This window comes from Cetorhinus maximus, chromosome 8 (genome assembly GCF_964194155.1).
Source record: "Cetorhinus maximus chromosome 8, sCetMax3.hap1.1, whole genome shotgun sequence".
NCBI lineage: Eukaryota > Metazoa > Chordata > Chondrichthyes > Lamniformes > Cetorhinidae > Cetorhinus > Cetorhinus maximus.
The window spans coordinates 144,928,690-145,000,778 of record NC_135886.1 but is presented as its reverse complement, the minus strand read 5'-3'; the positions used below and the strand labels follow the sequence as shown (position 1 = coordinate 145,000,778).

Here is a 72,089-nt window from a genome sequence, read left to right as displayed (position 1 = left end):
TTTGTTTTTCAGTTCTACCCATATGGCTTCATTTGAGAAGCCTTCTAAGATGTCATCCCTCCTTACTGCTATAATTGATTCCTTGATCAATATACTCTTATATCCCAGTTACCCAATCTTTCTTCAAACCCTCATGCTACCAGCATGGTTTTAGCTTTATAAGTCCCATCAGGAATTCCGTGCATATCCATCTATGAGACAGAGCTGGTTGTCCCTTATCTGGCACCTCTGTGTATACCCTAAATTCTTTCGAACTATGTAATTCTTGCTGCTTGGCATCTTTTATTAATTTATCGTCTAATCTGTTTGAAGCTACTAAGACTTCTCGATCACATGGGCTTCTGCTCCCAGTCTCTGCCATATTCCTTGACCTTTCAAGCTTTGCCCTCTATCCTGCCCATTATCACGCTCCAGACTGTTGCTGTTTGATCTCCTTCTCCCGTTTATAGATGTTCTTTCATTAGTTTGCGATCTCTTCCTAGAGGCATGTTTACTCCCAGACCCACTGTCTGAACAGATACTGTGTTTCTGTGCCTTCCGTTTTTGTTCTTCATGTTCCTAATCCATAGGCCTAACCTCCTGTCCTTTATCTCATACATTTAACCAGATTTATATTTTCCAGTGGCCTTCCCTGCTCCACCTACAATCATCCCATCCCATCATTGACTGGCCCCTTCTGGCAAGTATGTAACTTTAGTGTCAGCTTTCAGCAGTTGTTATCTGGGACAAAACGCCTCATCATCTTTGTCCAAATTACTGTCTCCATTTTCAGATGTTAATTTCAGCTACCTGATCCTCACAATCGTGCAACATTTCAAGTACAGGAGCAGGCATTTCTTGCTGCAATTGTACAGGGCCTTGGTGAAACTACACCTGGAATATTGTGAGCAGTTTTGGTCTCCTTATCTGAGGAAGGATGTTCTTGCTATAGAGAGAGTGCAGCAAAGGTTTACCAGACTGATTCCTGGGATGGCGGGACTGACAAATGAGGAGAGATTGAGTCAGTTAGGATTATATTCGCTGGAGTTCAGAAGAATGAGGGGGGATCTAATAGAAACCTATAAAATTCCAACAGGACTAGACAGGGTAGATGCAGGAAGGATGTTCCCGATGATGGGGCAGTCCAGAACCAGGGGTCACAGACTGAGGATACGGGGTAGACCATTTAGGACTGAGATGAGGAGAAATTTCTTCACCCAGAAAGTGGTGAGCCTGTGGAATTCGCTACAACAGAAAATAGTTCAGGCCAAAACATTGTATGTTTTCAAGAAGGAGTTAGATATAGCTCTTGGGGCGAAAGGGATCAAAGGATATGGGGAGAAAGCGGGAGCAGGCTGTTGAGTTGGATGATCAGCCATGACCATGATGAATGGCGGAGCAGGCTCGAAGGGCCGAATGGCCTACTCCTGCTCCTAGTTTCTATGTTTCTACAGGTATGAGAAGTACATGGTTCCTCATCCTGTCCTACAACATTCCAAACCTGCAAATTTGTAGTCTGCACCAACTAACCTTGATGAGTGTACCCAAATAGTCTGGTTCCCATGTTGTAAAATGACTGTTTACCATCTTTATCTATAATCTTTCTGGGGCCTCTCCACTCATTAAGTCCTTATCTTTTATGGTGTACCATGACTCCTGGATTGAAAATAGTTTCCGATGGACGTACATTGTGTCTTAGAGCTCGCTGAATTCTTTCTGAAACTTCGGCTTTAAGGAACGCTCTTCTACCTGCGTGTAGTGTGTTTAAGTGCTCAGAAAAGGTAGGGCTAATTGTAGTTCCCTCCCAAGCTGGGAGATGATCACTCAGGACTGAAGGAATTTTTGGATTTCTACCAAAAACCAACTGATATGGACTGTAGCCCCCACCCATCTCCAGTGGATTCTTGGCATGGACAGCCCATGCTAGAGTTGATGTTAATTTACAGCTTGGCCTATCCGCCAATATTTTACGAAGCATCTCATCTATAACCGTGTGATTCCTTTCACACACTCTGTTACTAAAGGGGCTTCCAGCTGTGGCATTCATAGCTATTACATTCATGTTTTCGCACATATCCTGAACTCATTGTTAGCAAATTCACCCCCCATTATCAGTGAGGAATTTCGCTGGTGGTCCCATTCTGGTCCCTATCCACTTCTCCATTACCTGATCCACAATTACTTTCTTTTCTTTACTGTATAAGATTATCGACTGGCTAAACCTTGTTGCCAAATCTACGAAATATAAAATAAAATTGTGCTTTTCTTTATCCCACACCTTTAAATCCATCGCCACAACTTCATTGAAATCCCTCACTAAGGGTAGACTCACAATGGGCCGTGATGGTGTCCTTCTGTATTTCTTATATATATATATATATCACACCTATCGCTTATCTCCTCTATAAGTTTAGTGTACTCTCCATCCCTTATTCCTGCCTCCCTTAGCAACATTTTTAATCTTAGTGAAGGAGGGTGGGCAAACTGCTGATGCAATTTTAACAATTTGCTTTGCGTCTTCCAAATTCCTATCTCCTGACGCCAATAACACTTCTTTAATCTCCTTAGTAGAAAAGTTAGGTTTTATTAAAGGAATACAGTCGTGTCAAGATCGTGTAAATTGTAAATCCACAGGTTTTCCAAATACAATGGCCTTGTCATTCTCCATGTCCAGCTCCATTTGCACTTTCTTCATCAATGGTCTGCTCATCAGTAACTGTATTTCGCTCGACATTACATCTGTGCTGAGGAACTAATTGACTCCAGCTATCTTACAGGGAATCTCTACCCTTTTTAAAAAGATTTTAGGGTATTATCATCTCCAAATCTAAAACTGGCAGAACTCTCAAATTCTTTAACCTTATTCCGGTCCTTGTCATTTAAGGAGTCCAGGCAACATTTTAACCAGTCTATTCCACAGAATGTAGACGTGAATCCGCTATTTAGCACCGCACAGCTGAAGGACTCTGCCACCAAGACATTCATCACTGGGCTGAAACATCTTGTAACTAATACAATGCCCTCTCTTTGGTCAATATCTCCATCTTTTTCTTCTAAGTCTCCTGTCTCATGTTTAATTTCAAACACCTTATTATATCATTTAGGACAGTTCAGTTCATAATAGCATTTTGAATCACATCTAAAACACTGATTGACCACACCCTGGACATTTCTGGGGTTCATTCTTTTGTCATAAATCCCTGATTCTTTTCTCCTGCCATAATTGTCCAAGGTGTTTCTATCCTCATTGTTTCTAATTATAAATCTCCTTTCTTACTGACGCCTGCATCCTGTTTCTAAGCGATCTCACCATCCCATTAACAATATATCCTCCATTTTCTGTCTTACCGCCGAATGGCTCATTTGCACCATGAACGCTGCCGGAAAGGAATGTTTTCCAAGGAATTTTTTTTAGAGCTTTTTACATCTGCTCTAGCTGTGTGTGTGTGTGTGTGTGTGTGTCTTTCTGCAAACCCAACTCCCATTAGAACTAGGAGCCTGTCCATATTCGATACTCTGACACAGTCTAGTAACTTGAACGCCAGCACTGATTGGGGAATTTCTAGACGGAACTTTTGTAATCTTGCATATGGTCTACTGAATTCCATTATGTAATCTTCTATAGAACTTTCTTCCAACTTTCTAAATTTGTCAAATTCAGACCACGCTTTGTAAGCACTTAACAAGTCATCCTTCTGATAGATCTTATCCATAAATCCAAACCTTCATCCATGTCCAAATGCTCAGGCTACCAACTCCAAAAATACTTTGCATCTTATTTTGTTTTTATATGGTAATGAAAGTGCCAAGGCCATTCCCTGTTTTTTCTTTGTCAAGGACGTAACCCGTGTCCACATGGTGACTTCATTTTTCCATTGCTCATAGGGTTCACTCCCAAAAAACGTCAGTGGGTAATCATACCCCGAAACTCGACATTTTGATTCAAAAGCACTCTGCTCATAAAGTTAACCCCAAATACAGTGTTTTGTCCAAAGAAAGCTTAGCTTCCAATCTTCTTACTTACAAGCAGCAACCATTCTCTACTACCAATGCTGAGTTCCAATAATTGCTTAGAAATAAAGACTGAAACCAAGACAAACTCCTTCAGACAGAGTTTTATTGCTTGTCATCAAACTCTCCACAGACCGCACTAGTCTCAGCTGTTATCCCTTTTATACAACCAAATGGGTACTTAGTTAAATAATAGTTAATAATTAGCAATTGAACTTCTTTAATTGTTTCCTTCCCTAACAGAAGACTCTATTCAGAAAAGATTATTGTCTGAAGTGAATCTGGATTTCAAGAAGGCGCTGGAGATAGCGCTGGTCAGGGAAAGCTCAGTAAGAGGTTCAAAACCAATACAGGATGCGCAAAATGGCTCCGTCCTCCACATCGGGCAAGAAACCTCAGCTGAAAGTGGCGCGAAAAAGCGAGACTCCACCGAGAAGTGGGAACAGCCCCCGCTAGCCAAAGAATAAAGAAAAATAACTTAGCAGTGAAATCAAAGGTTAATTTTAATAGAGGTGGGAACAATCAGTCTTTTAGTGATTGGCAATTTAAAAAAATCGAATGCTACTATTGTCATGGAAATGGATATATGATGAGGCAGTGCGAGGAAAGATTCAAGCAGGCTTGGAAACAAAAGAAGAAGCTAAATGAAATCTACAATGTAGAAGAGCCTGAAACAACAAATTCAGACATTTCCTCATTGTTTAATCTGAAAGTTGGAAAGACAGAACTAATATTTGTCACAGTGAAAGTGAATAGCAAACCTGTTAGAATGGAAGTGGACACTGGAGCTTCCACTACAGTAATTGGGGGACATACCTTCAGATATTTGAACAATGGTGAACATCAATTAAGTTTAGAAGAAACAGCTGCCAAGCTAAAAACATATACAGGTGAAGACATTCATGTAAAAGATATAAACAGAGTAACTGTCCATTATGGGAGCCAATCAGCAAAGCTACCCTTGATGGTGGTAGCAGGTGAAGGGCCAAGCCTCCTGGGGTGAAATTGGTTAATGGAGATTAAGTTGGAATGGGCTGACATTTTCCAGTTGAGAGCAAGTGGGTTACCAGAGCTACTCAGAAAGTACACCTCCGTCTTTAAGGAGAAACTGGGGAAAATCCAGGGCCTGCAGACATTCATGTGGATCTGGAAGTGACCCTCGTTTCATGAAGGTGAGACCAGTGCCATACGCCCTGTGAGAAAAAGCTGACATTAAACTGAACAGACTAGAAAACTGTAGCCTTCCGGACTGAATATTGAATTCAACAACTTTAGATCTTGAACTCCCTCCTCCATCCCCACCCCCTTTCCGTTTCTTCCCCCTCCCTTTTTTTTCCCAATAATTTATATAGATTTTTCTTTTCCCACCTATTTCCATTACTTTTAAATCTATACCTGTCAGTCTTTCCACCCCACCCCCACTAGAGCTGTACCTTGAGTGTCCTGCCATCCATTCTTAATTAGCACATTCTCTTAGATAATATCATCACCTTTAACACGTCTTTGTTCCTTTGTCTGTGACATCTTTTGATTATCTGCTCCTATCACTGCTTGCTTGTCCCTACAACCACCCCACCCCCCCCAACTTCTCTCCCCCCGCCCCCCACCTTAAACCAACTTATATTTCACCCCTCTCCTAATATTACTCAGTTCTGCTGAAGGGTCATGAGGACTCGAAACGTCAACTCTTTTCTTCTCCGCCGATGCTGCCAGACCTGCTGAGTTTTTCCAGGTAATTCTGTTTTTGTTTTAGAGAAACTGGGCGCTATACAACCTGTTCAGTTCTCAGGATGGGCAGCACCCTTGGTCCCTGTCCTTAAACCCGATGAAAGCGTCCGAATTTGTGGAGACTACAAACTGACGGTTAATGAAGTAGCTAAGCTAGACAGGCACCCTATTCCAAAAATCGAAGACCTGTATGCCTAGCTGGCAGGAGGGACAATGTACACAAAGCCTGACATGAGTCATGCTCATCAACAACTAGAGTTGGATAATGCCTGCCAGGAATTTGTTACAATTAATATCCACAAAGGATTGTACCAATATACACGCTTGCCTTTCGGTGTCTCCTCCGCTTGTGCCATCTTTCAGAGAACAATGGAAAGCTTACTGCAGGGACTGTCCCAGGTTGTAATCTATTTAGATGATGTATTGGTGGCAGGATTCACTGAAAAAGAGCACTTCTTGTGTTTCGATCTCCACATTCTCATCTAACCTCAATAACCTTTGATTCCCTTGCCTAACAAGAATCTACCTACCTCTGCCTTAAAAATATTCATGACTCCGCCCCCACCACCTTCTGAGGCAGAGAGTTCCAAAGTCGCACAACCCTCTGAGAGAAAAAATTTCTCCTCATCTCTGTCCTAAAAGGGCGACCCCTAATTTTAAAGCAGTGCCCCCTAGTTCTAGACTCACCCACAAGAGGAAACATCCTTTCCACGTCCACCTTGTCAAGGCCGTTCAGGATCTTGTATACTTCAATCAAATCACTCCTCACTCTTCTAAACCCCAGTGGAAACAAGCCCAGTCTGTCCAACCTTAAGACAGCCCACTCATTCCAGGTATCAATCTAGTAAACCTCCTCTGAACCGCCTCCAATGCATTTACATCCTTCCTTAAATAAGGAGACCAAAACTGCACACAGTATTCGAGGTGCAGTCTCACCAATGCCCAGTATAACTGAAGTATAACATCCTTACTTTTATGTTCAATCCCTCTCGTGATAAAGGATAGCATTCCATTAGCCTTCTTAATTACTTGCTGCACCTGCATACTAACTTTTTGTGACTCATGTACTAGAACACCGAGATCCCTCTGCAGCTCAGAATTATGTAGCCGTTATCCATTTAAGTAATACTCTGCTTTTTTGTTCTTCTCGCCAAAGTGAACAACTTCACATTTACCCACATTCCATTTGCCAGATCTTTGCCCACTTACTCAACCTATCTATATCCGTGCAACCTCCTTATGTCTTCTTCACAACATACTTTCCTACCTATCTTTGTATCATCTGCAAATTTAGCTGCCATGTCTTCACCCCCCTCATCTAAGTCATTGATGTAAATCGTAAAAAGTTGAGGCCCCAGTACAGACCCCTGTGGGACTCCACTCATCATATTCTGCCAATCAGAAAAAGACCCATTTATGCATACTCTCTGCTTTCTGCCAGCCAGCCAATCTTCTATCCATGCTAATATGTTACGCACTACACCATGCGCTTCTTTTTCTGTAATAACCTTTGATGTGGCATCTTTCAAATGCCTCCTGGAAATCCAGGTACAGTACATCTACAGATTCCCCTTTATCCACTGCGCATGTTACTCCTTCAAAAAATTCCAATAAATTGGTTAAACATGATTTTCCTTTCACAAAACCATGCTGACTCTTCCCAATTGCCTTCAGCTCTTCTAAGTGCCCAGCTATAACCTCCTTAATGATCGATTCTAATAACTTTCCCACGAGAGGCCTCAAGTTAACTGGCCTATAATTTCCTGTTTTCTGCCTCCCTCCCTTCTTTATATTTGCTACTTTCCAATCTGATGGAACCTATCCAGAATCTAGTGAATTTTGGAAAATTAACACCAGCGTATTGACTACCTCATTTGCCACCTCTTTTAAGACCCTAGGATGTAGTCCATCGGAACCCGGAGACTTGCCAGCCCACAGCTCCATCAATTTGCTCAGTACCATTTCCCCAGTGATTTCAATTTCACCAAGTTCCTTTCTCCCGTTCACCACCTGATTTGTAACTATTACTGGGATTTTTTTCTGTAGTGAAAAGCAACAAAGTGAACATAGAAGCAAAATATTTGTTCATTTCTTCCGCCATTTCCTTATTATCGACTATTAACTCCCCACTATCACTCTCTAGAGGACCAACACTCACTTTATTTACTCTTTTCCTTTTTAAATACCTGTAGAAACTCTTGCTATCCATTTTTACATTTCTAGCTAGCTTCCTCTCATACTCTAATTTCTTTCTTTTGATTAACCTTTTAGTCATTCTCTGTCGTTCTTTATATTCTGTCCAATCATCTGTCCTGCCTCTCATCTTTGCACAGTTGTAAGCTTTTTACTTAAGTTTGATGCTTTCCTTAACGTCTTTAGCTAACCATGGATGGTGGGTCCTCTCCTTAGAATTTTTTTTTATAGTAGGAATGTACTTATTCTGAATATTCTGAAATATTCTCTTAAATGTCTGCCACTGCTTCTCTATCGATCTATCCTCTAACCTAGTTTCCCAGTTCACTTCAGCTAGCTCAGCTTTCATCCCCACATAGTTGCCCTTATTTAAGTTTAAGATACTAGTCTTAGACCCACTCTTCTCCCTTTCAAATTGGATGTAAAATTCAATCATATTGTGGTCGCTGCTACTTAGGGGTGCCTTTACTCTGAGGTCATTAATTAATCCTGTCATGTTACACAATACCAAATCTAATATAACCTGCTCTCTGGTTGGTCCCAGAACGTGCTGCTCTAAGGAACTATCTCGAAAGCATTCTAAGAACTCTTCATCCAGGCTATTACTACCAAACTGATTTTTCCAGTTTATGTGTAGATTAAAATCGCCCATGATTATTGCCATCCCTTTATCACAAGCACACAATATTTTCTCTTGAATATTTTGTCCTATACTATGGCTACTGTTAGGGGGCCTGTAGACCACTCCCACTAATGACTTTTTTCCCCTACCAATCCTCATCTCCACCCAAACTGTTTCTACATCCTGATGTCCTGAAACAAGGTCATCTCTAACTATTGCAACAATGCCCTCTTTGATTAACAGTGCTACCCCTCCACCTTTACCTCGCCTCCTATTCTTCTTGAAAGTCATGTATCTTTCAATATTCAGGACCCAATCTTTGTCATCCTGCAGCCATGTCTCCAGAATTGCTATCAGGTCATATTTATTTACTTCAATGTGGGCCATCAATTCATTTACTTTGTTATGGATGCTACATGCATTCAGATACAGAGCCCTCAGTTTTGACTTTTTGTTCCTTTGTAACATCTAGTCTCGACTGTTGATGTATTCTTAGCTTTTTTCCTCTGTCCCTTCCTGCCATTCCCTGACCCTCATTTCTCATATTACCATTTTCCTCTCCTGTCTTGACTCTACACCTTCAATTGCTACCTCTACCCAAAAGTGGCCCTTGCCCCACTGATGAAGAGTCATATGGACTCAAAACGTTAACTGTTCCTCTCTGCAGATGCTGTCAGACCTGCTGAGTTTTTCCAGCTATTTTTGTTTTTGTTTCAGATTTCCAGCATCCGCAGTATTTTGCTTTTACCCTCACCTCTTGTTCAGTTTAAAGCCCTCTCTACTTCTCAGGTTACATGATTTACGGGGACACTTGTCCCAGCATGGTTCAGGTGTAAACCATCCCAACAGTACAGCTCCCACTTTCCCCAGTACTGATGCCAGTGCCCCACAAACCGGAACCCACTTCTCCCACATCAGTCTGAGCCACACATTCGTCTCTCTAATCTTATTTGCCCTATGCCAATTTGCACGTGGCTCAGCTAATAATTCAGAGATTATTACCTTTGAGATTCTGCTTCTTCTCATACTGACTTTGCAGAACCTCTTTCCTAGTTCTACATATGTCGTTGGTACCTACATGGACCACGACAACTGGGTCCTCCCCCTCCCACTGCAAGTTCCTCTCCAGCCCTGAGCAGATGTCCTGAACCCTGGCGCCAGGCAGGCAACACAGCCGTCTGGCCTCTCGCTCTTTGCTGCAGAGAACAATGCCAAACCCCTCACTATACTATCCCCTACTACACCTGTATTCCTTTTTGCTCCCCCTGCTTGAACCGCTTCCTGTACCACAGTGCCATGGCCAGCTAGGTATTTCCCCCCCTCCTTTATGTTGCGCAGTGTCTGCATTTCAGCTTCCAGATCAATAATCCTGATCCGGAATTCCTCAGGCTGCTTACACTTCCTGCAGACGTGTTGGTCATGGATCACCTTGGCATCCAAAAACTCCCACATTCCACAGCTGCAACATAACACCTGTCTCACCATTCTAACTTATGTTATTTAGTTAATTTACTTTAATTACTTTCTTCCTATATATGCTACAATTTACTGTGTTGATTAAATGCTGGTACCACTGACAACTAAAGGTTATATACTTAACTACAGGTATGTGTTTTAGATGTTTATTAAAATTACTTTATTTTTATTGCTTTTTTTATCTTTATTGTTTTATTTTAATTTTAAAGATTTCAAATTTATTATTTTAAAGTTTTAGTTCTTTTTATTTATAGATCTACCTGAACTCGCCTATCCTAAGCTGGTTTCTCACACACTATCCCTTAGACTGAGCACTTACCGGCCAATCAACTCACTTGCTTCCTGTGACATCACAGTTGCTTTTTTTCTATTCTGGATTGCAGCCTCACAGCAGCTGCTCAGCTCCCGACCGTCTCCCGCAGGTCTGCTCAGCTCCCGACCGTCTCCCGCAGGTCTGCTCCGCTCCCGACCGTCTCCCGCAGGTCTGCTCAGCTCCCGACCGTCTCCCGCAGGTCTGCTCCGCTCCCGACCGTCTCCCGCAGGTCTGCTCCGCTCCCGACCGTCTCCCGCAGGTCTGCTCCGCTCCCGACCGTCTCCCGCAGGTCTGCTCAGCTCCTAACCATCTCCCGCAGGTCTGCTCCGCTCCCGACCGTCTCCCGCAGGTCTGCTCCGCTCCCGACCGTCTCCCGCAGGTCTGCTCCATTCCCGACCATCTCCCGCAGGTCTGCTCAGCTCCTGACCATCTCCCGCAGGTCTGCTCAGCTCCCGACCGTCTCCCGCTGGTCTGCTCAGCTCCCGACCGTCTCCCGCTGGTCTGCTCCACTCCCGACTGTCTCCCGCTGGTCTGCTCCACTCCCGACCGTCTCCCGCAGGTCTGCTCCGCTCCCGACCGTCTCCCGCAGGTCTGCTCAGCTCCCGACCGTCTCCCGCAGGGCTGCTCCGCTCCCGACCGTCTCCCGCAGGTCTGCTCCGCTCCCGACCGTCTCCCGCAGGTCTGCTCCGCTCCCGACCGTCTCCCGCAGGTCTGCTCAGCTCCCGACCGTCTCCCGCAGGTCTGCTCAGCTCCCGACCGTCTCCCGCAGGTCTGCTCCGCTCCCGACCGTCTCCCGCAGGTCTGCTCCGCTCCCGACCGTCTCCCGCAGGTCTGCTCAGCTCCCGACCGTCTCCCGCAGGTCTGCTCAGCTCCCGACCGTCTCCCGCAGGTCTGCTCTGCTCCCGACCGTCTCCCGCAGGTCTGCTCTGCTCCCGACCGTCTCCCGCAGGTCTGCTCTGCTCCCGACCGTCTCCCGCAGGTCTGCTCTGCTCCCGACCGTCTCCCGCAGGTCTGCTCTGCTCCCGACCGTCTCCCGCAGGTCTGCTCTGCTCCCGACCGTCTCCCGCAGGTCTGCTCTGCTCCCGACCGTCTCCCGCAGGTCTGCTTTGCTCCACTCTGACTCCCAGCAAGGTAGGCCCTTCCAGTCACAGAAACATCTCTCTACCATCATGCTCTGCTTCCTATCTCTCAGCCAATTTTGGATCCAATGTGCCACTTTGCCTTGGATCCCATCGGCTCTTACTTTCTTGACCAATCTGCTGTGAGGAGCCTTATCGAAAGCCTTGCTAAAGTCCATGTAGACCACATCAAATGCATTACCCTCATCAACACTCCTGGTTACCTCCTCAAAAAATTCAATCAAAACACGACCTTCCTTTAACTAATCCATGCTGACTATCCCTGACTAATCCGTGTCCCTCGGAATTTTTTCTAGTAATTTCCCCACCACCGAGGTTAGACTGACTGGCCTGTAATTTCCTGGTCTATCCCTTCCTCCCTTTTTTAATAATGGGGCAATGTTAGCAGTCCTCCAGTCCTCTGGCACCTCACCTGTGGCTTGAGAGGATTTGAAAATTACTGCCAGGGCCCCTGATATCTCTTCCCTTGCCTCCCTCAACAGCCTGGGATACATCTCATCCAGGCCTGAGGAATTATCCACTTTTAAGGCCACTAAACCCGCTAGTACCTCCTCTCTCTCTATGTTAATTTCCTCTAATATTTCACCGTCCTCCACCCTGATGTCTATATCTGCGTCGTCCTTTTCCATTGTGAAGACCGACGCAAAGTATTCATTGAGGATTGTACCCACGTCTTCCGGGTCCACACACAGATTACCTCTATGGTCCCTAATTGGCCCTCCTCTTCCCTAGTTATTCTCTTGCTCTTTATATATTTAAAAAAACCCTTTGGGTTTTCCTTTATTCTACCCACCAATGCTTTCCCATGCACTCTCTTAGCTTTCCTAATTCCTATTTTCCTTTTCAAGTTCCCCCTACACTTTTTATACTCCTCTAGGGACTCTGCCGTATTGAGCCCTCGGTATCTGCCATAAGCTTCTCTTTTTCTCTTCATCCTAACCTTTATGTTCCTTGACACCCAGAGTTCTCCAGACTTGGTCCCCCCACCTATGTCTTTACGGGATCATATTTGCCCTGTACTCTCGCTATTACCTCCTCGAGTGCCTCCCATGGCTCCGACACAGTTTTATCTGCAAGTAGCTGCTCCCAGTCCACTTGGGCTAAATTGTATCTCATCTTAGTAAAATTAGCCTTTCCCCAGTTTAGAACTTTTATTCCCGGCCCAACCTTATCCTTTCATAACTACCCTAAATCTAATTGAGTTATGGTCACTATCTCCAAAATGCTCCCCGACTCATATGCCTTCCACCTGCCCGGGCTCATTTCCGAATATTCGAACTGGCTAATAATGTTCTCCTGAATGCAATTTAAGAATTTGCTCCCTCCCTACCTTGCACACTAAAACTATCCTGTTAATATTTGGGTAGTTAAAATCCCCAACTATTACTGCCCTATTATTCTTACACTTCACTGAAATTTGATTACATATTCGATCCTGTATCTCTCCCTGACTGTTTGGGGGCCTAAAGTACACACCCAACAGCGTGTTTGTCCCTTTTGTGTTTTATTTCTACCCATATGGCTTCATTTGTTGACCCTTCCAAGATATCATCCCTCCTCACTGCTATAATCGATTCCTGGATCAATATTGTAACCTCCCCCTCCTCTTCGATCCCCCTCTCTATCTCATCTGAATACCCAAAAACCAGGAATGTTGAGTTGCCAATCCTGCTCTTTTAGCCAAGTCTCGGTCATAGCTATGATATCATACTCCCACCTGCCTATCTGTGCCCTCAGCTCGTCTGTCTTATTCCTCAAGCTCCTTGCATTAAAATATATTCCATTTAGCTTTGCTAAACTCATTTCTTTCTTATTTAGCCTATGTTTCCTCTGCATTCCAGGCTCACTCACTAGCGTTTTAACTTCTAATTCCACCTCAGCTCCTCTCCCCTCTGAACTACTTTTCAAGATTCCATCCCCCTGCCAATTTAGTTTAAATCTGCCCCAGCAGCATTAGCAAACTTCCCCGCGAGGATGTTGGTCCCGTTCCTGTTCAGATGTAACCCGTCCAACTTGTACAGGTCCCACCTCCCCCAGAAATGGTCCCAATGTCCCAGGAATCTAAAGCCCTCCCTCCTGCATCCTCTGTCCAGCCATGTATTCAACTGCTCTATCCTTCTGTTCCTATATTCACTACTGTGTGGCACCAGGAGTAATCCGGAGATTCCTACCTTTGAAATCCTGCTTTTCAATTTCCTACCTAACTTCCTAAAGCCTGCTTGCAGGACCTCATTTCTCTTTCTTCCTATGTCATTGGTCCCAACATGGACCACAACCTCTGACTGTTCACCCTCCCCCTTCAGAATGCTCTGCAGCTGTCCTGTGACATCCTTGACCCTGCCACCCAGGAGGCAACGTACCATCCTGGAGTCACATCTACGGCTGCAGAAACGCCTCTCTACTCTCCTCACTAATGAATCCCCTACCACTATTGCCCTTCCACACTTCTTCCTCCCGCCCTGAGCAGCTGGACCACCCACAGTGCCATGGCCTTTGATCTGGTTGGCCTCCACTGAGGGACCGTCACTCTCACCATTTTCCAAGGCTGAAAAACTGTTTGTGAGCGAGTTTCACTCGGGGGGGGGGGATTCCCTCATTACCTGCCTGGTCCCCTTTTTCTGTCTGGCGGTCACCCCATTCCCTCTCTGTTATCACTTCCTTAAGCTGTGGGGTGACCACGGCCTGAAACGTCCTATCCACGAACCTCTCAGCCTCATGAATGCACCGTAGTGCCCCCAGCTGCTGCTCGAGCTCCAAAACCCGGAGCTCAAGTTGCTCCAGTTGGAGGCACCTCCTGCACACATGGTCATCCAGACCGCTAGGAGCGACTAGGACTTCCCACATAGCGCAGGATGTGCAAATCACGGGACTGAGCTCCCCAGACATATCTTAACTAAATATAATAGTTCCAGCATGACTGGGTCTGCATTTCCCTTTGAAGATACTCAACCCAGGACCGACAAGTCTGATGTTTCTGTCAGAGTTGAGGATACAGAACTACAGGTGCCCACCAAAGCACCTGATGTTCAGGCCAATCCAGAAAAGGAAGTTCCTGACAAAGAGTCTGAAGTTGTGGAGCTATTACCTTCCACATGTACCAGGAAACCACCTGAAAGACTGAACTTGTAAATTCCTTACCCAGTGTAAATATTATGTTGCCTTGAAAAATATGTAGTTGTAAATATAATGGGCCATAACCACCGACTAGCGTTGGGAAGTGCTGGCCAGCAGAAATGAGAAGAAGTAAATGCACACTTACCTGGTGTTGAACTTCCGATTGCCGGAGCTGCTGGGGGCCGGCAGTGAAAGTATCCTCACAGGCCCCAGCCGAAGTGTGGATCCAGCGTATTCAAGGAGGCCACACCCACTTTTTTACGGTACTCGCTGCTGTAAAGCAGGTAAGTTTAATAGGCCGGGGACATTGACAGGCCAGGGAAAGGTAAATGTCTACGGTAAGTGGATAGGATTTGGGGGTTAGGGATGTCTGGAGCTGAGGGTGGGGGGGGTGCATCCGGAGGTCAGTGGGTCAGAGATCGTGAGGGGGTCCAAGGTCAGGGGAGGGGTCCAAGGTCTGCGGGGGGCATGCCAGGTGCAGGTGGAGGGCCAAGGCCTAGGGTAGTGGTGGGGTGAGGACATTCGGAGGTTGGGGTGGGTGAGTAGGGGGGTCCGGAGAACAGAGGGTCTGAGGTCAGAAGGGGTGTGTCTGAGTTCAGGGGGGTCCAAGGTCAGGGGGGCTGAGGTCAGTGTGGGGGGCTAGGTGGGGTTGTCACAGGTCATTGGGGGGGGGGTCCATGATCGGGGGAGGGTGAGTCTGGTGGCGGGGGAGGTCGGGTTGTCAGAGGTCAGGGCAGAATGAGGGGATTCCCGTGGGTGGGGCTGGGTGTGTGGGGGAGTCCTGTGGGTGGGGCTGGGTGTGTGGGGGAGTCCCGTGGGTGGGGCTGGGTGTGTGGGGGAGTCCCGTGGGTGGGGCTGAGTGTGTGGGGGAGTCTCGTGGGGTTGGTCTGAGTCTTTACAATAGTTACCCAGAAGTGAGAAGAGGTTTTAACTTTTCTAACATTTTCTGGGTAAGTATTGGTATAACCCAGCGGAACCATCGAAGTTTCTGATTTCAACCGCATTTCTGGATGGTTCCCAGATCAGCACAATTGTCTAGAGGAAGTTAACATTTCTGGGCAATTACCGTGCAAACCCTTACCTGGGAACTTACCAGAGGGATTCCCCAGAACATCTTTGGGGTATCCCCCAAATCTGACGCTGGGGGGGGCGCGCAGGATACGGGCCAATATGTTAAAGGGGGAGGAATGTAGTGATTACGGTTTTATTTCGTGTGTAATGTACCTTTAAGAATACTACTTGTTAAGGAAGATCACATGATCTGTAGTAACCAATAGGAGAGTAGCGCAGGCTATATCGGCAGTCAGTGTAGAGTTGGAGTTGGAAGCTCACGTGTAGTTGCTGCTGAGTATATTGTAAATAAACTTAATGGGCAGAATTTTCCCGTTGGTGTGCAGGGTAGGGCCCTGTACATCCAGGCGTAAAATGACGCACGGTGACATCGGGCGAGCGTCCCAACATCACCACACACCATCACAGAGTCACACAGTGCAGAAGAGGCCCTTCAGCCCATCGAGTCTGCACCGACACGTGAGAAACACCTGACCTACCTACCTAATCCCATTTACCAGCACTTGGCCCATAGCCTTGAATGTTATGATGTGCCAAGTGCTCATCCAGGTACTTTTTAAAGGATGTGAGGCAACCCGCCTCCACCACCCTCCCAGGCAGCGCATTCCAGACCCTCACCACGCTCTGGGTAAAAAGGTTTTCCTCACATCCCCCTAAACCTCCTGCCTCTCACCTTGAACTTATGCCACCTCGTGACTGACTCTTCGACCATTGTGATATTTTGTTGGGCATGTGCGCGATGATCTCCGATGCGCACCCACCATTAATTAACGGGCCACTTAAAGCCCTTGAGGCACCAACTGAAGGTGATTTTTTGGGGCCCGTGCAATCTTCGGGTCGGCGCACGGGCACAACGGGCAGGCTGGTAGGAGACATCTGTATGAACCTCATCCAAGGGCGGGATAAGAGGGCTCAGTGGGGTCGCGAGAGAGCTCTATCATGTATTGATTTTTCAAAGTTATTGAAACTTGCCCGTGTGACCTGCAATAATTCAAAATACATACCAGCTGCTTTGTCTGGACTCTGAGCCTTCAGGTCAGCACTCTGCAGTGAGGAATCTTTCTTGGGCCTGCAGGTTTCAGGAAGCCTTCCCTTAGCCTGAGAATGGGAGCTGAACTGTCCACTGGGGGCACCTCCTCTGAAGGGGAAGGGAGGGCTAGAAGGGAGAGGAGGGAGTGCACATTCAGCCTCCAGGGGAGCCACCTTTAGGAGGATAGGCGCAGGCACAAGGAGCACAGGGCCAAGAGCTAGTCCAAGGTGGAAGGGGCCGCAGAAGACGCCACTATCCTGCTGCCAGGGTTTACAGGCGGCGAAGCAGCTACCTCAATATGGCTGAGGTGCAGTGCCGAAGGAGGCTCCATCTCTCAAGGGAGACAGTCAACTATATCTGTCAGATGATTGGCCCTGAGATCTCCCCTAACTGTGTGGGGGGACACCCCATGCCAGCGGCTCTAAAGGTCACAGCTGCCCTCAGCTTCTATGCCTCTGGCTCGTTCCAGGGCTCGGTGGGTGATCTTTGTGGTGTCTCCCAATCAGCTGTTCATATTTGTGTCAAGCACATCACAGACGCTCTGTTCAGGCGTGCATTGACCTTCATCCACTATCGCTGGGACCAGGCCAGCCAGACAGAGCGAGCCAGAGGCTTCGCGGTCATTGCTGGCTTCCCCCGTGTCCAGGGTGCTATAGACTGTACACATGTGGCCATCAAGGCGCCAGCAGGTGAGCCCGGTGCCTTCAACAACAGGAAGGGCTTCCACTCCATGAACGTGCAGATAGTGTGTGATCACAGGATGCTGATTCTGCAAGTCTGTGCAAGGTACCCAGGCAGCTCCCACGACACCTACATCCTCAGACACTCCCAGGTACCGGGGCTCTTCAGTGCTCCAGCCCGGCTGGATGGATGGCTGCTGGGTGACAAGGGATATCCCCTCAGAAGGTGGCTCATGACGCCTCTCCGCCATCCAAGAACAGAAGCTGAGCAGTGGTACAATATGAGCCAGGGCACCACAAGGGCTGTGGTGGAGAGAGCCATCGGTCTTCTCAAGATGCACTTCCGATGTCTGGACCACTCAGGGGGTGCACTCCAGTACCCCCCAGATTGTGTGTCGCTGATAGTGGTTGCATGCTGCACTCCGCACAATCTTGCAAATGCAAAGGCTGATCAAATAAAGCAGTTGCCACCAGGGATCATAGGCACCAGCCCCATGAATAAACTTGCTATCCAGCCAATTGGCACAAATATTCTGACTGATAATAATGCAGTCAAAAGTCCAATTCAAAATGTTGTACCTAGCAATGGTATGGCTGCCACGAAGCAAGGAGGCAATATGCCTTTGAAAATCTCACCATTGCCTTGCCCAACATCTGGAGGCACGAGCTCCATAAAACTAAAGCGAGCAATTGCAAAAGATGGAGAGGGAGATGCACCAGTAAGTTTTAAAATTTACCGTTTTTAGCAGACCTAACAGGACATGCAGATGTCCTTGCGCTGGAAATGGGGGACACATTGGCTGCGATGAAGATGTCGACGCAGTGTCTGCGGCTGCACACGATGAGTCCAGCAGTGTCTGAGGATGAGCACACACAGGGAAATGCTGAGAGGGTAGACGCTGACCCGGGCATACTGCAGGGAGGCAGGGACACCCGGGAGGCTTTAATCCAAAGAACCTTCAGCTAGCCCACCACAGATGGACCTCCAGGACAAGCCTGGGCTGTAGGCTCCATACTCGATACCTAAGTGCCAAATCTGCCTGGATAGGAACATTAACTAAGGGCCATGTTAATAAAGCTGAATGTCCCACGATGCATTCATAACATCATGGGTAACCATCTACCTGCAGAAGAAAAGAGGCACCCTCAGCCATGGTGACATGTCTGAATTTAATATCACAGGCAAAGAAACTTAAGCCAAAAAAATCACAATGGTGTTCCAATTCAAAGCAAATCATAAAGACCTCATCTCAGGCCAACACAAAAGCCAGTGATAAACCCGTGGTGTGCCTGAGGTGCCTTATGTTTATGTTTCTGTGCGCTACGTCTTGGTGCTGCCCCATCACTGGGAGTGGTATCTGAGACAGCCTGCTGACTCTGCTGTCCTGTTGGCCTGGATGACCTTGGCGGTCGTCCTCTGGCCCGTGGAGCCTGTGCTGGCCCCGCCTGGGAGGGAGCTGCCAGTTCCACAGCTGGCACCTCCCCAGTCGTCGCAGCCTCACCGGATGGTAGGGTCACTGGGAGAGAGGCGGAGGAGCTGGTGCCCTCATCCCGAGTGCCCTGAGAGGAGCCCACAGAGACAACAGGCAGCTGCTGACTCCAGAGGCACATCATCAGGCACCGACTGAGCATGTGCCTGGTCCCCTGCAGTCCTCCGACTGCTGGCACCATGGGCACTCTCTGTCTCTGCCAGCTCCTCCAGCGACTGTGAAGTGCCCTCACCGCTGTGCCCCAGGACACTAGCCGATATTCGAACTCCCAGCGAGTTGCTAGTATCTGCGCTGGTGTCTGCCTGGCAGAGATGGTGTGACGCTGGTGAGACTTCAGGGATGGAGAGGAGGGTCTCTGCAGCTCCTCCTCCCGGCCCTGCTCCGCTGATGCTGAAAGGAAGAACAAGGACATTGGATCAGTTAACGTGGAGACAATGTCAATGTGCATCCCTGTCCCCCGGATCATTATGCCCTCATCCTTCCATAAGCAATGGTTAAGCCATGTTGCAAACTTCAATCACTGAACATTCAGCAGTGCCAGGGCTGCTGGGAGAACAATGGTGACCTCACTGCTGGGCAAACATACCTGCCCGTGGCACCCCAGCCTCACCGACACCAGTGGACCTGGGCACATGGCACCTCTCCAGATCTAGGGCCTTCTGCATGGAGCGGCTGAGAATGGCCAACTGCGCCTGGCCACTGCAAGGCTTCACCCGCTCTGCAGCATTATGTACATTCTCCTCCTGAAAATGAGAGAGGAGCATTGATTAGTGCAAATTGTACCTGGACTCTCTTCACACACAGCCCACCCCAACCAGAGTGGGACATATCAGGGCTCCAGAGCCTCCTCACCCCACTGCTGCCGAACACTCACACAAAGATACTAGACCTGTCCCCGCCCCCCTACCCCTCCTTGGCTACATGTTGCCTACATCACATTAGGCACCAGGCGATAAATCCTTCCATAGCCGGGAGGCACAAGCACGTGGAGCGCAGAGGGAAGCAGATGGTTCATTCCCAAAGCCACCTTGAAGCTCCCCTCCCAGTATCTCATCACCCTGACTTTGACATGTCCTGGAGTTCCAGCACTGCGCCCAGGGACAGCTCCTCCAGTTGCCCCCAAACCAGTCATGTGGGTCTCAGTGTAACAGATGCTGTGGGCGCAGAACCCATCTCATCACCACCCTCTCAGGGTGGCCTTGGCATGGGTAATACCTGCTGGCCCACCCAGCGAAGGACACATACCGTCAGTGATTCAATGCAGTCACTACACTCAGACTTGGCGGGAGTGGGTGGGGTGGGGGGGGCACTAGGGGGAAAGCCGACCTGCTGAGTCACGTGACCAATACTGACATTGTCCCCACCCTACCAGAGGGCAACAAGTCATTGAAGTGCTTAGCACTGGATCCAGGAGCGCCGCACCACATCGCGGGAGCTCACCACCCCCATCACCTCCTCCCAGGCCGCATCATCATGTGGTGGGGGGCCTCCTCTCCCTGCCCTGGGGAACCAGCACCTCCCACTGAGCTGCCACCTCCTCGAGGACACCAGCAAGGCAATCATCGGAAAAATGAGGGGCACACTGGCCCCCCACCCTACCCTCCGGCCTGACCTGTCCCGATGGCCCACCCTCCGGCCTGGCCTGCTCCAATGGCCTACCCTCCAGCCTGACCTGCACCCCCCCACTACCCTCTGGCCTGACCTGCCCCAATGGCCCACCCTCTGGACTTGCGTCACCTCCATTGCCCCTCTGCAGAGCCCTTTGCCCAGCCATTGTGAGCGGCCTTTCCAAGGCTATCAGGCCTCCCTTTATACAGGCCGCTGGGTCACCATTGGACCCGGTGGGCTGAGTGAACCCGTCACCACCCGCCCACTCCTGCTATTCACGGGGGTTGTGAAGTACGCTGGGCCGGTCTTAATTGGCCCAACCGCGTAAAATGGCAGCGCGGACCCAACCGCGAGCGACGATCGGGTCCGTGTCCGCTCCCGCTCCCGATCCCGCTCCCGCTCCTGCTCCCGCTCCCAATCCCGCTCCCGCTCCCGCTCCCAATCCCGCTCCCACTCCCAATCCCGCTCCCGCTCCCCTCCTGCTCCTGCTCCCAATCCCGCTCCCAATCCCGCTCCCGCTCCCGCTCTCGCTCCCGCTCCCAATCCCGCTCCCGCTCCCAATCCCGCTCCCGCTCCCCTCCTGCTCCCAATCCCGCTCCCAATCCCGCTCCCGCTCCCCTCCCCCTCCCGCTCCCCCTTCCACTCCCGCTCCCGCTCATCCCCTGCCAGCCAGACAGACAATTCAGCCCAATTTTTCCACCCAAGAAGATGCAGATCGACTCTATCACCAATAGTACAACCCAGCCACCTTACAACAATATAATTTCACGTCTGAGATCAGTAAGATGTTTGCTGGACAAGGCTTTTAAGGGATGTGGTACCAAAGCAGGGGGATGAATTTAGGATAAAGATCAGTCACAATCTCAGTGAATGGCCTTTCCTGCTTTAAGGAGGAATTAGTGTCTTAAAATTAAATAAAGACAATTACAAAACAACAAAGACAGATTTGGCCAAAGTGGTCTGGACAAGTAGGAGAGTGAAAAGCATATTTTCACTGTGGAACCTAAGCTTCATTTTCAGAGAAATATTTTTACTGTTCCAAATCTTTTTCAGTTGATTGAAAGCACAACCCTGGTAAACCATCTCAGCTGATGGGCCAAACTCAGTGAGGGGAGTGCTGACGTGTATGACATTGCTTGGGCTGAGGATCTCCTCTGGATGAGCTTTCACAGCCAGGGTGGTCATCTTCCATGAAGACCTCAACAGCCACTATACTCAAAACCAAAGGGGAACTGTACTATGTTTCATGGACCTTGGCTGTCGGTCTCAAAGAGGTTTGTCCTCCTGCAGCCTCTACTTTAATTGTAAGGAGTTTTGGGTTTAGTCTAGCAACCTGTTCCAGGAGAAACCAATAATCTACGAAAACACGATGGATCCTCTGTGGTCTTGTACCAATGGAAATCTCATGATGAGCATCAGTGCAAGCCTGCCTAAATAAGCTGCTGCCTTGAAGACTAAAGTTCTGTCTGCAAAGAATACGACCCAAAAAGGATATTGAAACGTATAGATTATGCTCAAGTCTCCCAATCTCGCACAATTGTAAAAAGAGATGAACAATTATTAATTTCCTAGGTCTCAGTGAAGCTCACTGGACTGATTCAGGAAAGTTTAACTCTGATGGAAAAACTGCACTCTCTCTGGTCAATCAGAATACTAGCAGTAGGAAATAGGAAGTAGCAGTGTTTAGCAATAATTAATTTATTTTTCTTTATTAATTTATAAACAGAAAATAAACTTGGCAGGGCAGGTGATGTGTTGCGACTGCAGCATGTAGGAACCCCTGGACGCTGGTGTGATCCAGAGCAAACATGTCTGCAGTAAGTGTTTGAGGCTTGAGGAGCTTCAGCTCAGTCATTGAGCTGGAGGCTGAGCTGCAGACACTGTGATGCATCATGGAGAGGGAAAGTTTCCTGGATTTGGTCATGGACAGGTGCATGTGACTGTGAATGAGGTAGGGTAAAGGGATGGAGAAGGTATAAGTGGAGGAGCCTCAGCCTTTGCAATTATCCAACAGGCTCGAGGTTCTTGCAGCCTGTATGGATGAAAGCAGCATTTGCTGGGTGGATGAGCGAACTGACCATGGCACCATGGTACAGGAAGCCAATCAAGTGGGGGGAGTTAATAGGAATGTAGTGGTAGTTGGGGAAAGTAAACTCAGGGGATGGGTACAGTTGTCTGCAGCTGACAGTGGGGGCCCAGACGACTGTGTTGCCTGCCCGCTGCCAGGGTTCAGGACATCTGCTCCGGGCGGGAGAGGAACTTGAAGTGGGAGGAGGGGAATCCAGTAGACGTGGTCCACACAGGTACCAGCGACATAGGTAGAACAAGGAAAGAAGTTCTGCTGAGGGAGTGTGGGCAGCTCGGGGCTAAATTAAAAAGCAGAACCTCAAAGGTAATAATCCCTGGATTACTCCCTGAGCCACGAGCAAATGGGCGTAGGGTAAAAAAAGATTAGAGAGTTAAATTCATGGCTCAAAGATTGGAGTGGGAGAATCACAGAATTTTAACAGCACAGAAGGAGGCCATTCGGCCCATCGTGTCTGCACCAGCTCTCCAAATGAGCATTATGACCTAGTGCCATTGCCCTGCCTTTTCCCTGTACCCCTGCACATTGTTTCTATTCAAATAATCATCTAATCCCCTCTTGAATGCCTCGATTGAACCTGCCTCCACCACACTCCAGGCAGTGCATTCCAAACCCAAACCACTCGCTGTGTGAAAAAGTTTTTTCTCACGTCACATTTGCTTCTTTTGCAAATCACTTTAAATCTGTGTCATCTCGTTCTTGATCCTTTTATGAGTGGGAACAGCTTCTCCCTATCTACTCTGTCCAGCCCCCTCATGATTTTGAACATCTCTATCAAATCTCCTCTCAGCTTCTTCTCTCCAAGGAGAACAGTCCCAACCTCTCCAATCTATCCTCACAGCTGAAGCTTCTCATCCCTGGAACAATCATTGTAAACCTCTTCTGCACTCTCTCCAATGTGTTCACATCTTTCCTATAATATAGTGCCTAGAGCTGTACACAATATTCCAGCTGAGGTCTAACGAGTATCTTATATAAATTCAGCATCACCTCCCTGCTCTTGTACTCTATACCCCTATTAATAAAGCCCAGGATATTATATGCTTTATTAACTTCTCTCTCCACCTGTCCTGCCACCTTCAATGATCTATGCACATAAACACCCAAGTCTTTCTGCTCCTGCACCCGCTTCAAAATTTCACCCCTTATTTTATATTGCCTGTTCATGTTCTTCCTACCAAAATCCATCACCTCACACTTCCCCGCATTGAACGCCATCTGCCACCTATCTGCCCACTCCACCAACTTGTCTATGTCCTCTTGAAGTTTCGATTCATGGAGCATAGGCACCAGTACTGGGGAAAGTGTGAGCTGTACCGTTGAGACTGACTTCACCTGAACTGCGCTGGGACAAGTGTTTTGGGGAGTCACATATAACTAGGGCAATAGAAAGGGCTTTAAACTAAATAGTGGGCTCAAGGGATCAAGTTTGGGAAGGTGTGATAAATTAAATAGAGAAGAGCAGACAAGAGAGCAAGGTATGAATCAGGGAAATGATGATCAGGGCGTGGCGGGGAGGGACAGAGTGTACACACCATAAGACCATAAGACCTTAAGACATTGGAACAGAAATTAGGCCATTCGGCCCATCGAGTCTGCTCCGCCATTCAATCATGGCTGATAAGTTTCTCAACCCCATTCTCCCCGTAACCTTTGATCCCCTTACCAATCAAGAACCTATCTATCTCGGTCTTAAATACACTCAGTGACCTGGCCTCCACAGCCTTCTGTGGCAATGAATTCCATAGACTCACCACTCTCTGGGTAAAGAAGTTTCTCCTCATCTCAGTTCTAAAAGGTCTTCCCTTTACTCTGAGGCTGTGCCCTCGGGTCCTAGTCTCTCCTACTAATGGAAACATCTTCCTCACGTCCACTCTATCCAGGCCTTTCAGTATTCTGTAAGTTTCAATCAGATCCCCCCTCATCCTTCTAAACTCCATCGAGTATAGACCCAGAGTCCTTAAACGTTCTTCATATGTTAAGCCTTTCATTCCTGGGATCGTTCTCGTGAACCTCCTCTGGACCCTCTCCAGGGCCAGCACATCCTTCCTGAGATACGGGGCCCAAAATTGCTCACAATATTCTAAATGTGGTCTGACCAGAGCCTTATAAAGCCTCAGCAGCACAACCCTGCTTTTATATTCTAGTCCTCTCGAAATAAATGCCAACATTGCATTTGCCTTCCTAACTACCGTGTCAACCTGCAAGTTAACCTTAAGAGAATCCTGGACTAGGACTCCCAAGTCCCTTTGCACTCCAGATTTCTGAATTCTCTCCCCATTTAGAAAATAGTCTATGCCTCTATTCTTCCTACCAAAGTGCATGACTTCACACTTCCCCACGTTGTATTCCATCTGCCACTTCTTTGCCCATTCTCCTAACCTGTCCAAATCCTTCTGCAGCCTCCCCGCCTCCTCAATACTACCTGTCCCTCCACCTATCTTTGTATCATCTGCAAACTTAGCCAGGATGCCCTCAATTCCTTCATCTAGATCATTAATGTATAAAGTGAAAAGTTGTGGTCCCAACACTGATCCCTGCAGAACTCCACTAGTCACCAGCCGCCATCCTGAGAAGGACACCCTTATCCCCACTCTCTGCCTCCTGCCAGACAGCCAATCTTCTATCCATGCTAGTACCTTGCCTCTAACACCATGGGCTCTTATCTTACTGAGCAGCCTCCTGTGCGGCACTTTGTCAAAGGCCTTCTGGAAGTCCAAGTAGATAACATCCATTGGCTCTCCTTTGTCTAACCTACTCGTTACCTCCTCAAAGAATTCTAACAGATTTGTCAGGCATGACCTCCCCTTGATGAAACCATGCTGACTTTGCCCTATTTTATCATGCACTTCCAAGTATTCTGAAATCTCATCCTTAATAATGGACTCTAAAATCTTACCAACGACCGAGGTCAGGCTAATCGGCCTGTAATTTCCTGTCTTTTGCCTCACTCCCTTCTTAAAGAGGGGGTTTACATTAGCGATTTTCCAGTCCTCTGGGACCCTCCCTGACTCCAGTGATTCCTGAAAGATCACCACTAACGCCTCCACTATCTGTTCAGCTATCTCCTTCAGAACTCTGGGGTGTAATCCATCTGGCCCAGGTGATTTATCCACCTTCAGACCTTTCAGTTTTCCTAGCACCTTCTCCTTGGTAATGGCCACCATACTCACCTCTGCCCCCCGACTCTCTTGAACTTTGGGGATGTTACTCGTGTCTTCCACCGTGAAGACTGACGCAAAGTACCTATTCAGTTCCTCCGCAATTTCTTTGTTCCCCACTACTACTTCTCCAGCGTCATTTTCCAGTGGCCCAATCTCCACTTTTGCCTCTCTCTTACCCTTTATATATCTAAAAAAACTCTTGCAATCTTCTTTTATATTACTGGCTAGTTTACCCTCATTTTTAATCTTCTCCCTCCTTATTTCTTTTTTTTAATTGTCCTCTGTTGGTCTTTATAGGCTTCCCAATCCCCTGGTTTCCCACTGCTCTTCGCCGCATTGTATGCTTTCTCTTTAGCTTTTATACTGTCCCTGACTTCCCTTGTCAGTCATGGTTGCCTCGTCCTCCTTTTAGTATGCTTCTTCTTCCTAGGGATGAATTTTTGCTGTGTCTCCCAAATTACTCCCAGAAACTCCTGCCATTGCTGTTCCACTGTCTTTCCTGCTAGGCTCATCTCCCAGTCAATTCTGGCCAGCTCCTCCCTCATGCCTCTGTAGTTGCCTTTATTCAACTGTAATACCATTACATCTGATTCCAACTTTTTCCTCTCAAATTGCAGGGTAAATTCTATCATATTATGATCACTTCCTCCTAAGGGTTCCTTCACCTTAAGCTCCCTTATCAAATCTGCCTCATTACACATCACTAAATCTAGAATTGCCTGTTCCCTACTGGGCTCCACCACAAGCTGCTCCAAAAAGCCATCTCGTAGACATTCTACAAATTCCTTTTCTTGGGATCCACTACCAACCTGATTTTCCCAGTCTACCTGCATATTGAAATCCTCCATGATCACTGTAACCTTGCCTTTCTTACACACCTTTTCTATCTCGTGGTGTATCTTTTGCCCCACATCCTGACTACTGTTCGGAGGCCTGTACATAACTCCCATTATGGTTTTTTTACCTTTGCAGTTCCTCAACTCTACCCACACAGATTCTACATCATCTGACCCTACGTCATTTCTTGCTATCAATTTAATTTCATTTCTTACTAACAAAGCAATCCCACCTCCTCTGCCAACCTGCCTATCTTTTCGATAGGATGTATATCCTTGGATATTTAGCTCCCAGTCCTGATCCCCTTGCAGCCATGTCTCCGTGATGCCCACCACATCATACCTGCCAATTTCAATCTGCGCCACAAGCTCATTTACCTTATACTGCGTGCATTCAGATACACCTAAGAGTGCACCAGCAGGTAAGGCTAGAGGTTAGAGAAATAGTAAAAAGACAGAACTAAAGGTTCTACATCTGAATGCATATGTAATTTATTTGTAACAAAACAGATGAATAGACAATACAAATGGAGATAAATATTTAAGATCTGTTAGCCATTGCAGAGACATGGCTGCAGGATGACCAAGACTGGGGCCTGAATATTCAAGGGTACACGATGTTTAAGAATGACAGGAAACTAGGGAAAGGTGGAGGGATAGCTCTGTTAATTAAGGATGATATTGGTACAATAGAGGAAGATGACCTTAGTTCTGGAGATCAAGTGGATTCAGTTTGGATAAAGATGAGAAATTGTAAAGGTAAGAAGTCACTTGTGGAAGTGGTTTATAGGCCCCCAAACAGTAACCACCCTGTAGGACGGGTATACAGGAAGAAAAAATGGGGGCTTGTGACAAGGTTACAGTGGTAATCATGGGTGATTTCAATCTACAAATAGATTAGACGAATCAGGTTGGCAAAGGTAGACTGGATGGTGATTTCATAGAGTGGTTTCGAGACAGTTTCTTGGAGCAGCACATTCTAGCATCAACCAGACAGCAGGTTATACTTGATCTGGTAATGTGCAATGAGGCAGGATTAATTCATGACTTCATAGTGAAGTCACCCTTAGGTAGCAGAGATCATAATATGATTGAATTTCACGTAAAGATTGAGAGAGAGAGGAGTGGATCTAAGACTAGTGTTTTAAACTTAAATAAGGGCTATTATGAGAGTATGAAGACAGTGCTGGCTAAAGTGAACTGGGAAGTTAGGTTAAGGGATATGTTAGTAGAGGTGCAGTGGCAGATATTTAAGGAGATATTCCAGAATACTCAGAAAAGATACATTCCAGTGAGAAAGAAAGACTCTAAGGATAGGACACACCATCCATGGCTAACCACGGAAGTTAAAGATAGTATTAAATTGAAAGAAAAAAGGTGTAATTCCGCAAAGCTGAGTGGCAAGTCAGAAGAGTGGGACAGAATATAAAGAGCAGCAAAGAATGACTAAAAGATTAATAAGGAGGGCGTATTTAGAGTGCATGAGAAAGCTAGCTGGAAATATAAAAACAGATAATAAGAGTTTCTACGGGTGTTTAAAAAGGAAAAGACTAAGTAAAGTGAGCATTGATCCCTCTAGAGAACATTGGAGAATAAGATAACTTTTGTAACTTGTGCTATCCTTACAAATCTGTATAGATCTGTAAAGGTATAGTTGTGGGTGAAGGAGTATTGTAATGTAGTTCATCTTTTCTTGTTTAATAAGTGTTTTATTGATTTGTTAAAAGTTCATCAGCTAACTCCTGTGACTCTGTTCAGTAGCTACTCTCCACCTATTTAAACAAACAAATAAACGTTAGGATCTATCAAGCTGGGTTCCACCCTGGGATCAGGCTTGCCCAGGGGTAATCTCAGCTGGGGATCGTAACACTTTGAAGTCGAGGATACAAATAACATCCCAGAAATGTTGTCCTGTACTGCAGAGTCACCTGTGGTGCCACAAACCTGGCTCTGGCTTTAATTTTGCAAAACTTCCTAGATTCTGTAAAGGTCCCATCAGATTGGAAAATAGCAAATTTGACTCCTCTATTCAAGAAAGGAGGAAACAGAAAGCAGGAAACTATAGGCCAGTTAGCTTAACATCTGTTGTAGGGAAATTATTGGAATCTATTATTAAAGAAGTTAGAGCAGAGTACTTAGAAAATCTCAGTGCGTTCAGGCAGAGTCAACATGGTTTTGTGAAAGGGAAATCATGTGTGGCTAATTTATTGGCGTTCTTTGAGGAAGTAACAAGCAACGTGGCTAAAGGGGAACCTGTGGACATGCTACACATAGATTTCCAGAAGGCATTTGACAAGTAATCACATCAAAGATTACTACACAAAGTAAGAGCTCATGGTGTGGGTGCAACATATTAGAATGGGTAGAGGATTGGTTAGCTCACAGGAAACAGAGTCAGCATAAATGGGTCATTTTTGGGTTGGCAAGGTGTGACAAGTGGTGTGCCACAGGGATCAGTGCAGGGGCCTCAACTTCTTTATAATTTATACCAATGACTGGGATGAAGGGACTGAATATACGGTTGCCAAGTTTGCTGGTGACACAAAGATAGATAGGAAACTAAATTGTGAAGAGGACATAAGGGGCTGTATTTTACATACCCCTGCCAGGTGTGCCCAGCCCACCACATTCCCACTCTCGCTGAATCTCATCTCCATATTACAGGGCGGGGCTGAATCTCGTCTCCATATTACGGGGCGGGGCTGAATCTCATCTCCATATTACAGGGCGGGGCTGAATCTCATCTCCATATTACAGGGCGGGGCTGAATCTCATCTCCATATTACAGGGCGGGGCTGAATCTCATCTCCATATTATGGGGCGGGGCTGAATTTCATCTCCATATTACAGGGTGGGCAGGCACCAATATCAGCAGCACACTTACCATATTCAAATAAGTAATCAAGGGGCAATTAGGCTTGTTATCAAGACAATTGATGTTCAGCAAGGGCAGCTGGGTGAGATTGGGCAGCTCTAACAGGCAGGATGAAAGGGGAGGTTCACTCTTTGGGGGCTGCCCTTTGCCGATTGTGCGGCAGCTCCCCCTAAGAGTGAACCCCCCTCTTTCCTACCCAGCTGCAGCTTTAAACCCACCCCCTTCCTCACACCCTGAGACCACCCGGACCTACCCAAACACTCCTTGTTCAAGACCCATGCTTACCTGCTCCGGGGATCCATGGGCCGTCTTCCTTCTTCGCCACCATCCTGGCAGTGGCCACTGACGCGCTCTTGGCACTGCCAGGACTGATGGAGCTGCCGGCCAACCTGATTCACCAGCAGCCCCAGAGGGCAGGACTGCATCCCCAGTGTGGGGCACAATTCCCACTTGGCCCTTGCTTAACTGCCCCGCAGCACTTTATGGCTCCACGTCAACCTTTACTTCTGGGGAAGGAGGGGGGGAGAGCTGTCAGAACCCACCCCCCCACCCCCACCCACCCACCAGCCCCACCTCCCCCGCGCCCCCCCCCCACTCCAACCCCACCCACACCTCCCCCCCATTATTCAGCTCCAGGAGTCTGCAAAGGGACAGAGGTAGGTTAAGCGAGTGGAAAGATTTTGGCAGATGGAGTATAATGTAGGAAAATGTGAACTTTTTCATTTTGGCAGGAAGAATAGAAAAGCAGCATATCATCTAAATGGAGAGAGATTGGAGAACTCAGTGGAACAGAGGGGTCTGGGTGTCCTGGTACATGAATCACAAAACATTAGTCTGCAGGTACAGTAAGTGATTAGGAAGGCAAATGGAATGTTGGTGTTTATTGCGAGGGGAATGGAATATAAAAGTAGGAATGTTTTGCTACAGTTGTGCAGGGCTTTGGTGAGACCACATCTGGAATACAGTGTAGTTTTGGTTTCATTATTTAAGAAAAGATGTAATTGCATTAGAAGCAGTTCAGAGAAGCTTCATTCGACTGATGCCTGGGATGGGTTGGGGTGGGGGTGATTATCTTGAGGAAAGGTTGGACAGGCTGGGCCTGTATCCTTTGGAGTTTAGAAGAATGAGAGGTGAATTTATTGAAACATATAAGATCCTGAGGGGATTTGACAGGGTGGATGCTGAAAGGATGTTTCCTCTTGTGGGAGGGACTAGAACTAGGGGACACAGTTTAAAAATAAGGGGTCTCCCATTTAAGATAGAGCTGAGGAGAATTTTTCTCTGAGTGTTGTGAATCTTTGCAACTCTCTTCCCCAGAGAGCTGTGGAGGCAGGGTCAATGAATAATTTGAAGGCAGAGGTAGATAGATTCTTGATTAATAAGGAAGTCAAAGCTTATCAGGGGTAGGCAGAACATGGAGTTGAGGCCACAATCAGATCAGCCATGATCTTATTGAATGGCGGAGCGGACTCAAGGGGCCGAATGGTCTACCCCTTCTACTAATTCATATGTATGTTCGTATGTAGACAGCACACCGTGGTGGAGTAACAATCACCCTTGATAGAAATTAAAGTACCGCACTTATAGTGTGGAGTCCAGTAAGTGAACAACTTATGGCAGTGAGATTTGTAACATCACATGCAAAGGATACCATTGCCCAATGTATGCTCTCCCTAATGATCATGATAACATGGTGAAAGCAGCATTTGATAGATAATAAAGATTCCACAATATGACATCACTGTAGTTATGGGCGACATGAATGCACAAATTGAAAATCTGGGTTTGACCATCTTCATTGCCCCCATGGATTTGGATGACATAGAGATAATGGAGATTGCTTTATAATTTTGTGCTATAAACAATCCCAAGGTTGGCTCCTCACTGTTTGCACAGAAGGGTACCCACAAAATCACATGGATTTCAAATGATCACTGGACTCAAAACACAAATTGACCATCTAGTTATAGGGTCAAGTTGGAGAATTACATGTTTCCAGCATGTTAGACTGTACAGAGGGGGAGACATATTTATTGATCACCCTTTAATAATAGCAAAGGTCAAGGTCAGGCTGAAGAGGCAGAAGAATCAAAGACATTGAAGAAGTTTGATATCCAAAAGCTCAATGACACTAAAACTAAAGATAGGAAAACAGCATATTTTTTAAATGGAGGCACTGCAGAATGCTGCAATTCAAAGCTCTCATAATCTGAATCACAAAAAGTTAGCATTGCCGGTACAGCAAATATGTAATTAGGAAGGCAAATGGAATGTTGGCCTTTCTTACAAGATAGATGGAGTATAAAAAAGTAGGGAAGTCTTGCTACATCTGTACAGGTAGACCGCACCTAGAGGGCTACATATAGTTTTGGTCTCCTTTTTTGGATATCCTTGCATTGAAGGCAGTTCAGGGGTTCACTAGGTTGATTCCTGTGATGAAGCGGCTGGTCTTATTATGCACAATGGAGTTTAGAAGAATGAGGTGATCTTATTGAAACATAAGATTCTGAGGCCCTTGATAGGATAAATGCTGAGGGTGTTTCCTCTCATGGGGGAATCTAGAACTAGAGGGCACAGTTTCAGAATAATGGTTCTCCCATTTAAGACAGAGTATAAAAAGGAATTTCTTCTGAGTTCATTAATCTTTGGAATTCTCTATTCACCCTCCATCTCTCTGGGATAATTGAATATATTCAAGGCTGCATGAAGACAGATTATTGGTTGACAAGGGAGTCAAGGGTTATGGGGGACAGGCAGGAAAGTGGGAGCTGAGGCCACACCTGCCATGATTTTGTTGAGTGGTGGAGCAAGTTCAATACTTAACATAGAGGATGAAGGTAGAGGAAGATGAATTCAGGAGACCAAAAGGATCTGACATTAAAACAATGAGGCTGAAAGCTTACAACACAGAGAGAGCTAAGTGAGGCAGCAGTAGATAGAATTTAAAACTTGGGGAAACAAGGCAAAAAGAATTGGTATTTAAATAGCACCTTTCATAACCTTACGATGCTCCAATGCACTTTATGGCCAATACTTTTGGAGTGTTGTCACTGCTGTGAGGCCTTGGAGATGCTAGAGGAGGGGGAAAAGTGCTCAAAGTGTGAACATGATCCATATCAACTTTACCACTGATAGGACAGGGAGGTGGTGGAAAGTATAGTATTGTCATGAGCCAAGTTTCTGGTAAAAATCCAGATTTCAACAGTCAACCACAATAAGCTTTTTAATAGTGTTAAGTTGTAAGTAAAGGGACATCCTGGTCCAAAACAATGAGACAATGAGTTAAATTTCATATATGACTATGACACTGGGGAAAATCTCAGATCTTAAGTTTTGTGACCCTTAAGATAAACTGAACCATAAACAAGACCCAAGACAACCATCTTCTGCAAAGAACATTTGCTGCAGGGTAGATGGTTAAGTCACCAAAGCTGCAATTGTACAAGGAGGTATGAGAGATATAGGCATACTCTGAAACAGAAACCCAGAGAATTTGAACAGTCGAGGGTAGATAGTCAAGCAGAGAGGGAAGCACAAAAACCTGGTAAAGTGGAACAGGTTCCAGTGGTCCAGAGGTCTGGTGGGAGAAAGGCAAGTCAACAGCCTGTACAAAAGTTTCAGTTTCAAAATTCGATAAACTCTAGAATGGTTCCTGTGGATTGGAAGGTGGCAACTAGGATCAGTACTTAGGCCCCAGCTATTCTCAATCTATATCAATGATTTGATGTGGAGATTGTTAAAGAGAGGTAGTTTAAATAAATTATATTTGTATTTGTTCAGAATAAGGTATATCTTTAAGTCCAAGTTCAATTTTTTTTCTATTTGTGGGTTAAAAGGTGAAACCTGGGATCTAGTTTAATTTTTCAGTGGAGACAGCAGGTCTAAAGTTGTTTGTATACCTACATTTCTAATGAGATTTTTACAACTCGAAGGAGTTAAAGCCAACAGAGTAGAGAAAAACTGTGCTGTTGCCTAGCAATAGGGCCAGAGAGAGAGACCCACACAAACAGAAAAAACTAAAAGGAAGCAGTTTGAGTTCAGTTGAAAGCAGCTGCCAGAGACTGGACAGCAGAGGGACAGATACTAAGTCCCAAACTGAAGTTGAAGCCAGGATTCCAGAGAGACGGATACTGGGAGAGGGAACTACAAACTACAGAGAGCAGATTTCTCAAGAAGAACTGAAAGGTCCCAAGGCCAGACAGAAAGGAAGGGTCCCAAGACAATCTTCTAGTTAAAGAACAGGAGTCTGGAAAAAGTCATGTTCTGTGGAAGTGACAGTAAGGAGCAGAGGGGAAGGCTCCAAGTTTCAAGCATAAAGAGAGAAAAATGCAGGAAGCAGATTTAAAGCGACATGGACTTTGACTTCTCACATGCCTGAGAGCTGAAGGTCTATAATTCTTTACTATGGGGTATGAAGCAGTGTACTGTTGGCACAGCTAAGTCAGAGTGTGTGGAAGAAATCTTCAATGCACAGGGGAGAGAAATATTGGCAGAAGAGATCAAAATCCGAGAGGTTGACCCTTACAGAAGACATTAGCAAAAGTGTTGGTTTGGAAGATTCCAAAGCAAGTTCTTTGAGTGTGAAGATTGGAAATCTTCATGTGAAAGACAGTTCAGTGAGACCAGCTGACTGTGACAACACTTGGTTTTTTGAAAGTGGGGTAGTTTAGATGAGATATCCATCAGCATCTGTTTGGGGTGGCATCTATCACTTGGTTTGTGTGGTGTGTTTGACAACACGTCACCTATTGCTTTACATGGACTATGTACATACTGGGAACATTAAGAGTACAAGATAACTTCTGTAATTTGTGTTGTCCTTACAAATCTGAATAGATATGTAAAGGTATTGGTGTGGGTAAAAGAATATTGTAATTAAGTTCAACTATTCTGGTTAAAAATATTTTAGTCTGTTAAAAGTTCATCAGCTGACTCCTGTGACTGTTCAGTAGCCACTCTCCTAACTATATAGGAGCATGCCAGGTTCCACTGAGATTTGGCTTATCCATTCATATCAGTTGCGACAAGATTAAAGATAATATTTCCAATTTTACATATGACAAAGCTGGATGGAAGAAAGTTACAAGGACGATGCAAAGACGCTTCGGGGATTTGGAGAGGCTTAAGCAAATGTGCAGACAAGATTATCCACTTTAGTAGGGAAAACAGAAATAGAGAATATTTCTTAAATGGAGAGGGGCTGGGAGTTATTGAACTTGAAAAGGGACACGGTTGTCCTTGTTCATGAGTCACTGAAAGTTAACATGCAGGTACAGCAAGCAATTAAGGCAGCAAATTGTATGTTGGCCTTTATTACAAGAGAATTTGAGTATAGGAATGAAGATGTCATACTGCAATTATATAGAGCCACGTGGCCGCTCTGGGAGTATTACATGCAGTTTTGGTTTCCTTGCCCAAGATATACTTGCCATAGAGAGCAACAAATGTTCAAACTAATTCCTGGAATGGAGGGATTGTGTTGAGGAAAGATTAACTAGACTGGGCCTTTCTCTGGAGTTGAAGAATGGAGGTGGTCTCATTTAGACATTCAAAATTTTTCCTGGACTTGACAGGGTAGATGTTTTCACTGGCCTGGGGCCAGCAAGGGCGGGGGTGGTGTGGTGGGTGTAGTGTAGAACCGGTGGGCAGTCTCAGAATAAGGGGCAAGCTATTTAAGACCAAAATGGGGAGGAATTTCTTTATGGAGGGTGATCATCTTTGGAATTCTCTGCCCCTGAGGTATGTGGAGGCTCAGTTAGTATTCAAGACAGATTGATAGATTTCTACATATTAAAAACATCAAGGGAAATTGGGGATAGTGCAGGAAAATGTTGAAGATCAGCCATGATCTCATTGAATGGCAGAGCAAGCTCAAAGGGCTGAATGGCCTACTCCTATTTCTAATGTTCTTTTGTAATCATGTGGGATACCATATATAATTTTTCAAAAACATGAGAAAACAGGCTTCAGAACAATGTTCACAAGTCAAATTTATTGCAAAATTTAAGAGACCTTGTCAAGTCAAAAATACACAACCTTTACAAACATTTATCTGAAATACAGGATATTTTGAATTATGGTCACAAACCAAAATGCAGTTTGGTAACTGCATAAATTCCAAAGGATTGCCATTTGGGTTTTCCAACACAAGGCCAGATTCTTTGAAAGTTAGCAGCTGTAATCTGGAAGTTTTCACCCATGAGTCACTAATACCTTAAGATGTTAACTCATTTTAAGAGACTTCTTGCATGACAATTGAAATTCCAGTTTCCCTAGGTTAGGCAACTATAAACTTTAACTGCAGTCTTTCCACAAATACTCCATTCTACTGCTGTCAAACTTTATTATAAATTTCCATATCCATGTTATTAGAAAATAATAAATTCGACATGCTGCAACTACAGTCAAAGAGTGAAGTGGTTGCAGCTAATTTGAATCTTCCCAATTCTTCAGCTTTGAACTGCACCAACCACTTCTTCACATACCAAATAACTAACATTTTGCTATTAAGCTGTAAAATGGGGCCTCACTACAACTATTTCAAACCCTCAGCCAAACACTACACTTGTGTCTTCACCCTTTGTGTAAATTATAGGCAGCTATTTTTTCTAAAAACTTAGCTGTGGATTTGGGGGCTGCTGCAGTGCATGTAGATGTTACACACTGCAGATGCATTGTGTGGATGGTGAAAGTAGTGCCAATCACTTGGCTGCTTTGTCCTGGAAGCAAGTAGTTCTGGAAGTTTGAATGTTGTTGGAGCTGCAATCATCCAGGAAATTGGAGAGTGTTGCTAACACTCCTCAACCTGTGCCTTGTAAACTAGAAAGGTTTTGCCACCTGACTCCAAGTTACTTGCATAATTCCCAGCCTCTGACCTCTTAAAACAGCACAGCAGGATTCAGTTTAGCCCACTGATCCCATGCTGGCTCTCTTGTAGAGCAATCCAATTAGCGCATTGTCTTAAAATTTATACTTTCATGGGATGTGGACATCACTGGCAAGGCCAGCATTTGTTGCCTATACTTAATTGCCCTTGACCGAGTGGCTTGCTAGGCCATTCAGCAGGCATTTAAGAGTCACTCAGAGGATCTGGAGTCATGTATAGCCCAGACCAGGTAAGGATGGCAGATTTCCTTCCCTAAAGGATAATAGTTGTTCTTCACATTCTCCCTCTTGTCCAAACCCTTAACTCTGTGCTCCTTAGTTATACCATCAGTTAATAGGAACAGCTTTACTTTCTCAATCTTTATCTAAACCTGCCCCAATTTTATTCACTTATCAAATATTCCCTCATTATCTTTACTCAAAAGAAAACTCCAGCATTTTCAACAACCTCAGCTGAAGTTCCCTATTCCTGAAAATCAGGAATCCAGTAAATCTCCCATGCATCATTTCAAGGACCTTCACATTGAATTGTGGCAACCAGGACTGGACAATAATCCAGTTGTGGTCTAACCAGAGATCCATCAAGGTTCAGCATAACTTTCCTGCTTTGAACTCAATGCCTTATAAGACAACCAAGAGCCCAAGCTATTTTATTGGCTTGTTCATGGTGGATGAATTTGACAATGGCAATGCTATAAATATTAAGGTGTTGTTTTAACTTTCCCTTGTTGGAGATGGTCATTGCCTGAAACTTATGTAGCACACATTACGTGCCCACTTAACCCAAGCCTGAATGTAGTCCAGGTCTTGATGCCTGCATTTGTGCAGTTGGGGGATCAGCAAACATCCCCACTTCTGATCTTATAATGGAGGGAACATCTGACAAGCAGTTGAAGATGATTGGACTTAAGACACTGAGGAAATCCTGCAGCGATATCCAGAGGCTGAGATGATTGTGGTTGCTGGAGGCCAACCATCTTCAGCGATATCCGGAGGCTGAGATGATTGTGGTTGCTGGAGGCCAACCATCTTCCTTTGTGCTAGGTATAGCTCCGACTGGGAGTTGTACCCTCATTCCCCACAACATCAATTTTACTAGGGCTCCTTGATGCCGTATTCTGTCAAATGCAACCTTGATGTCAAGGACAGTTACTGCTCTAGAATTCAGCTCTTTCGTCCATTTTGGAACAAGGCTTTAACGAGGTCTGGAGCCATGTGGTCCTGGCAAAGCCCAAACTGAGCATCAATAAGCAGGTTATTGCTGAGCAAGTGCTATCTGATTGCACTGTTGCCAATACTTCTATCCCTTGACTGGACAGGAAGTGTTGACTGGTGGAGCAGTATTGACTAATACTTGTGTACAAGAGCAGCCATTACTTAATAATTGTGTATGAAAACAAAACCAACTTGATTGACTACCCTTACCAAAGGGTTAACATTTACTTGCATCAGTTTCATTATCCTTTTTTAAAAAGGCTTCTATTACTATTGGTCAATTATGCTCCTTTCTGAAGCTTCTCCTAATCCAACAGTTTATGTTGACCCCCTTCTAAGTGAAGCAGCATATATCCTCTGAGCTCCTAAAATGAAGTTAGAATTACAAGAATCAGCCGTGGGCATTACCACAGGCACAGCCCTACATTATCCTAATGGACAGCCAATAAGTGTTCCATCAGTAGGATGCAAGAAGAGTTTGATATATGAGCCTGTTCTGCCCTTCAATAAAATCAATGTTGAAATCTACATCAACTCCACTTCCCTGCTATATCTTTGCTTAGTGCCCATAAATAGATTTCATACTTCAATATTCAATTACTAGGCATTCATGGGCCTTGAGTGGCGAGCAAGAAAAATTTCTGATCTCAGTCCTAATGTCAGCCCTTGAGATTATGACACTTGAAGGAGCCTCAGCATCTACCCTGTCAAACCCACAATCTTCATTTTACATGGATATACAGCACAGAGCCAGGCTATTTGGCCCAACCAGTCCATACTGGTATTAATGCTCCATTTGAGCCTTCTCCCACTTTCTTCAAATCTACCACAACTGAGCAATTCACATTGCCATTCTCCTGCCTTCTCCCTGTAACTCTGCAGGTTCTTCCTTTTCAGATGATTTAATTGAACCTGCCCCCACCACACAGGCAGTTCATTCCAGAACATAACCACTTTTGCTAAATACTTCAAGTCTGTGCCCTCTGACATCTGTGATCCTTTCACAAGTGGGTACAGTTTCTCCCCATCTACTCTCTCCAGTCCCTCATGATTTTGAATACCTCTATCAAATCTTCTCCACTTTCTTCAATCTCCAAGCAAAACAGTCCCAGTTTCTCCAAATCATCTTCATGACTGAAGTTCTACATCGCTTAAACCATTCATGAGTCTTTTCTGCACTCTCCCCAATGCATTCACATCTTTCCTAAAGTGTCACCCAGAACTGAATGCAATGCTCCAGCTGAGGCCAAACTAATGTCTTAAGTTCGCCATAATCTCCTTGCTCTTGTACTCTATGCCCCCATTCATAAAGCCTAGGATACAGGATACTGTACGCTTCATTAACAACTCTCAACCTGTCCTATCACCTTCAATGACATGCACGCAGATCCCTCTGCTCTGCATCCCCATTAGAATTGTACCATTTTATATTCTGTTCTTCTGACCAAAATGAATCATTTCACATTTCTCCACATTGGACTTCATCAGCAATCTATCCACCCATTCCACCAGTCTATGTCCTTTGAAGTTCTACACTATCCTCAGTTCACTATGCTTCTAAGTTCCATATCATCTGTGTCCTGTACACCAATTGTTAATGTATCAGAAAAAGCTAGGGTCCCAACCCTGACCCCTGGGGAACAATAGGTAAATGCTGAAAAACCATTTCAGATAATGGACTGGTTTATGCATTTCCAATATTTCTATCCAATGTACAAAATGGGTTTAGCAAAAGTCTGAAATTTCTGGTTCCCCTCTCCACAAAAATCACATTCATGCTGAGGTACCATTCTATCAATCACTGCAGCCTTTTGTTCAATTGCCCATTCTTTATAGTTCTAATAGCACTGAGCATAGTATGTTAATGACCAGAGTACAACAGAACACTACACTTTAAAAGATGAGCACTTATGCTTCCACTTTTATTTAAGTCAAAGCTGCACACTTCATACTCCATGTATGCTGGTCCAGTGTTTCCTTTCAATATTCTTTGACAGCTACATCATTCCAATCCCGATGCCACTTTGATCTGCAAAATAAATAGTTTAAGTACTCACAGTTGAAACATCTCTTAAATCACAACAACCCATTATCCTACAGTGACCTCCACAATCAGTACTGAATTCTCCTGATGTAATGGTATCCATCTTTTCTACCGTGCTCACCATCTTTCATTGGGATATATGTGTTTCATGGACAGGGTACATGTCCTTATCACAAGGTCACTCAAAGGGCACACCAATCCCAGGAGATCTGCCATTCAAAGCAAATCAACTGCCAAATATTTGCTCACACAGCTAGCGAAAAATTCCTGCTAGAAGTAGCAGCAGAATGCATCTAGTGGTACTAAAGCCAATTGCAGCATGCCTACTGTTGTCCCAGCTGAGATCAGCTAACAGCATAGGCTCTGGTTTGAACCTCTTGAACTTCTGCACAGCCCAAATACAGGCATAGAGGGGATTTGGTGTTCACTTTCTCTGCTGCATGGTAACAATAAAATGGCTAGACCTTCCAAGCAAGTTAAGAACTTTACTTTTGGTCTCAAACACTTTAGCACAGCAAGTTATACCCGACCTAAAAGACACCTGAAAATTTTAATTTGCCAAACACTGATCCCAAAACAGCGGAGGCAAAGAAATGACCATTCATCGCAGAAGAGCAGCCCTCTAAACTTTCAACCTGATATGCCTCTGCATTCTGAGAGCTCTCAATGCATTTGTCTTATTTTACCCAGTTTAAAATTTTCAGCGCTCTTAGCTCTACACAAAAGTTTAGTGAAAATTATACATAGATTACAACACAAAACAGTTCAAGTCCAGTGTTTAAACCCCAATAAACCTTCTCCCATCTGACTCTCATATCCCTTCAACATAACCTATATATTTACCCCAGCAAACCCTCCATAGTTTTCAAAATAAAAAAATTCTGGAAGCACTCAGATCAGACAGCATCCATGGGGAGAGAAAGTTCACATTTAGTACAATGACTTTTCATTGGAACTCAAGTTTAGGTTACTGATTTGAGCCACTTGCCCCAAATCACTGCAGATGCCATGTCGAACTACAACTTGTGTTAGGTACTGGCATCAAGGGATATGGTCCAAAAGCAGGTAATTGGGACTTTGGTTCACACAAGACATGATCTAACTGATTGGCAGAAGAGGCTCAAGGTGCTGAATGGCCCATTCCTCACTCAATGGTTAAGCACAGGTGACATTTGCCCTTTTGTGCAAGCTGGCTCTGCAACAGCAACTCACCCTATTCAACTCCCCACACTTTCCCCTGTAGCCCTACAAATTGTTCAAGATAATTATTCAATTCCATGACCAAATCTGCCTCCTCCATATTCAGTGCATTCTAAATCCTGAACACAAAGCATTTCCTCTTATTGCCTCTTGATTCTTTTGCCAGTCACCTTAAATCTGTCTCCTCCGGTTTTTGATCCTTCCAATGAGATGAATTTCTCCCCATCTACTGTCTAGACACATCATATCACCCCTTCATCATCTCTTCTGAAAAGAAGATTAGCTTCTCCAACCAATCCACGTAACTGAAGTCCTTCATCCCTGAAGCCACTTTCATAAATCTCTTCTGCAGCCTCTCTAATGCCTTCACATCCTTCCTAAAGTAAGCTGCCCAGGATCGGACAATACTCTAGTGAGGTCCAGGGTCATAATCACTTATCTGCTTTGGACTGCATGCCTCGACTTGTGAAGCCCAAAATTCAGCACATCTAATTAACCACTTCCTCAACCTGCCCTACCACCTTCAATTTGTGCACATTAACCCCAGTCTGCTCCTGCACCCCCTTTTAGAATTAGATCCTTATTTTGTAATACTTCTTTTCATTCCTCCTCCCAAATACATTTCTTTCAATTTCATCTATGTCTGCCCATTCAAGCTTTTCAATGTCCTTTGAGGTCCATCAATATCCTCCAAATAGTATATTTTGATACTAATATACAACTTGTATTTAGATAGCAACTTAAAACATCCCAAGGCACTTCACAGGTGTATTATTAAACTAAGTATAACACTATGTCACAGTCAATCATAGGTCAGATGGCCAAAAGATTAGTCAGAGGTAGGTTATAAGGAAAGCAAAAGTAGAGACAGGTGGTGCAGGAAGGGAATTCCAGAGCATGGGGCCTAGGCAACTGAAGGCATTACCAATGGTGAAGCAATTTAAAAGAAAATCAGGGATGCATAAGAGATCAGAATTAGAGTGCAGATATCTGAGGGTTGTAGGGCTGGGGAAGATTATAAAGATACAGAGGGAAGAGGTAATGGAGGGCTTTCAAATCAAGAATAAAAAAAAACTTAAAATCAAAAAACTTTGCTCAAGTGGGAGCCAACATAGGTCAGCAAGCATAGGGGTGATGGGAACAGGACTTGCTGTGAGTCAAGACATGGGCAGAGTTTGAGACCTCTCACGAGAAAGTAGATTGTGGGTGAGCAGCAAGGAGTGCCTTGGAATAGTTAAGTCTAGTGGAAATGAAGGCATGGAGGAGGGTCTCAGAAGCGAGATAGGGGCAATGTTAGAGGTGGAAAGAGGCAGCCTTAGCAATAACACAATGAGGTCAGAAGCTCATGTCAGTATAAAATGTTACACCAAGGCTGCGATAGGCTGGCTTAATCTCAAGACTAGTTACCAGGGAGAGCAATTGAGTTGGTAGCTAGAGAATGGGCTTTGAAGTGAGCATTGAAAATAATCATTTCAGTGTTCCCAATATTTCAACTGGAGGAAATTTGTTCATCTGGCAATGTCAGATAAACAGTCCGATAATTTAGCAAGTGGGAAAGTAGACAGGGGTGGTGAGGTCAAACTGGGAGTTGTCAATATGTGGATGAGAAATAGGAGAGGACCAAAGATAGTTCAGGGGGCAAGAGGTAACAGTATAGGAGCAGGGATAGATAGGAATGGAGCCAGGTGAGAGCTGTCCCATCCAGCTGGACAACAGTGGGGAAGTATTGGAGGCAGCTGGTGCTATAAGGAGGACAAGGAAGAAAAAAGGTTTACGCTTGTCACAAAGGATGTCATTCATGACTTTTTGTAGCAGCCCTTTCAGTATTGTGGACAGGATAAGAACTTGATTGGAAGAATTTAAACGGAGTTCCAGGGAAGATAGAAACAGAATAGGAGCAGAGTAGGCCATTCAGCCCTTAAAGCCTGCTCCACCATTCAATATTATTGCTGATCCTCAACACCATACTCCTGCTCTCCCCATACCCCTTGACATCTTCACTGTCTAGTCTATTTCCTCCTTAATCTTCAGTGACTTGGCCTCCACAGCCCTGTGGTAGAGAATTCCACAGGTTCACCACTGAGTGAAAAAGTTTCTACTCATCTCAGTCCTGGATGGCCTACCCCATTATCCTGAGACTGTGACCCCTTTTTCTAGACCCCCAAGCCAGAGGAAAAATCTCTGCATCCAGTCTGTCCATCCCTATCAGAATTTTATATTCAATGAGATCCCCTCTCATCCTTCTAAACTCCAGTAAATACAAGCTTATTCAATCCAATTTCTCCTCATATGACAATCCTGCCATCCAAGCATCAGTCTGGTGAATCTTCACTGCACTCCCTCTATGGCAAGTATATCCTCTTAGGAAAGTAGACCAAAACTGCACACACTACTCTAGGTGCGGTCTCATCAAGGCCCTGTATAGCTGCAGTAAGACATCCTTGCTCCTGTATTCAAGTCCTTTCACAATGAAGGCCAACAGAGCATTTACCTTAACTACTTGCTACACCTGCATGCTTGCTTTCAGTGACTGGTGTACAAGGACACCCAGGTCTTTTTGTACATCAAAAAGCTTTCTGAAAATCTAAATACACCACATCCACTGGTTCTCCCTTATCCACTACTAGTTACATCCTCAAAAACTTCAGCAGGTTTGTCAAACATGATTTCCCTTCCATAGATCCACGTCAACTTCATCTAATCCCATTGATATTTTTTTCACTGTCTTGTTATCACATCCTTTATAATACTCTAGCATTTTCCCTACCACTGATGTTAGATTAATTAGTCTATAATTCCTGTTTAAGAAATAGAGATAGTTTAAGTTATATTTGTATTTGTGGGAGGCAGGAATGAGTTGTAGCTTTAAAGTTTAAGTTTGATTTGTATTTCTGTATCTGTATTTTAAGAGATCAAGCTGAGTTTTAGTTTCACTTTAAAAAGTGCCTACATTTCTAATGAGAGTTTATGACTAAGTTAAGCAAACAGTAGAAAAACTGGGCTGTTGTCTTAGGAACAGGGTTCCAGAGAGGCAGGTCCCTCCCAGATACAGAAGGGGGGGGCAGAGAGAAAGGCTCCAAGTTTCAGGTTTAAAGAGTTAAATGCTGCAGAAAGCAGATTCAAAGCAAGAATAGCAGGCAAGAGGCAAGAAGGTTCAAAGATACAACTGGAAGTGTGCAAAGTTTTGCTATGGGCATGTGAAGCGGTGGTACTGAATGATAGCTGAGTTAGTGAACAGTGAATGGAAGATAGCTTGAATGCATGTGGCCATGGGGAGAGGAACATCAGAAGGTGAGTTCGAAATCCTGGAGGTGAACCCTTGCTGAAGGCATCTGAAAGAAAGCGTCAGTTTGGGAGAAGATTTCAAAGCAAGTTCTTAGTGTAGGATTGGAAACCCTTGTGTGAAAGGCTACATGCAGTGAGACTGGTTGGCTCATGGTGTGACAAGCGTCTGGGGGAGTTAGAGTTCCATAGCATTTGGTTGAGGTGGCGTCTTGGTTTCAGAGTGTGGTGTGTCCAACTACAGGGTGCCTATTGATTTACATGGACTGTGTACTTACTGTGAACATTATAAGATAGCTTTTGTAACTTGCATAACCCTTACAAATCTGTATACACCTGTAAAGAACTGTGAAGGAATTTTGTAATATAGTTCATCTTTTCTTGTAAAATAAATGTTTCATGCTTTTGTTAAAAGTTCAATAGCTGACTCCAGTGACTGTCAGGATCGATCAAGCTGGGTTCCACTCTGATCAGGCTCGTCTAGTTGTAACCTCAGCTGGAATCATAACATTCCCTTTTTCCCCATCCTCCTTTAGATAGTGGGGTTACATTTGCCACCCTCCATCTGCCAGGACTGTTCTAGAATCTAGAGTTTTGGAAGATGACAACCAACTCATCCAATATTTCTATGGCCACCTCCTTTAGTACCAAGATGCAGGTTATCGGGCCCTGGGGATTCATCGGCTTTCAGTTCCATTAATTTCTCCAGCACTATTGTTTTAGTAACACTAATTTCCTTCAATCCCTCCCTCAAGACCCTTGGTTCCCTAGTATTTCTGGGAAGTTATTTGTGTCTTCCTCTGTGAAGACAGAACTAAAGTAGTTGTTTAATTGCTCTGCCTGTTCTTTGTTCTGTTATAAATTCTCCTGTTTTTGGACTGTAAGGGGCCTACATTTACTTTCACTTAATCCTCTTTTTACATACTTAAAGAGGACTGTAAAAGCTCCTATATGTTCTTTGCAAGTTTTCCTTATTATTTTTCCTCTCAATCAGTCTCTTGGTTCTCTTTTACCAAAATCCAAACTGCTCCCAATCCTCCAGCTTGCTACTTTTTCAACTATATGACTCCTCTTTGGATCTAATACCATCCTTAATTTATTTTGTCAGCAATGGTCAAGCCATGTTACCTGTTGTATTGTTGCACAAAAAAAAAATGTATAACTGTTGCAATGCATGTATTTGTTCCTTAAATATTAGGCATTGCCTACCCCACCTTTTGATGAAGTTCCCTTAATCTATTGTAGTCAACTCACCCCTCAGCTTCATAGTTTTTGTTTATATTTAGGACCCTAGTTTCAGATTGTACTACTTCACTTTCCATCCTAATGAAGAATTCTATGTTATGGTCACTCTTTCCTGAATAACCCACAAGATTGATTAGCCCCTTCTCATTGCATAATACAAATCTAGGATAGCCTGTTCCCTAGTTAGTCTAAAAAAATGTTGACAAACCATCTCGTACACAGTCCAGGTATTCATCTGCTGCAGTATTTGCTAATTTGGTTTGCAAGTCTAAATGTACATTAAAGTCTCATGATTACTGTAGCACCTTTGTTACATGCATCTCCAATTCCCCGTTTAATGCCATCCCTTAAATTAAGACTGATGCAGTTGGTACAGCCGAGTTATTGAAAAATCCCAGTGGGAAACTTTAAACAACTGTCGTAACCTATAATTTTAGGTGTTATGTTTGTGATGCAACTAAATTCAGGAATCAGACCACCAGTTTGAGGCTTTACATTAAAGTAAATGAAACATTAATTTACACAGGTTAAAATATATACAAGGCTACAAATGATTATCATAACTTAAATTCCCAAACAAATCTCCATTAAGGTAACAGCAACCCATAGAGTAAACTAAAGACAAAACAAAGCATTTTATCTTACAAATTCAAAATGAGGTTTTTACTTTGGTTCCTGTAGACAGTTGGAGGCTTACAGCTGCCCTTTGATCTCATATTGCCATACCTTACCACTACTGTTTTGTAGGCCTATAGACAACTCCCTCTTGTTTTCTATCCCTTGCTGTTTAACTCCACCCAGACAGATTCTACATCTAGAGTTTGAGCCAATATCCTCTCACTATTGCACTGATTTCATCCTTAACAATGCCATCCCACCTCCTTTAACTCTTTGCCTGTCCTCCCTAAATATCAAATAGTCTTGGATATTCAATCCCCAGTCTTGGTCACCCTGCAGCCCACCTCTGTAATTTCAATCATATTGTACCTGTTTACATCCAATTGTGATGTTAGTCCACCTTATTGCAAATTTTCTGTGCAGATAGTGCCTTTAAAAAAGTGCTCAGTACAAATCTAAACATTTTGTCCTATGGCCCTATTGCTGCTAGCCCTCACTTCCTTTGCCTTTCACGTTTGCTTTCTACATGTCCTATCTTTGTTTCCCTCACATGGGTATGGATTTGGGAGGTGTTGAAATGTTGAAGGGCTGGAGAGGAAAGGAGGTTGAAGATAGAACATTAGTTTGCAAGGATATACTAACATACTTATGTTTCGTCATCAGATGATTTTGAAATTGGTCCCTACAAACCTAGTCCAGGTCACTAGTATAGATCTTAAAAAGCAGCAGTCTTAATACCAATCCCAGGGAACCCCATCTTCCTCTGATAAACAACCATTCACCACTTATTTTCTGCCACACAGCCAACTTCATATTGCCAATGTCCCTTTACTCCATGGGAGTTGAACTAGTGTTACATGCCACTTTATCAAATGCCCATATCAACACTCAGCCCTCCCCTTACCTCAAAAGAAAACTCCTTGCAGTTAAGCATCATTTGCTTTTAAGCCACATTTACCTAAGTGGCATTAATTTTGTCCTAAAGAGCTTTCCCAGCAGAGGTTAAACTGACTAGTCTGCAGTTGCTGAGCTTACCCTTACACCCTTTTTCAAGGGGTATAACGTTAGCAATTCTCCTATTCCAAATTTCAATTTAAATGTGTGCCTTTAGTCCTGGTCAGTTTTGCCATCAACTCCACCCTATCCCCATAATCCCCTTGGTACTCAAATCTATTGATGTGTTGATTATACTCAACTGAGCATCCAGCATTGTCTGGGGTAGATAATTCCAAAGATTCAGAGGGAAGAAATGTCATTGTTTGAAATGTATTGAGGCTATGAGCCCAAGTTTAGACTTTCCAGTCAGAGGAAACAACTCACCTATACTGTCAAGCCCTTCAGAATCTTATGTTTCAGTAAGATTGCCTGTTTTTTTCCCCTCAGTATTAGGCAATATAGGCCAATTCTACTCTCCACACAGGAAACCCTCATCTTAAAAAGATCAATCTAGTGGAGCTTCATCCAACCCCCAAGGTTAGTATATCCTTCCTTGAATGCAGAGCTCAAACTACACAATATAGTGTGGTATTTGTTAAAGCCCCATGCTACAGCATTAAGACTTGCTTATGCCAATCTCTTTGCAATAAAGGCTAAAATACAATTTACCTTCCCAATTGCTGTGAAACCTGCATATTAACTTTGTGATTCATGTACAAGGACGCCCAAATCCCTCTGAACAATATTTAGCCTCCACTTTTAATAAAACATTCTGCTTTTCCATTCTTAAATTGTAGAACTTCACACTTTGACATTACACTTTATCCATTCAGACCAGGACAGCAAGCTGAGGGAGACCAGCAGGGATAAATAGCACTACATTTGGAATGGACAGAGCAGGTTAAAGCAAAAAGAATGCAATGTTAAATGTAAAATATTTATTTTCCTACATACTCTACAGCATTGGTTTAAACTAGGAACTGGGGAATTAAAAGTGACATTTGAAATGCAGTTGTTACAGCAGATTCCATGGTTAGGGGGACAAATAGGCAATTCTGTAACCATTAAGTCCTGCACTGCCTCCCTAGTCCTAATAGGGTAAAGGAACAGAGGGTGCAGACTATTATGCAGGGAGAGCCAGAAGTTGTGTTGCTTTGGTAAAATTGACAGAGGACAAAACGAGGTCCTGTAGTCAGATGTTTAGGAGCGAGGGAGGAAGTTTAACAGTTGGACCACTTGATTACTTAGTGCCACGTATCAGCAAGTAGAAACTGAGGAAAATGAGGATCAATGCATGGTTAAGGTGTGGTGCAGGTCTTCAGATTCTTGTGGCATTGGAACCAGTTCTGGTGCAGGAAGCACCAATTCAAAAAGGTACAGGCTGGTTCCAGTCCTGTTGAGGCGCAATGTCTTCACGGAGGGGTCCAATAGGGTGATTGGGGTAGGTTGAAATTAAATTGTAAGGGAGATGGACACCAGCATACAGAAGTAGAAAACAGTGAGATGCATAGAGCTGAGTGTTGGATAGCAGACAAAGGGGGATTACAAGGAATAAAAAGAAAAGTTTAGAATGCATGTACGCAAAATGAAGTGTTGTTGAAAAGATTGCAAGCTATAAGCACACAGCCATGTGAAAATATGATGTAGTGGCAACAACAAACATTGCTTAAAAATTGAGGACCGGGTACTTTGATCAGGTTAGTATCAGCATGGAGAAAAAATTTGGTTAAAGGCCAGAAAACAGCATATCATGGTAAATAAAATGTTTTTCATATACTGGAGAATGACATAAGTGACTTGGATATTGGAATACAAAGTAAAATTTCAAGATTTGCCAATAACACCAATCTTGCAGACATGACAAACAGAGGATGATACCAATTAACTAACAGGGAATAGACTAGCAGAATAGGTAGACAAATGGCAGATGGCATTTCATCCAGCAAAGTACAAGGTGAAGCATTTTAGCAGAAGGGATAGGGAGAGGCAATATAGACTCAATGGCACAGTTCAAAAAGAGTGTACAGGAATACAAAGACTTGGGGGTGCTTGTGCACAGATCTTTGATGGTGTTAAGATATTAAATATTGAGCACAATTAGCAAAGCATAGAAGGATCTTGGGCTTCATTAACAGATGCACTGAGTGAAAAAAGCAGGGAAATTATGCTGAACCTTTATGTAGCTCTGATTAGATCATACAACTAGTATTGCATCCAGTTCTGGTCACCACACTTCAGGATTCAGAGAGTGCAGAGGAGATTTACTAGAATAGTTCTGGTGTCGAGGGATTTTAACTACCACTTAGGTTAGATAAGCTGGGGTTGTTCTCCTTGGAGCAAAGGAAATTAAAATTAGATTTGACAGGGATATACACAAGTTTACAAGGAAATGCTGCTCCCATTGCTTCTCAGACTGGAGGTCTGTGACTAGTAGTGTGCCTCAGGGATCTGTACTGGGACCATTGTTGTTTGTTGTCTATATCAATGATTTGGATGATAATGTGATGAATTGGATCAGCAAGTTTGCTGATGACACTAAGATTGGAGGCGTTGTGGACAGCAAGGAAGGCTGTCAAAGCTTGCAGAGAGATCTGGACCAACTGGAAAAATGGGCCAGAAAATGGCAGATGGAATTTAATGCGGAAAAGTGTGAGGTGTTACATAATTCCCTGAAAGTGGCGTCACAGGTAGACAAGGTTGTAAAGAAAGCTTTTGGCATACTGGCCATCATAATTCAAAATATTGAGTATAGGAGTTGGGATGTTATGGTGAGGTTGTATAAGACATTGGTGAGGCCAACTTTGGAGTAGTGTGTGCAGTTCTGGTCACCCAACTACAGGAAGGATATCAGTAAGATTGAGAGAGTGCAGAGAAGATTTACTAGGATGTTGCCAGGTCTTAAGGAGTTGAGTTACAGTGAAAGATAAAACAGGTTAGGACTTTATTCCTTGGAGCGTAGAAGAATGAGGGGAGATTTGATAGAAGTTTACAAAATTGTGACGGGTATAGACAGAGTAAATGCGAGTAGGCTCTTTCCACTTAGATTAGGAGAAATAAACACGAGAGGACATGGCTTTAGGGTGAAAGGGGAAAGGTTTAGGGGGAACTTCTTCACTCAGAGTGGTGAGAATGTGGAACGAGCTACCATCTGACGTGGTAAATGCGGGCTCACTCTTAAGTTTTAAGAATAAATTAGATACAGATACATGGATGGGAGAGGTCTGGAGGGTTATGGACAAGGTGCAGGTCAATGGGACTAGCGGAATAATATTTCGGCATAGATCAGAAGGGCCGAATGGCCTGTTTTCTGTGCTGTAGTGTTCTATGGTTCTATTAGCTGATTGGGCAAGGACTAGCATAGTCCTTTTGAACAGGGAATATGGGGGGGTGTGGTGAAGGGGCAGGGGGTAGAAGTGAATGTGAGATAATGACCTAGAACACTGCCTATGGAGGATGGTGGAAGAAGTGATCAATGATTTCAACAGCAAACATGAGCACTTGAGGGAAATAAACCTGTATAGTCAAACAAAATGAAAGCATGTAACCTACAAGATTTAGATTAAAATTATGAAGTCCCTCCCAAAGATAGGGATGTTCTTATACCACAAAATGAGGACTCATCACTCAATTTATTCCAAATGGCTGTGCTTTTTCTGCATTCTTCCTGTACTCATGTGCCCACAAGTGGCAAGCAGCAGAAAATTACAACTTGAAAAATGAAGGTGCCCTTATTCAGAATGGTCCAAACTCAATATAGTTACGATATCAAATAAAACACCTGCTCTCCATCCCTGATGATTAACATAGTAAGCTCAACTGAACATGCACAAAATTAGAGCACATAGGTTTTTCCTTTGATTCTAACAATGCAAGTCTTAAACAAGCCATAATATAAAGAGACAAGTGTACCTGGTTAGCTGTGATCTGTTTTTCATATACCAAGGGTACCAATATCCAACTAGCACAGAATTCCACATGCCAATATTGCCAAAAAATTATTCTACATCCTCACCCTGTAAAAAAATACTCTTATTAGTTTAGATTGCTTGATAAATCTCTCATTGCTAATGTGCTACAATTCAGTTACTTCTACATTAAATTCAGTTACTTCTATATTCAAGTGTATACTTTAAAAATCATTGACAAATCACAATTTACACTTTCCATAGGCCATCCAGTCCACTGATGCTGCTGAATATTTGTCCAACGTGGTTCGGAAAATTTGCTTTGCAGGTTTGAGTTTTGCGATACCATACAGAATTCCATTTCATTTTTAAAATCGAACAGGAGAATGGCTATATTTGGTGATCGATGGGCTTCCTTATGGAAACAGGTTTCATTTAGTAGGTAACTTAAAAAGGATCTCGCTGCTCACCTACACAAATCCGTTTTGTTTAACTGAACATGGAGTTATGTTTCGTGAACGATGTGCTTCCTTATGTAATCAGGTTTCATTTAGTAGGTAACTTAAAATGGTTTGTTGATTACCTACATAATTCCACTTTTGTTTAAATTCAACATGGAGTTATAAATTGGTGAACGATGTGCTTCCTTATGTAACCACAGGTTTCATTTAGTAGGTAACATAAAATAAGGTTTGCGTTGCTTACCGGAGTTGCTCTTTTCACATTAAAATGGCCCTTTGAATCGGCTGAGAATGTCCTAGATTCAACTGTCTTTCCTAAGTCTCCAGCTTTTGAACAGTGACAGGCCATTGCAGGTCTTGATGATCAATTCTTAAAACCATAGCAAATTCCTTTTAAGGTGAGACACTACACTTGCAGAAAATTGAGTCATAAAAGTGTTTTAACGACATTTGGGAAATTTAAGATTTGTATCCATTTTAAGCCAGAACTTAAAAACAAATCACTTTTAAAGATACTCACTGCTGACGATTTGATTTTTTTTTTAAAAAACCAGCTTGCTTCAGAGTCAGCTGTGACTGGAGCTTTGAGGTTGAATGTTGATCTGGAACTGGAGGAGACTGAAATATAACTGGTATATTTTGAAATTGCAAAGTTTCATTGGGCAGTTAATGAATGGTTCATTGCCATTGCTTGCTGTTTGGTGAATTGAGTTGTCTGGATATTTTTTCCTTCCCATTTGTAAGAACCAGGCTAATATTTTGCTTTTGTATTTCCCACCCAAAAGGAGCTTGGTTAAAAAACATACATGTTTCACTGAAAAAAGTTTCAGTCTTTATTTCACAATAGCACTGGTGCAACAAAGCAAGATCTAGTTCTATATATCCATATTTATGTATGGAAAAAGCCACAGACAGTAGCACTGTTATAACATTAACTTTTTCATGTTTAACCAGTCTCTGCACCATTCCCACTAGAATGTACAAACGGACTTTTAAAAAAAACAAGAAACTAACAATGAAACAGCAAACCAAAATTAAATTTTCAAAATCTGCTTGCATGGAAAGCACTCGACAGTCCTTTCACCTCAATTTGTCTGTTGTGTTTCAGTAAGGAAAACAGCACTAAGAGCAAGGGCTTTGTTTGGTCCATGGTTATATCAAGTTCAGTTTTAGTATCTGCTTCGGCCACTGCCCCTGTCGTAGCGGTTTCCGCCGCGCCCTGATCCACGATTTCCTCCACGGCTTGAGCTGTTGTATGAGTCGCGTGGGGGATAGCCTCTTTCCATTGGAAGAGCTGGGCCTCTATCTTGCCTACCAACACGATCATTGCGGCTACTTGAGTAAGTATCACTTCTGTAGTTATCACGGCCTCCACCATATCCATCCCGAGAGCTGGTGCCGTAGTCATCGTAACGACCACTTCCACTGTAAGATGGTGGGGGCCCTCGTGCAGGTGGAGCGCCACGTGAGTTACCTGCAGGGTCAATGGTCAGGTCATATGGAAACGTTTGAAATATTCCTTACATTTTATAAGATCTACTCACTTACTGCAGCTTTGTTGAAATTTGCATTTTTAAAAACTGATTGCACTTGCAACATTGACAGATGCAGCAATGAGATGCTCCCATCACTGGGGATCATTTGACAAAGGAATGAAGTTTTTGAAATGCAAGACTTAACTCATTTTGGTAGTGTCTCACATTGTCATTCTTCCAGCAACGAATGGGGAGGTTATGCAGAAATATTTCCAGCCTTTAGGTTTTGGTGTGCACATGTTACTGATTTTATTTGATTATAAAGTTGAATATGCATTTTCTTAAGTGGCTAGGCATTTTGTTTGACGGATATTGCTCGTCAGCAAGCTCGTACTCTTTTTTGACGTTCATTTGTTTTGCTGTGGATTTCAACTGTCATTTGCTTTCAACTGGGTTTTATCACTGTAGAAATAAACTGCTTGAGGTTCAAAAGACATTCACTGAACAGTTTATGCAAGACAAAACCATCCAAATTAGAAGAATTACACCCTTTTTACACTTGCCAAGTCAAAAATTTAATTTCTACAATTTTATATAAATAGCTGACACTACACAATCATTTGCCATCTTACCATAGCCATCATAGGAATCTCTGTAGGAGCCACCACTTGGTCGATCGTTGTAATAGTCACGTGGCTCACGTCCACCATATCCATCTCGATCACTGAAATAGAAATCACCAATTGAAATGGCTTACAACAATGATATCAATTCAATCAACAGTTTCATAAATTGCTAGCTCAAACCCAGCCCCTACCTGTATCCTCGAGATCCATAATCATCACGCCCAGAGTGAGAATATTCACGAGAACTGTAGGAGTCTCTTGGTGGTGGACCATAATCTCTTGTGTCTCTAGAACTTGGATAATCTCTGCTAGAATAACTGCAAGGTAAGAGATGACCATTAGAAGGGAATTGCTAGCATGGAAAGGGTGAAAAAGAAATCTAGAGGGTGCAAAACACTGTTGACCCAAAAGTTTAAGAAATCAAAGCTCGCTAGTAAAATAATTACAACTTCAAACATCTGTCTCAAATTTAAGTAAGAGAATGTTTTAGTGCCATGTCACAGGTAGTGGTTGAGGCAGAGGCCTTTACATCTATGAAGGCAAAAAACATTTGAGGCAGAAAAAGATTCAAAGGTACAATAGGGAGCAGAAAGCAGTGGATTAGTTTGATGTTAGGAAGGAGCCAGCACAAAACAGATGGCTGACTCTGGGCAAAAACACATTTGAGCCAGTCTAACAATGGAGCCAAGTCCAAGACATGAAAGGGTTTGTAATAGTCATGTGGCTCAGGTCCACCATATCCATCTCCATCACTAAAATAGAAATCACCCTTTGAAATGGTTTATAATAATCAAGATGTCAATTCAATCAACTGGTTTCATAAATTGAAAGTTCAAACCCAAATCTCAAATATCGGAACAGAGATGAACTCCAAGTAGAAAAGGTCAATGGATAATTTCTAACAAAGCTTGCTTTGATGCAATTCAGTCATTCCCCCACGCCCCCCATTCTCATTCTCAAAAGATAACCAGCCTGACGAAAGTGCACCTGGATTGATTGTTATTTGTCTGGCACCACAGATTTGGGCAAATGCAAGAAACATTTGAATTATTAAACTTGAACAACTAAACGTTACAATTAACCATTACTTTACAGCATTCAAAATCTGTTTGGGACAACAGCCCTTGTTGGATGCAAATCAAAGCTCAGAACTTCTTAGAGGAAATGTGGCTATATCAGTTTTGATAATCATTGCCAGTGAAGTCATCACTGCTTAAAATTTACACGAATCAAAAGCTGCAAGAGTACAGTTTTATCTATTCACTTCAGCACCCAACATTCTAATACATAGTACATGGAACTAATAATTAACAGCACTGCTGCAATAAGCAAGCTGTTTACATGCATTTAGTTTATCATGCAGTCAGCTGCTTTCAGGCCATGCACATGTAAGCTCTTATTGAAAAAAAATCAAGCTGTTGCAGGAGGCACAAGACAACTCCTACAATTTATGCCACCATGTCAGTTCAGTTGGTTGCAAATTCAAGTGATTTGTCTGTGCAAGAACAACAGTTCGGGAAAGGGTGTTTGCATGGTGGCAAAATGTGGTACTTGCACTAATACAAACCCATGCCTCCTCTTTCAAACTACCTGCTTCCCCAGAGTGAGAGGAAAGGCTTTACCTGTCTCTGCTGTTGTAGTAATCCTCTCTTGGCATATAATCATCTCTTCTTGATGGCATCATCTCTCTGCGAGATGGAGGCGAACCATAACTATCCCTTTCACGCGAGGGAGGTCCTAGGGAGAAAAATGTCAGGTCATCTAAATTCCTACACTGGCGAGATTGGAAAAGTTCAAATACGTAACCTAGTGAAATAATTCTTACCTCTTGAGCCACTTCCTCTTCCACCCATTCCTCCACTTCGCATTGGCCCTGAAGGAAGGGGCCTTTTAGGTGGTGGTCCATTTGCACGTCCTGGGGGACCCCTTTTCATTGGTGGCCCTCTGGAGGAGACTTTTAATGAAAAAATACTTATAGCCATTTGTTCATAAATATTATTTTGTTTTGCATTTTGAATGCATACTTTCACAAACACAGAATAGGTGTTTTTTTTTAAAAAAAAAGGAGTCTTGAAAATATTGTTAAATCCATGCAGTTAAGTCAGTTGATACTTTACATTTGCTGCTTTTGGGAACACACCCAATTGTAACTTACTCAGGAAAGGATATTAAATTCAAAACTCCTAATACAGAAAATATTGATATATTATAAAGATAGATTTTAAAAATCATGCTTTAAAGACAAACACAAAATAGCACATATTTTCCACATTGGATACATCCTTTAAATAAAATGCATTGCTATGATGTGTTTGTAGTTAAGTAACTTCATTTTCAGCTAAATTCTGTTAAGAGCTGCTTCAGATTTATTTCAATTGTAAAAAGTAATATAATCAAAAGACAAACAGGACCATGGCCATATCTTGTCAACTATTTGATCCAAAAAATAAATTTGTTTCCATTGCTTTACAGGTATATTTCCAGTTGGTACTAATGCAGTGTTGTCCAATAGAGAAAGAAAATCACTGACTAGCCACACGTCATTCTGGCCACATACGCTAATTTTAGTAAAAAATTCCTTACACGTATTACAGGTAAATGCACTCATGCATCTCCTATAACTTAATAACAAAAGCCAAAGCACTCAACATACCCTCTGGTTTTCATATTCCAATTTTACCAAATGTACAAAAATGGTTAAGTACACATGCCCAATGACTGTATTACTCTATCATTATTATAATTTACCACATCGATTCTCAATTCTCCACATGGCTAACATATTGGACAACACTGTGCTAAAGCTATGTTATCAAACTTACCAGTGTATGCTCCCATATCATCCTGCGGGTCAGGACTCCTAAAGAAATGTACATTCCTCTTAAGGTAGCACTGTTCTATCTCCTGAATCCATTCACCGTGCTCACCTGCGTGGCAAAATCTACTTGTGCCATCAACAATGCAATTATTGCAATTTTTGTAAACATAGCATATACTGAAACAGCAGATGCTTAGACATTACAATGGAACATGACCGAACAGGTAAGATACAGACTCTCCAATGTGAGTTATTTGAATTGCGTCGGCAAGGATCATGGAGATATCAGTAACCTGTATTTTAGGATGTTTCATTTCTTCTAGAACTCTAGAAAGTTCTAGATGAAATCATTTTAAAATGCACGATACACACTAATTTCATTTTTACACTGATACACACTGCATCAGTTACACACATGGCTTCAAACCTACATTTAATTTGGCTCCCAAAGACTTGTTTTAAGAAGCTAATGTGCAATAATATTGAAAGCATTGAAAAAAATTACTTGAACTTAGTACACTATGTTTAAGCTAAAAAGTTTAACTTTAAGACGGCTGTCCTCAAATCTCTTGTATCCAAGTCCTCCAAGCATATGGGACTGAATGAGGACACCAACGTTACTTGTTCTATTCTCCACTTCCCCACGCTTAGCTCAAATTTTTCACGGATCAAAAATTTAGGTTACGATTTATATTTCTCTCCTTCAATGCAATTTCAGACAGATTCACCCTTAAATTTAGTTATTGTGACTGCCCAGACAGGAGAGCAATAGATTTGCTACTTTCCTCTTAAAATTATAGTTTGACAGATTGTTGTTTCAGGCATTTACCTTTTTGAGGTGGACCTCTCATTCCTCCACTACCTCCTCTTCCACCTCGAATCCCCCTAGGAGGACCACGGCTTCTTGGGGGTGGGGGTGGTCCACGTCGTCCACTATTTTCAAATGCTGGTTTAGTAGCTTGCTCTACTTTAATAGGTTTTCCATCCAAAGACTTTAAAAAAATTGAGAGGGAGTAATAAAAATGTTTGTCGTGCACTCAGGAGTGGGTTCAACTTAAGAGGGTTCTTCAAGGGTATATGGTCAGTTGTGACTGAAGGCACAAAGCACAAATTATACCAGTGCCCCAAGTAGAGCCCTGCCTTTTGCTTTGAAGCCATAAAGGTTTCAACGGAATCAAACATGCCTGTTCGACTTCATGTGCCAGGTGATTGTGATTTGCTTTATGGAGCCACAAGTGTTACAAAACACCAATGGTCATCACAACTGTAAGGAGGACGATGAGGCAGACTAAATTCAGTGGTCCTCGCTGCAAACTCTTAACCAAGATATTGCAAACCTGACCCTCTGTCCTCTTCCGACCTGTCCAAGGGACAGGAGTGATTTTATTAAGAGCTGTACCTACAATAAAAACATGCAACGCATGGATTTCTGCTACTGCACGATACATTTTAGTTTACGGGATTTAAATGACTGCAGTCCTACAAGTTGCATACAGCGTTCAAAACTTGAGAAAAACCCTTACTGGATACAACTCATGAAAATAGCTCCAGCTGTGTAACAAAGCTCAGAACTTCTTAGAGGAAAGGCAATATCAGCTCTGATGATCAGTGCCAGAGAAGTCATCATTGCTTAAACATTACACAATGGATGCTGTAAAAGTATAGTTCTGTATACTTACTTCAGCACCCCAACATTTTTAAATTGCAAGTATTCTAGCACACCAGTATAGCTGAGCTGGTTAACAGCATTCCAAATAAAACAATGATTTGCCTTATTAAGACAAAACTATTTAAAGTCCACAACAATTTGAAGATTGCACAAAAACATTAGTGATATACTGCATTAGCAGCAACTGACAGCTTCATGACTACACTGCCAAGTCTCAGCCAAACATTGCAGACATACTGAAGGGGGCAGCCAATTCAGCAACACAGGCTTGAGTGTGTTATCTACCTTCCCTCTCAGCTATTAAGAGTTTGCGCAGGGAGGAAAAAAATCAAAACTTGATAAAGTGCATGAAAGAAACCATGTCCATTTGTTGGTTAAAAGCAATGGAGTGGAAATAAAGCTCAAGTAACATACAACAAATCATATACACCACCAGGTACATTTATATTTGCATACCTATCATTCCTTCAAGGTTTCACTGATACAAATGTCTTGTCAACAGTTTTGGCAGAGAACAACTTCCATTTAACTGGCAAGTATTATTTCTCGTCACATTGCAACTACTTCTGTCACACAAATTTGAAATACACATTTTTAACATCTCACCTTTCCATTCATATCCCTGGCTGCATCCCTTGCATCTCCTGGACTTTCAAAAGTAACAAAAGCAAAACCCCTCGACTTATTTGTTTCACGATCTTTCATCAGCAGAACTAACAAAATGAAATTTTAAAAAGTTACCAAGTATTCCACTAATAATTGCATTTTTAGTATAAAGAAAGCTCAAATTCTTAAGATAAAAGAGCTCACGAACAAGTCACTAGTCATCATTGTTAAATTACTCGAAACGTCAACTGTATCCCTCTCCGCAGATGCTGTCAGACCTACTAAGTTTTTCCAGGTATTTTTGTTATTGTTAAATTACTATTTGCTTTTGCAATATTCCCTCTATGCACAGTGGCCATAAATTCTGCCATCTAACTTTAAAACCTGGCTATTTCTAATACAGCATTTAGTTTCCTCACCAGTCTCTTGCCATCTTGGCTAAATGCCAACAGGGAATGCCAGCCAAGGCCTTCTGCCACATACCTTCTACTATTCTTCCATATTTGCCAAACACTGCTTCAAGTGCCTTTTCATTTGTTTCAGTATTCAGACCACCAATGAAGAGCTTTCCAGGACGATCTGCTTCCACCATTTTGACAATCACCTACAGAAGTGAAAAACGCATCAAACTAATACATTTTACAGCAATTTTCTGCACTAATTCATCTGTTAATACAGCCAATAACCCAACTGGGAAAACTGCATGGTCATCTTTTGAAGTCCCATTAGTAAGTTTTCATTGTATTTGAAATTTCTAATGTACCCCCTGTGATATCGTGAGGAGTGGCAAAATGCATGTTTCTGTTACAGAATAAACATTGACATTAAAGGGGATAAACCAGTACATTACAGAACCACTTATCCTTGTTACGCTGAGTAGTCTAGGAATTGGGTGGAGCAAATTGCACATACCACATTGAAGAGTCCTTGGCTTGCCACTATGTTTCTTCCCTTCAGATGTTTTTCAAATCACAAATAAACAAGTGAACAGTTATAAAACCTGCCATGTACTTAGCAACTTCCCAGCATCTCCTTATGCAGTTTAGTGTTAAATTTTTGTTTTTTAATGCTCTGCAAAGCACCTTGGGATGTTTTACCATGTTAAATGCACTGTACAAGTTGCTATATTAATATAGGCTTATGTACAATTTATAGAAAGCAAGATGGAAACTTCGTGACTACCAGAGGAGCAAAAGTTCTGACTTTAAATGCAAAATGTATTTCAGCCAACTTTCACCATTTAAAAATGATGCTGGCACTCAGGAACTATGATTTGTAGTGGCTTACATTAATTACAAATAGTCAAAAAGGAGTGATCATTTTTAACACATATTGCTCTAATTTGCACCAAATCTTATCCATTCATTTCCTAGAGGCCCAGTAATGGCCAGTTCCTCCATTTATCCTGATGGATCTTCAAGGACTCTCCAAATGGGTTTTGCTATTTTCTCCCCTTGTTACTCATTTTTCTGAGAAGCATTTGAACCATGGGTTAACTTTGATAGATTTGATTATTCTTTGATAACTTTGATGCTACACCCTGTACTCTCAGAAGGCCAACACCCCCAGACCCAACCACTTCTTCCCAATATTTAAACCTCTCATCAATAATACAAGCAGATGAGCTGGTTGAAGAAGTACTGCTCTGCTCTCCGACAGGATTTCCGCCTGTCTCTTCTGCCTTGTTCCCCCACCTTAAACCAGCTTATATTTCACCCCTCTCCTAACTTTACTCAGTTCTGCTGAAGGGTTATGAGGACTCGAAACATCAACTCTTTTCTTCTCCGCCGATGCTGCCAGACCTGCTGAGTTTTTCCAGGTAATTCTGTTTTTGTTTTGGATTTCCAGCAACCGCAGTAGTTTTTCGTTTTTATCTGTTTAATTGACTGCCACTTCTCTTCAAGAAATGCCTACCTTGAAGAAGTACTGCTCTGCTCTCCGATAGGATTTCCGCCCGTCTCTTCTGCCTTGTTCCCCCACCCCCCCACCTTAAATTTCAGCCCTCTCCTAACTTTACTCAGTTCTGTTGAAGGGTCATGAGGACTCAAAACGTCAACTCTTTTCTTCTCCGCCGATGCTGCCAGACCTGCTGAGTTTTTCCAGATAATTCTGTTTTTGTTTTGGATTTCCAGCATCTGCAGTAGTTTTTTGTTTTTATCTGTTTAATTGACTGCCACTCCTCTTCAAGAAATGCCTACCTTGAAGTACTGTTCTGCTCTCCGACAGGATTTCCGCCTGTCTCTTCTGCCTTGTTTCCCCACCCCCCCCCTCCCCACCTTAAACCAGCTTATATTTCACCCCTCTCCTAACTTTACTCAGTTCTGCTGAAGGGTCATGAGGACTCGAAACGCCAACTCTTTTCTCCTCCGCCGATGCTGCCAGACCTTCTGAGTTTTTCCAGGTAATTCTGTTTTTGTTTTGAGCTGGTCACTACCCATTTGCAGAATCTCAAATACACATTAGCTACTACACCTTTGCTGATATTTGCACTTGGAACTCCCCAGGGGCATAGAATACAAATGAAATCTCAGCGGTCACTTTCATTACCCAAAGTAACTTCAGATTCTCACAACATAGGGAGATAGCCATTCAGTCCTATTTGCTGAAAGGGCTATCCAATTAGTCCCACCCCTCTGCTCTTTCACTGCAGTCTTACAAAGCTTTCCCTTTTCCAATTTCTTTCTGAAAGGAATGGTTGAATGAGTTCATAACCACCTTTTCAGGCAATGCATTCATTCCTTAAAGAAAATTCTCAGCTCCCCCAGTAGTTTTGTTCCATGGCAAAGATCAGAAAGCAAAATCAACTACCCTGTTACAAGAGTGAGCACACTTCAAATTTAGATGTGATGTTAAGTGTTTTGGGATGTTGTGTGGTCATGAACATGACTGAGGTGCAAACTGTTCACCACGAAGTACATACACCTTAAAATTAAAACCAAGTAGATACTAGCATCCTCTCTCCTTAGTGTCTCCAGCAATGCAAATGCTGCCAGGTTCATGTCGATTGTACACAGACTGATGCAATATGCACAAGGAATAAGACAGGTGTGCAAGGATGAGAGAGAAGGTCAAAGCCTGGCTCTCAGGAACTATCAGTACCTTACATTCCAGTGCAGACCAGATTCACACTGGATTTTCCCAATCACGACTGCTCACCAAACCAAAGCTGTTATGTGTCACACATGCCTCTGCCCACCAGAATCAACATATCCTTACATTCCTTTCTCCCTCATGTGCTTATCCATTTTCATCTTGAATGCATATGAAAATATGAATTAGGAGTAGGAAGCCAGGAGAAGTAGGCCACTCAGCCCCTTGAGCCTGCTCCGCCATTCAATAAGATATCTGAATGTAACCTCAACCCCACATTCCTGCCTACCTCCAATAACCTTCCACCCCCCCTTGCTCATCTAGAATCTATCTAGCTCTTCCAGAAAACTATTCAAAGACTGCTTCCACCACCTTTTGAAGAAGAGTTGCAAAAACTCAATCCTCAAAAATTTTTCATGTCTTAAATGAGCAACCCCTTATTTTTAAAACAGTGGCCCCTGATTCTAGATTCTTCCACAAGGGGAAACATTCTCTCCACATCCCCCCTGTCAAGACCCCTCAGGATCTTGTATGTTTAAGGCACCTCTTACTCTAAATTCCAGTGGATACAAGCCTAACCTGTCCAGCCTTTCCTCATAAGACAGCCACCCACTCCTGGTATTAGCCTATTAAACCTTCTCTGAACTGTTTCTAACGCATATACATCTCTTTAAATAAGGAGACCATCTATGCTTTTGGCTCAACCACAGTGGTTGCAAATTCTACATTCTCACCACTTGAATAAAGAGGTTTCTCTTGAATTCCCTATAGGATTTATAGTGACACTTGAATTTATAGCACCTAAAAATAGTTTTGACCTATTGTCTACCCTCCCACAGAATTTATTGCAACGGTCTAGGACCAAGGTAACACCATACCTGGAGTGTGCAATTCTGACCTTTTTAAGCAGAGGATATACCAGCCTAGGAGGAAATGCAAGATGCGCTGGATAAATTTCTGGGTTGAGGGAATGGTTGATCTGATGGAAACAAAATTCTTACGAGCAAATGCTGAGAAAATGTTCTCCCCCTGCCTCACGTTTTGAGGGATCAAGGATATAGAAGTCAGTTTAAGGACAAGGGGGGGGGGGGGGGGGGGGAGATCATTGAGGCCAGAGATGAAGAAAAATTCCTTCATAGAATCAGAATGGCTACAGCACAGAGAGGCGCCACCAGGCCCTCTCCAATAATTCACCCAGTGCCACTCTCACACCTTTTCCCCGAGCCCATTTTTTTTTTCTTTTTCAGATATGGATCTAATTTAATTCTCTAATCCTGCAACTGAATCTGCCTTCACTCAGGCAGTGCATTCCAGATTCTAAGCACTCACTACATAAAAGGTTTGCTCTCATGTTACCCTTGCTTCTTTTGCCAATTACCTTGAAGCTTCCCTCTATCTACTCTGTCCACACCACTCATGGTCTTGAATACCTCTTGTCAAATCTTCTCTCAACCTTCTCCTCCCCGACAGCATCCAATCTATCGACATAAGTGCCTGCTCCCTAGAACCATTCTTGTGCATCTTTTCTGTACTCCCACCAATACCTTCACTCTCGCTAATGCGGCGCCCGGCACTGGACACAACACCCCAGTTGAGGCCCTTTTACACAGGAAAGGGCTGTAAATCTTTGGAGTTCGCTGCTCCAGGAATTCGGAAGCTCAATCACTGAATGAGACAGGGGGCTGATCAGGTTTTGGGGTGACCTATGGGAAATCCTCTGAAATGGCCCCACAAGGGCAGTTAGGGATGGGCAACACATGCCAACCTTGCCAGCAACACCCACACCCCCGGTGAGAGAATAAAAACAAAGAACATTGATGAGGAGAGTGTGGGGAGCTGGCCAGCGGGTGATCTGATTGACGGGCAGAGCAGGTTAAGCTGCCTCATGTCCTTCGCCCTATTGGTTGCAGGATAATGGAGAGGAGAATGAACACTACCCCCCCCACCATCCCAAAGGGGCCCCACAGTCCGCCCCGCTTACCTGATGAGAACGCGCAGCAGCCAAGCCCGGTGCGCGGCCCCGCTGCTGGCGGGAGTGCGCGGGGCGGCCGTTAATTGAACGAACGCGCGCCACCATCTGCCCCCCCACCCCCACCTCCCCTCCTCCTATCAAGCAGCACAAAATGGCGGCCCGGAGCCAGGCGGCGGCTCGGTAACAGCTGCCTGGAGCCGACGGTACAAACCCATCTCCTCCGCCACCTCCCCCCGACCCACCGCCTTTCCCCTCGCTCCCGCCCAGCAGGACAGGCCGAGCTCCCGGTAAATTCACACCCGGAGTTGGATTCCCCCTCACAGCGCACGCCTTTCCCCACCCCCCTCACAACATGGCGCCCGCTCTCCCTCCCCCCTCTCCGCCCGCCCGCCATTCCCCTTCATACCCGCCCCATGAAAACCCGCCAACCGGCCCAACAAGAACCCGCGTCCTCCAGCTTCACTCCCCCTTTTCGCCTGCCCGCCGATCTATTGAAAGCAGCCGCCTGCACAGAGACAAAGCCGAACCCGGGGCTCAGAGGCCATTACCCACCAACTGCTGCCTCCGTCTGCGCCACAAAAGCAAATGGGCGCCGGCTGCCAGCGCGCCTTTTATAGAGCCGCCCACCGGCCAGAACGAGGCTGCAGGGCCCGGATGTCTGGGTCATCAGCAGCTGGGACAGGCCAGACAGATCCAGACTGGCGCCAGAAACGACCAGACAGATCCACACTGGCGCCAGGAACCACCAGACAGATCCACACTGGCGCCAGGAACGACCAGACTATTCCAGACTGACGCCACGACCGACCAGACAGACCCAGACTGACGCCAGGAATGACCAGACTATTCCAGACTGACGCCACGACCGACCAGACAGACCCAGACTGACGCCAGGAATGACCAGACTGGCGCCAGGAACGACCAGACTATTCCAGACTGACGCCACGACCGACCAGACAGACCCAGACTGACGCCAGGAATGACCAGACTGACGCCAGGAACGACCAGACTGACACAGGAACGACCAGACAGATCCACACTGGCGCCAGGAACGACCAGACTGACGCCACGACCGACCAGACAGACCCAGACTGACGCCAGGAATGACCAGACTGACGCCAGGAACGACCAGACTGACACAGGAATGACCAGACAGATCCGGACTGACACCAGGACCGACCAGATTGATTCAGACTGACAACAGGATTGACCAGACGGCTCCAGACTGACACAAGGACCAACCAAACAGATCCAGACTGACACCAGGACCACCCAGACTGATCCAGACTGACACCGGGACCAACCAGACTGACACCGGGACCAACCAAACTGATCCAGACTGACACCAGGAAAACCACACTGATCCAGACTGACACCAAGACCACCCAGACTTATCTAGACTGACACCAGGACCAATTAGACTGATCCAGACTAACACCAGGAAAACCATACTGATCCAGACTGGCACAAGAACCACCCAGACGTATCCAGACTGACACCAGGACCAACCAGACTGACACCAGGAAAATCACACTGATCCAGACTAACACGAGGACCACCCAGACTTATCCAGACTGACAGCAGGACCAACCAGACTGATTCAGACTGACACCAGGACCAAACAGTCTGACACCAGGTCCAACCAGACTGATCCAGACTGACACCAGGACAACCCAGACAGATCCAGACTGACACCAGGACCAACCAGACTGATCCAGAATGACACCAGGACCGACCAGACAGATCCAGACTGATGCCAGGACCGACCAGACAGATCCAGACTGATGCCAGCACCGACCAGACTGACACCAGGACCACCCAGATTGATTCAGACTGACACCAGGACCAACCAAACAGATCCAGACTGACACCAGGACCACCCAGACTTATCCAGACTGACAGCAGGACCAACCAGGCTGATTCAGATTGACACCAGGACCAAACAGACTGACACCAGGACCACCCAGATAGATCCAGACTGACAGCAGGACCAACCAGACTGATTCAGACTGACACCAGGACCAAACAGACTGACACCAGGACCACCCAGACTGACACCAGGACCAACCAGACAGATCCAGACTGACACCAGGACCAACCAGACAGATCCAGGCTGACACCAGGAAAACCACACTGATCCAGACTGACACCAAGACCACCCAGACTTATCCAGGCTAACAACAGGACCAACCAGACTGACACCAGGACCAAGCAAACAGATCCAGACTGACAGCAGGACCAACCCAGACGTATCCAGGCTGACAACAGGACCAACCAGACTGACACCAGGACCAAGCAAACAGATCCAGACTGACACCAGGACCAACTAGACCAACATCAGGACCACCCAATCTGATCCAGACTGACACCAGGACCAACCAGACAGATCCAGGCTGACACCAGGAAAACCACACTGATCCAGACTGACACCAAGACCACCCAGACTTATCCAGGCTGACAACAGGACCAACCAGACTGACACCAGGACCAAGCAAACAGATCCAGACTGACACCAGGACCAACCCAGACTTATCCAGACTGACACCAGGACCAACCCAGACTTATCCAGACTGACAGCAGGACCAACCAGACAGATTCAGACTGACACCAGGACCAAACAGACTGACACCAGGACCAACCAGACAGATCCAGACTGACACCAGGACCAACCAGACAGATCCAGACTGACACCAGGACCAACCAGACAGATCCAGACTGACACCAGGATAATCCAGACTGACACCAGGACCGACCAGACAGATCCAGACTGACACCAGGACCGGCCAGACAGATCCAGACTGACACCGGGACCAACCAGACTGATCCAGAATGACACTGGGACCAACCAGACTGACACCGGGACCAACCAGATTGACACCAGGAAAACCACACTGATCCAGACTGACACCAAGACCACCCAGACTTATCCAGGCTGACAGCAGGACCAACCAGACTGATTCAGACTGGCACCAGGACCAACCAGATTGACACAGGACCAACCAAACAGATCCAGACTGACACCAAGACCACCCAAACGTATCCAGACTGACAGCAGAACCAACCAGACTGACACCAGTACCACCCAGACTGAAACCAGGACAGACCAGACTGAGCCAGACTGACACCAGGACCGACCAGACTGATCCAGACTGACACCAGGAACAACCAGACAGATCCGGACTGACACCAGGACCGACCAGACAGATCTGGACTGACACCAGGACCAACCAGACTGATTAAGACTGACACCAGGATCAACCAAACAGCTCCAGACTGACACCGGGACCATCCAGACTGACACCAGGATCACCCAGACTGACACCAGGATCACCCAGACTGACACCAGGATCACCCAGACTGACACCAGGATCAACCAGACTGATCCGGACTGACACCAGGACCACCCAGACTGACACCAGGACCGTCCAGACAGATCCAGACTGACACCAGGAAAACCACACTGATCCAGACTGACACAAGGACCACCCAGACTTATCAAGACTGACAGCAGGACCAACCAGACTGATTCAGACTGACACCAGGACCAACCAGACTGACACTAGGACCAACCAAACAGATCCATACTGACACCAGGACCACACAGACTGATCCAGACTGACACGAGGATCACCCAGACTGACAGCAGGACCAACCTGACTGATCCAGACTAACTCCAGGACCTACCAGACAGATCCAGACTGACACCAAGACCGACCAGACAGATCCAGACTGACACCAGGAAAACCACACTGATCCAGACTGACACAAGGACCACCCATACTTATCAAGACTGACACCAGAACCAACCAGACTGACACTAGGACCAACCAAACAGATCCAGACTGACCACCAGGACCACCCAGACTGATCCAGACTGACATGAGGATCACCCAGACTGACACCGGGACCAACCTGACTGATCCAGACTGACACCAGGACCTACCAGACAGATCCAGACTGACACCAGGACCGACCAGACAGATCCAGACTGACACCAGGAACAACCAGACTGATCCAGACTGACACCAGGAACAACCAGATAGATCCAGACTGACACCAGGACCACCCAGACTGATCCAAACTGACACCAGGACCGACTAGACAGAGCCAGACTGACACCAAGACCGACCAGAGAGATCCAGACTGATTCCAGGACCATCCAGTCTGATTCAGACTGACACCTGGATCAACCTGATGGCTCCAGACTGTCACCAGCACCAACCAAAGAGATCCAGACTGACACCAGGACCACCCAGACCGACACCGAGACCAACCAGACTGATCCAGACTGACACCAAGACCAACCAGACTGACACCGGGACCAACCAGACTGATCCAGAATGACACCGGGGCCAACCAGTCTGACACCGGGACCAAGCAGACTGATCCAGACTGACATCAGGAAAACCACACTGATCCAGACTGACACCAGGACCAACCAGACAGATTCAGACTGACACCAGGACCATCCAGACTGACACCAGGACCACCTAGACTGATTCAGTTTGACACCAGGATCAACCAGACAGCTCCAGACTGACACCAGGACCACCTAGACTGATACCAGGACCAACCAGTCAGATCCAGACAGACACCAGGACCACCCAGACTGATTCAGATTGACACCAGGATCAACCAGACGGCTTCAGACTGACACCAGGACCAACCAAACAGATCCAGACTGACACCAGGACCACCCAGACTGACACCAGGACCACCCAGACTGATCCAGATTGACACCAGGACCAACCAGAATGACACCGGAACCAATCAGACTGACACCAGGGCCACCCAGACTGACACCAAGACCACCCAGACTTATCCAGACTGACACCAGGACCAACAAGACTGATTCAGACTGACACCAGGACCAAACAGACTGACACCAGGACCACCCAGACAGATCCAGACTGACACCAGGACCAACCAGACGGCTCCAGTCTGACACCAGGACCAACCAGACTGACACCAGGATGTTGATGGTGCTGATATTAGCTAAAGGAGGTGCTAATGGTGACATTAAGAGTAGAAAGCAGGATGAGCAAGTGACAGATAGCCCTAGGTGAGGGTGGGTTGGGGGAGGGGATGATGTTGGAGAAAAGATTGAAATGGGCTAAAAGGTGGGGATAAAACAATGAATGGAAATAAATTTTAAAAGTAATAACAGAAATAGGTGGGAAAAAATATATACATATAAAAATTTAAAAATATATATTTGAAAAAAGAGGATCAAAAAGGTGAGGATGGAGGAGATCGTTCATGATCTGAAGCTGTTTAACTCAATATTCAGTCCGGAAGGCTGTAAAGTGCCTAGTCGGAAGATGAGGGGCTGTTCCTCCAGTTTGCGTTGAGCTTCACTGGAACATTGCAGCAGGCCAAGGACGGACATGTGGGCATGAGAGCAGGGTGGAGTGTTAAAATGGCAAGTGACAGGGAGGTCTGGGTCATGCTTGCAGACAGACCGAAGGTGTTCTGCAAAGTGGTCACCCAGTCTGACACTGGGACCAACCAGACTGACACTGGGACCAGCTGGACTGACACCGGGACCAACCAGACAGATCCAGACTGACACCGGGACCAACCAGACTGACACCGGGACCAACCAAACAGATCCAGACTGACACCGGGACCAACCAGACAGATCCAGACTGACACCAGGACCAAACAGACTGATCGAGACTGACACCAGGACCAACCAGACTGACACCGGGACCAACCAGACTGATCGAGACTGACACCGGGACCAACCAGACAGAACCAGACTGACACCAGGACCAACCAGACTGACACTGGGACATAAACAAAAAATGCTGGAAAAGCTCAGCAGGTCTGACAGCATCTGTGGGGAGAGAAACAGAGTTAACGTTTCGAGTCTGTATGACTCTTCTTCTTCTTTCCAGCATCTACAATATTTGGCCTTTATCTTAGTGTTTAATTCACTGCCACTTTTCTTCCAGTTTTGCCTTTAAGACACCAGGACAAGCCAGACTGACACCAGGACCAACCAGACTGACACCAGGACCAGCCAGACTGACACCGGGACCAACCAGACTGATCGAAACTGACACCGGGACAAGCCAGACTGATACTGGGACCATCCAGACTAATCGGGACTGACACCGGGACCAACCTGACTGATCGAGACTGACACCAGGACCAACCAGACTGACAATGGCACCAGCCAGACTGACACTGGGACAAGCCAGACTGATCGAGACTGACACCGGGACCAGCCAGACTGACACCGGGACCAGCCAGACTGACACCGGGACCAGCCAGACTGATCGAAACTGACACCGGGACCAGCCAGACTGACACCGGGACCAGCCAGACTGACACCGGGACCAGCCAGACTGACACCGGGACCAGCCAGACTGGCACCGGGACCAGCCAGACTGGCACCGGGACCAGCCAGACTGACACCGGGACCAGCCAGACTGACACCGGGACCAGCCAGACTGGCACCGGGACCAGCCAGACTGGCACCGGGACCAGCCAGACTGACACCGGGACCAGCCAGACTGACACCGGGACCAGCCAGACTGACACCGGGACCAGCCAGACTGACACCGGGACCAGCCAGACTGACACCGGGACCAGCCAGACTGACACCGGGACCAGCCAGACTGACACCGGGACCAGCCAGACTGACACCGGGACCAGCCAGACTGATCGAGACTGACACCGGGACCAGCCAGACTGACACCGGGACCAGCCAGACTGACACCAGGACCAGCCAGACTGACACCGGGACCAACCAGACTGACACCGGCACAAAGCAGACTGATCGAGACTGACACCAGGACCAACCAGACTGACACCGGGACAAACCAGACTGATACTGGAACCAACCAGACTGAGCCACACTGACAAACAGACACTGGGACTACTGGGATCGAGGCTGGGAACACCCAGACTGGCACTAGGACCACCGAGACTGAGCCAGATAGGTACTGGGACAACCAAGACCAATTCTGGAACAACATAGGTCGACACTGGGACCATGCGTCTGCCACTGGGATCACGCAAAGTGGCACTGGGACAACCCAGGCTGTGCCAGACTGGCACTGACCACCCAGACTGGCACTGAGAATGTCCAGACCGGTACCATCCAGACTGGCATTGACAGCATGCAGACTGGCACTGGAACCATGAAAATTGGCACAGTGGCAACCCAGACTGAGCCTAACTGACACTGGATCCACGCAGATAGGCTCTGGGGCAACCCAGACTGACACTGGGACCACGCAGACTGGCACTGAGACTACCCAGACTGGCGCTGGGAACACCCAGACTGAGCCAGACTGGCACTGGGTCAAATGAACATACAAATTTGGCCCTTCGAGCCTTCTCCGTCATTCAATAAGATCATGACTGATCTGATTGTAACATCTACCGCACATTCTCACCTACCCCCATTAAACTTTCACTCCCTTGCTTATCAGGAATCTGTCTAGCTCTGCCTTAAAAATATTCAAAGACTCTGCTTCTACCACTTTTGAGGAAGAGAGTTCCAGAGATTCACGGCCCTCTGAGAGAAAACAATTCTCCTCATCTCTGTCTTAAATGGGCGGCTCCTTATTTTTAAACAGTGACCCTTAGTTCTAGATTCTCCCACAAGGGGAAACATCCTTTCCACATCCACCCTGTCAAGACCCCTCAGGATCTTAAATGTTTCAACCAAGTTGCCTCTTACTCTTCTAAACTCCAGTGGATACAAGCCTAACCTGTCCAACCTTTCCTCATAAGACAACCCACCCATTCCAGGTATTAGTCTGGTAAACCTTCTCTGAACTGCTTCCAATGCATTTACATCTTTTCTTAAATAAGGAGACCAATGCTGCACGTAGTGCTCCAGATGTGGTCTCGCCAAATCACCTGAAACATAACCTCCCTACTTTTGTATTCAATTCCCCTTGCAATAAATGATAACATTCTATTAGCTTTCCTAATTACCTGCTGTACCTGCATATTAACCTTTTGAGATTCATGCACTAGGACATCCAGATCCCTCTGCAGCTCAGAGCTCTGTAATTTCTCACTATTTAGATAATTATTTTTTATTCTTCCTGCCAAAATAGACAATTTCACATTTTCCCACATTATACTCCATTTGCCAGATCTTTACCCCCTCACTCAACCTATCTAAATAGCCTCCTTATGTTCTCTTCTCAGCTTACTTTCATACCTATCTTTGTGTCCTCAGCAAATTTAGCCACCATTCCTTCAGTCCCTTCATCTAAGCCATTTATATAAATTGTAAAAAGCTGAGGCCCCAGCACTGATCCCTGTACCACTCATGACATCTTACCAATCAGAAAATGACTCATTTATGCCTTCCTGTTAGATAGCCAATCTTCGATCCATGCCAATATGGGATACCCAGACTCAGCCAGACTGACAGTGGGAACACCCAAACTGAGGCAGACTGACACTGGGAGCAAGTAGGCTGACCCAGACTGCCACTGACACCACTGAGACAGAGACAGACTGAGCCATACTGGCGCTGGGATCATGTAGACTAGTATTCGAAACAACCAGACTGAACTAGACTAGTACTGGGCCCACCCAGACTGACTCAGATTGACATTGGGACCACCCAGACTGAGCCAGACTGACACTGGCAC

The 72,089-nt window shown here is 44.9% G+C and overlaps 1 protein-coding gene and 2 non-coding genes across 6 annotated transcripts; all 3 read right to left on the bottom strand.

Annotated features, from left to right (window-relative positions):
- Nucleotides 1-35,387: 35,387 nt before the first annotated feature.
- On the bottom strand, nt 35,388-64,091 carry rbmx (RNA binding motif protein X-linked). Of its 4 annotated transcripts, XM_078547736.1 has the most exons (12): nt 64,015-64,091; nt 58,884-59,004; nt 58,401-58,507; nt 56,955-57,117; nt 56,130-56,234; nt 55,133-55,261; nt 54,930-55,044; nt 53,499-53,624; nt 53,314-53,405; nt 51,451-52,680; nt 50,750-50,853; nt 35,388-39,544 (listed from the first exon to the last, which is right to left on the bottom strand). In XM_078547736.1, exons 2-10 carry the CDS (start codon nt 58,990-58,992, stop codon nt 52,376-52,378), a joined length of 1,251 nt encoding a protein of 416 aa, XP_078403862.1. In that variant the 5' UTR covers nt 58,993-59,004; nt 64,015-64,091; the 3' UTR covers nt 35,388-39,544; nt 50,750-50,853; nt 51,451-52,375. The 4 variants fall into 4 exon arrangements, with proteins under 4 accessions (XP_078403862.1, XP_078403864.1, XP_078403863.1 ...); XM_078547738.1 differs by lacking the exon at nt 51,451-52,680; XM_078547737.1 differs by lacking the exon at nt 56,130-56,234.
- Nucleotides 54,449-54,520, bottom strand: LOC144684121 (small nucleolar RNA SNORD61). Its single transcript, XR_013577406.1, has one exon. It is a non-coding gene; the product is annotated as a small nucleolar RNA SNORD61 (small nucleolar RNA).
- On the bottom strand, nt 57,687-57,755 carry LOC144684122 (small nucleolar RNA SNORD61). The gene has a single exon (XR_013577407.1). It is a non-coding gene; the product is annotated as a small nucleolar RNA SNORD61 (small nucleolar RNA).
- Nucleotides 64,092-72,089: the final 7,998 nt, after the last annotated feature.

Coding starts and splice junctions, on each gene's coding strand:
- rbmx (XM_078547736.1), bottom strand. CDS start 58,992: ATGGTGGAAGCAGATCGTCCTGGAAAGCTCTTCATTGGTGGTCTGAAT. Junction 58,508..58,883: donor ATATGGAAGAATAGTAGAAG/GTATGTGGCAGA, acceptor TCATTTTGTTAG/TTCTGCTGATGAAAGATCGT. Junction 52,681..53,313: donor AGATTCCTATGATGGCTATG/GTAAGATGGCAA, acceptor TTGACCCTGCAG/GTAACTCACGTGGCGCTCCA.